The sequence below is a fragment of the Panthera pardus genome, unplaced genomic scaffold (genome assembly GCF_024362965.1).
Source record: "Panthera pardus isolate Hobbes unplaced genomic scaffold, ASM2436296v1 HiC_scaffold_10, whole genome shotgun sequence".
NCBI lineage: Eukaryota > Metazoa > Chordata > Mammalia > Carnivora > Felidae > Panthera > Panthera pardus.
The window spans coordinates 44030472-44102560 of record NW_026526655.1 but is presented as its reverse complement, the minus strand read 5'-3'; the positions used below and the strand labels follow the sequence as shown (position 1 = coordinate 44102560).

The window sequence follows — 72089 nt, the reverse complement described above, 5'->3', positions numbered from 1 at the left end:
TCAAGGCCCAGATTGAATGTCACTTCACTCTGATCTCATCCTCTGGTGGAGGCTCTGAATATTCTAACCCCCCAATCTGTACCTCTCTGGAGGCACTTATTTTATGCCCTTGTATTCTTATTTTTGCTCTCAAGTAAGAATTTTGTTTTACTCAAATTTTCATCCTCCATGTCAATTGTGGCAATGTCTTCCTTGCAAATACTGCGTACTTGACATTTATTGGAAAATATATGTATGCACAAGCTATAGAAAGATAACATACCAATTTAGTTAGCCCAAATTCTTTAACTTTATTAAAATCAAAATGATAAGTATCAAGTGCCTACTACATGTAAGACACCAGGTATTTATTATTTCAAGCTTTTCTTAAATTTACTTGGAAAAAGCATAGATGTGAAAAATTATGAAGAATAACATAATACTCATATACCCACCACCCATATTAAGAAAGAACACTGGGGGTTATTCTTTCCAGTCATTTGTTTTAACCATATTACACATGTATTTATAATCTGTGTTTGCTGAATTATTTAAGAATACTAGATTCTTGGGGCGCCTGGGTGGCTCAGTCGGTTGAGCGCCGACTTCGGCTCAGGTCACGATCTCGAGGTCCGTGAGTTCGAGCCCCGCATCGGGCCCCTGTGCTGACAGCTCAGAGCCCGGAGCCTGTTTCAGATTCTGTGTCTCCCTCTCTCTGACCCTCCCCCATTCATGCTCTGTCTCTCTCTGTCTCAAAAATAAATAAACGTTAAAAAAAAAAAATACTAGATTCTGATAGGGGCACCTGGGTGGCTCAGTTGGTTGAGTGAACTATTTCGGCTCAGTTCATGACCTCATGGTTTGTGAATTTGAGCCCCACATTGGACTCACTGCTGTCAGCACAGAGCCTGCTTTGGATCCTCTGTTCCCCTCTCTCTCTGCCCCTCTCCCGCTCGTGCTCTCAGTCAAAAATAAATATTAAAAAAAAAGAGTATTGTATTCTGATATAGAAAATAAGAGAAGCGAATACATAGGAAGAAGAATGAAACTAAAAACTGAAGCAAATAGCTAAAGAGGCGAGCAAAATATTAATATATGTTCAATAAGTAAGTTAGTAACCTATTAGATATGTTAGGTAAAGTAAGTAGAGCATTTGTGTAATGAACATAATTACAAAGGGATGGAAAGAGGAAGAGATTTCTAGTAGTCATGACACAGTAAACATATATGAGATCGTGAATCATCAAATATTCATGACACACTGAAGATAACATGAGGAATATGAGGCACTTGCTATTAACAAGGTCTTAATTCAGGCAACCACTGGCTCCTCACATCCGCTGCACAAGGAATGCAAAATAAAATCCATAGCTGCTCATCAGGCTTACATGTGAGCTACAGCCATCAAGCAGACGCACTTGATTCCAAACCTATAGAGGAAGTGTGTGTTTTGACTCCAAACACCTTCTGAGTGTAGTGTTGACTTGGTTCAAATCTCAGTTCTGGTCCTTGCAAGCATACCCTTAGCAAGGAAGACAGAAAGGACTGAAGACCGGGGAGTGTCATTTTTCCACCCTGCCTACATCATGTTTTAAATGTGTTGACCCAACCTATCTCTTTCACCTTGCATCTTGCTGTATGTTTTCAATTGATTTAATAAACCATGAGATTTAATCATCTCCTTTTGGTCTGGAAGCCTTTCTGTTCGGCGATGTCTTGGATAGCTTGCCTGTTACTGTACTTAAAGACTTCCATAGTGCAAAGGTAATTTCCCACACATTTGTATTTACAAATTTTAACCTGGATATAAATGGCATCACACTGTACATATTCATCTGCAACTAGATTTTTTACTCAATATCATATTTGTGAGAATCTTCCAGAGAGATATGTAGATCTATTTCATTTATTTTCACACTATATCCACTATATAAATACATCATGATCTGTTCATGAATTCTTCTGTTCATCTAATGTAGGTTGTTTACAACTTTTTACTATGGAGACCAAGGCTGCTGTGAATATTCTTGTACATATCTGCTTAGGCACGTAACTCCTGAGGTTGATCTCAGAATATACCCAAGAGTACAAGTTTCTGGGTCAAAGAGTATACATATCTTTAACTAGACTAAATATTGCCAAATGGCTCTGTAAAGTGATTGTTTCAATTTATACTCTTACCAGAAATATATGAGTCCCTATGTTCTTAATCCTAGCCAACATTTTGTGTTGTCAGACTTTGACATTTTTGCTAATCTGATGAATGGGTGCACTTTGGTTACAAAGAAATAATAACTGTGGCAATTAAAAACCTTTACAGTATTTCCTCAGTACTTCAATTATGACGAAAAAATATGTGCAGATTTTGTCTCAGCTTTTTGAACTGTCCCAAGTAAAGTTTCCCCTTCCTCTTTCCAACTCTGTGAACACCAAAGAAAAAAACAGCTTTCAAACAAAAGTTGCCATTTTTTTTTTTTGTCTGTAGGGATTAGGGTTTGGAGGAATACTATGTTGGTTGCTTTATGTCACAAAAATATCCCTCTGGTTATAAAGAGCACAAGAAAAAGAATTTAGCTATATCCCTGCAAATCGGCTATCCCTAAGCACATGCCACAATGATGATGGGTCAGTAACTCAACAACTATTACTCACAGGCTGGGAATGCATTCATTCAAAAAATTCTTGAAAGCTGCTCCTTGTCCCACAATATCTATTGCAGGGGCTTCTTCCATGCCTTAAATTAGACTATTATAAATTAATGTACTGGGGGTCAAAAAATTTCATATTTAAGAAACCTCGCAAAGAAACGACATCTCAAAAAAATACATTCAGTACTTAGAAATCGCTATGCCTTATTTGTCACATATCTTTCAATAGCACAGGTGGATGAGACATAGGACTTATAAGTTCTATTGGGTCTAAGATGAAAGTCATCCTCAGCATCTTTCTTTTCCTAATCTAGCACATTCAGACAGGCAAATCTTTGTTCTTCATTTCTTGCTTAAACTTTTGGATCACTCCCTGACAGCCCTAGCATTCTCAAATGTGGTTTAGGGGTCCCTTTTGGCTTTAGATCCTCTAACATAATTGTTTTAAAAATGCAGATTCCTAAATCCCAGCCCAGGCCTACTCAATCAGAATGTCTGAGCCCTGGAATTTCATTTTCTACAAACTACCCAGCTTCATTTTTTTTTCTTTTTTGCAACTGAGAAATAGAACACACATTAAGAACCAAAAACAGAAATATGCAGCTCAACAAATTATTTTTTTAATTTTTTAATGTTTATTTATTTATGAGAGAGAGAGAGAGAGACAGAGCATGAGCAGGGGAAGGGCAGAGAGAGAGGGAGACACAGAATCCGAAGCAGGCTCCAGGCTCTGAGCTGTCAGTTGAGCCTGACGCGGGCTCGAACTCATGGACCGTGAGATCATGACCTGAGCTGAAGATGGTCGCTTAACTGACTGAGCCACCCAGACACCCTCTTTTTTAAATTTTTTAATGTTTTTTTATTTTTGAGAGACAGAGAGAGACAGCATGAGCGGGGGAGGGGCAGAGAGAGAGGGAGACCCAGAGTATGAAGCAGGCTCCAGGCTCTGAGCTGTCAGCACAGAGCCCAACAAGGGGCTTGAACTCACAAGCCATGAGGTCATGACCTAAGCTGAAGTCGGATGCTCAACCGACTGAGCCACCCAGGCGCCCTGAGAATTTTCTTTTTTAATTCTCTTGAGCATGTAGGCTTCGTGTGTGTGCTTCGGTAGGTGCTTAATTGTTGAACAAATAAATAATCTCCAGGCATGAACATCTGTGCCTCTACACACTAACACCTCCAGGTATATCTGAATTAGATCATGTCCTTCCTTGTCAGGAAACAAACTCAGATGTCAGGAGAGCACTGGGTGCCAGGGAGGCAGGGGAAAGCAAATGGAAGCAGTAGGGTGAAATGCAAAGGGAGAGGTGGGGAGCCAGACGTTGCCTAGATCTCTGTGGAGCCCTGGGGAGAGAGGAGTAGTCCCACCACTCCAGGCAGCTGGGGTGGGGGCAGGGCGCGATCCCGCCTGGCCTGAGTCCCCCCTTTTTTCTCAGGCAGGACTTCTGGTTGTTAGAGCGTTGTGCCCTTGTGCCGTGTGGGAAGTCCAGACTGCCCAGACTTCTTTACAATACCTTTTCCTGCCTCTAATTGTCCCCAGACTATCTACCTGTTTCTGAGTGTCTTTTCTTGCTTGCCAAGTGCCACCTCGTAAGTAACCTGCCTTTTTCTTGACCTTGGCATACAAGGAAGGTAGAGCGTTCAGTTCTTCAATACTCCTACCCATCCATAGTATGTGTGAGTGGGAGTGCAGGGCGAAAACGGGACACACAGAAGGGCCTTGTGTAACTGCCCTGGTGCTCCGAGGATCTGGATCCTAAGCATCTGGGCAGCCTGCCACAGGAACCTTCGCAGCAATGTAAATAGTCCTTACACAAATGAACCTCCACTGTTAGGCACACTGAGAGGTCCGAAGAACAGGAATGAGAAGAATGACTCAAAACTGATATAATCCAGAAAAGATACAGTAAGATAAAATTTAAATCTATCAAAAAGTCGTCTGAGAAAGAGTCATTGCCATGGTTTGATCCCTGGGATGGGGGGTAGGGGTGGCTTTAAGTTTGGAGGTGAGCAAGGGCCAGCACAGAACTGGCATTCTTGGGACACGGCTGCATCTGTGAAAGGAAGTAAGACCAGAGACCTGCAAACTGAAGTCTTGGAGAGAGTGGGCTCCTCCGTCCTCCCCTAAAGAACCCCAGTGGCCTACAGAAGGGTCTCAAGCAGCAGGGGACCAGCACTGGACCTGGTCCCCTTTCTGGCCAGCTTTCTGCAGCAAAACAGGGACAGTGAGAAACAGTGACAACAGAGGCGGCTCAGACACCAAGGGTGTCACTCTTGAGATGTGGAAACCAATATGAAAGAAAGGAACACCACTCTTTGAATCACTGTACAAAAGCCTGGGGCTGCAGAAGTCTCTGGAGTAGGGGGAAGCCACGAGAAAAAGACACAAGCAGACACATACTTGAATGATTAATCAGACAAAAACAAAGAGATATGACTGTGTTTGTAATATCAGATTAAAGAAGTGCAATCAAGCTAAGCCTATATCTCTAGATCTATCTGACACATGGTAGACTTTCAAGACATAATTATACACGATGGATTACGTACAAAGGGCTCAATACATATTTGCTGAATAAGTTCCTGATTTTTGTTGCCCTCCTCAAAGAAGTAGAAAAATATAGTACAATTCTGTTTTAATTTTTATTTCATTGTAAACTGCTTTTGAACCAGAATATTTGTTAAACATAACACTTAAATCCCCCCCCCCCGATTTTCAAAGTAATACGTTTGTTGCTGAAATTTTTGCAAATTAAGAAAGCATAAAAATAAAAATTATCTGTAATACCATCACCCAGAGATAACTATGCTAACATTTCGTAAACTTTTTCCCATATGTATTGAGGTAGAGAGATTGTGGATTATTCTGCTCTGTTCTATTTTGCATAGTAACATTATATCATGAGCATTTCCCAATATTATTAAATTGAATTAAATTAAAATGAAATTAAATATTAATTGAATTAAATTAAATTGAATATGTTCTATCACATTGATGTGATATAACTCAACGAATTCACTATTTGGGGTGTTTTGTCTTTCAAATTTATAAATAATGCTGTGATAAATATCCTCTTCTTAAATGTTTATAAACTTAGGATAATATACTAGAAGTGAATCTATTGGGTCAAATAGAATGAACACTTTGAAACTACTGGTTCGATTTGCCAAATCGCCCTGCTAAAATGTTGTTTTCCTTTTTCTCAGACATGTGCATAGGAGCCTCTAACCTTACCAAGAGCAGAATGATTTGGAGAATTTTATTTAAGGAATATATTGTATGGCTGGAAAAAATTCTCACTCTGTCACTATTACAGATTGTTGTTTCAGTAGGAAATGAAAAAATATACTGACAAAAAATGAGGAAATCAAAGTCTTTATATTTTTTGACTACCATAAATTATTGCCAATCCCGGGCAAGCTGATGGTCACAAAGTATAAGTCTGGGTGTGCACAACAATAAAGATGTAACTTGGAAATTACATGTGGACAGAACCGTGTTTGATTTACTTTTATTTCAATAATTTTAAATCTCCTATTTTTCAGTACATGCATTGCCCTTTCAAAGTGTCTGCTCCTTGAAGGCAGTGTTGAGAAATTTGTTGTGACAAGTAGCTCAACTCATTAACACACTCAATTTCCTTATATTTGAATAATCGCAGGGTGAAAGCACTTGGTGTGGTGGGTATTCTTTGAAACTATTCTGTTCTTCTTTTCTTTTTCTGATATATACATATACCCAAAATATACACCACCACTCCCAATCCAACTCAAAGATAACGTACAGGCTCTCTTTAAGTGAAGGGGACAGGAAAACCACTTTTCCTCTGTCCCTACTTCCTGAGGATCAATCCCTAATGCTCCCTTCCATCATTGCCATTTGTCCTAGGTCAAGAGCACTCTTTTGTGGAATTTATGTCGGGATGATCTCTTCTCTGTCTCTTCTTTTTCTTCTTCAGCAGAGTCATGCACTTCAGTACTTTCTTTCTTTCTACTTCTTTCAGAATAGTTATGTCCACTTGAGTCAGCTTCTCACAGGTGCATGGTTATTTTCTTTGTCTCTTTTTCTCCCTCCACTTTCTTCCAACTCTTGCCCATTTACCTTAAGAACAGCTCTCTTCTCTTACATGCTATTCCTATTCCCTTCCTCCTTTCATGAACTCGAAAAAGCCCCGTATCTTGGCTGACAAGTCAACACACTTTTGGCAAGGAAAATACCAAAATCTTTCATCCACCCTCATATGTAATGCTTAAAAGAGGTACACTAGCTGGGGGTGCCCTGGGTGGCTCAGTGCACTGAGCAGTTGACTCTTGATTTTGGCTCACATCATGATCTCACATTTCGTGGGTTTGAGCCCTGAATTGGGCTCTGAGCTGACAGTGTGGAGCCAGTTTAAGATTCTCTCTCTCCCTCTCTCTCTGCCCCTCCCCCAATTGTGTGCATGCTTTCTCTCTCTCTCTCTCTCTCTCTCTCTCTGAATGAATAAATAAATTAAAAAAAAAAGAGGGACTCCTTCCTACAAAGTGCAGACCTGAAGTAAGAGAGCAGCTCAGAGAAAGGTGGGTGACTGAGCATAGAATTCTGTCAGTCTCAGTCAGTTGGGTGGAGAGCAGAAGCCAAACATGGGATTGTGAGGAATGAGAAAGCCCAGAATGAGGTGTGCATATGGAAGACAATTTGGATAAATTCCAGAGACTATGAGCAGAGTATTTCACCCATTCTCCACCCTATGCCTTGTGTAGTTAGCTGAGAATTATTAGTGACCAGTGTCTTAGTCCATTAAGGCTGCCATAACAAAAATACCATAGACTGAGTGGCTTAAACAACAAACATTAATTTCTTCACAATCTGGAAATCCAAGATCAAGATACTGACAGATGATTTGGTGTCTTAAAAGGAGCCATTCCTGGTTCATAGGTGGCTATCTTCTTGCTATGTCCTCGCATGTTAGAAGGGGCAAGAGAACTCTGTGGTGTCTCTTTAACAAGGGCACTCACATTGTTGAGAGCTTTACCATCATGACCTACTCATCTCCCAAAGGCCCACTTCCTAATAGTTGGGATTAGCATTGCAACAAATGACATTTGGGAGGACACAAACACTCAGTTCATCACAGCCAGGGATAGGTGGACAGTAGTCAGTGTTGAGACCTGAAAACAGCATTATGAAACAGTTAACTGTACAAATCCTGCATGGACGATGTCAGAGAAGGAAAAGGATAGGAAGAGAAAGAGTAGCTGAGTTGTAATCACTACTGCCAGAGAAGATAAAGAAGGAAGAAAAACCAGTCCCAATTCCTTAAAAAGTGTCCAGAAATTCTCTTTGGAAAGTCTTCTCAAAACTTTACATTTACATTCCCTTCTACCTTAAACACAAATTTTTAAAAATAAAACCAAAATTGGGGCGCCTGGGTAGCTCACTAGATTGAGTGTCTGACTTTGGCTCAGGTCATGATCTCGAGGTTTGTGGGTTCGAGCCCCCGTTGGGCTCTGTGCTGACAGCTCAGAGCCTGGAGCCTGCTTCAGATTCTGTGCCTTCCTTCCTCTCTGCTCTGCCTCTGCTCGCATGCGCTGTCTCTCTCAAAAATAAATAAACATTAAAAAAAATAAAAAACAAAACCAAAATTACTCTTCATTCAATTAAATGGTTGTATTTACTATTTAATATTATATTAGTATTTTTCTGCTGTTCATATTAGCAATGTATAGTGTAAATGTCTTTAACTGTAGAAGTCAATTGTGTTAGATGACCTCTAAGAGCCCACCTTGTCCCCCCAAAGTCTGTAATTCTGTATTTTAACTTGCACTTTATAACCATTTGTAGATTCCCATGCTGGGAATCAGTCTCATTTTTTTTTCTTCCCCAATAGGAATGGCAATACAAGTTCAAAATAACCAACTTATAAATGAGCTATTTGAACTAAACTAATTGTATGTTGAGTTTCTGCAAGGTATTTGAACATACTTTGAATATACACAAGAGGTTGAATTAGGTTGGTGAACTTTATAATCCTTTACATCTTAAGATCTGTTTACAGTGTTTTATAATAAAATGCAATGTGCGAAAATATGCTTAGTTTTTGAAAAAGAGCAAGCTCTTGAAATTACCAGCTATGAAACACATTCCTATTAGCTTACCTTGAAGAAACTTTTTTTAAATATTCAAGTCTCATTGAAATGAGAAAATACTCAACTCTCACGCATTCAAAAATCTACTTAATTTATAGTACACGTCCAAAGCTTTATATTTCTTATTGTAAAACAAGGATAGTTTTAATTATATTTCTGGTTATATGAATATTACACATGACTCAGTTAATAGTAGGGCCACCACCACATAGAGTGGAAAATTCGTTAAGTATAGAATTGTTCTGAGGCAGTAATAGCAAATCTGGAGGATAGCATTATATTGTATCTTAAATCTTGTAGGTCATAAGCCATAATGCTATTCTTTCTCTCCTCTAAGAACATTTTAAATATATTATGAATTCTTTTGTTTTGAATCACTGAGGCATTTTAAAGTAAAAAATCTTTCTGAAAGTAATAAAGTAATGCTCTTTCAGCAAAATTTTTCACTCAAATGTCAGAACCACTACCAACTTTTCACATTTTTGTTTTACTAAAACTTTTTTAGTTTCATAATGTGGAAATGGTTTTGTCCAAAGAACTCCTTATTTGTGTAAATGCACTTTAATCACTGAAGTATTTTTTTGATTTTTAAAAAATGTTTATTTATTTATTTTGAGAAACGGAGACTGTGCAAGCAGGGGAGGGGCAGAAGCAGAGAGAGAAAATCCCAAGCAGGCTCCACGCTCAGCTCAGAGCCCGATGCAGGGCTTGATCTCAGGACTGTGAGACCATGACCTGAGCCAAAATCAAGAGTCAGAAGCTTAACTGACTGAACTATACAGGTGCCCCAATCACTGAAGAATTTCTGATAACATATTTTTTTTTTTAGATCCTGTTAAACACATATGTATTGAATTCAAGAGAAGTATAAGACACACTTACAAGATGGAATGGAATATGGAACAATCAGAATTTATAGTTTTTACCACAGGGGATGGAATGTCTTCCCTTAACAAACCACCAGGGCCTGGCAATGGAAGATAACTGTGTGTGTCTGGACATGGGGTGGGGTGGAGGTGGAACAGGAGGTGGTGTTTGGGGCAGTACGGATGACAAGTGGTATGGAGGTAAGTAAGAATCATACTTTTTTTTTTTTTTTTAACATTTATTCATTTTTGAGAGACAGAGAGAGACAGAATGTGAGCAGGGGAGGGGCAAAGTGAGAGCGGGAGACACAGCATCGGAAGCAGGGGGCTATGAACCCACAAACCGTGAGATCCTAACCTGAGGTCAGATGCTTAACTGACTGAGCCACCCAGGCACCTCAAGAATCATGCTTCTTTATCAGATACAGATGAATTCTCTTTGTGAGCAGCCACACTGACTAGTTGGCTATATAGTTGTCATATAGACACTATACAAGCATAGAAATTGATGCCTAAAAGCTTAAAAATTTATCTTTTCTTCATTTTCCTTCCTCCCATCACTTACCCCAGCACCATAGAGTGTTTAAGGCAATGCAAAGATGGAAGAATAGGCTACCTAAATGTGCCCACAAAACAAACAAGAAGGTTTTCAGTGTTTAACTGTAGAAATATGGTAGCCCCAGATTTCACTTTCTATAGTTTCAGTAATCCATCGTCCAGAAGTAGATGATCCTCCTTCTGATATATCAGAAGGCCAATTATGTCACAATACCTAGTCATTCACCTCAGTTCATCTCATCACCCCAAGAAGGGTTAGTATAGGACAATAAGATATTTTGAGAAAAAAAGACCACATTTCCATAACTTTTATTACAGTATATTATTATAATGGTTCTATTTTATTATTAGTCATAGTTGTTAACCTCTTACTGTGCCTAATTTATAAATTTATCATAGATATATACAGGAAAAAACATAATATATATAGGGTTTGGTACTATTTGCGGCTTCAAACATCCACTGGGGGGTCTTAGAACATATCCCCATGGGTGAGGGGGAACAACTATAAGCAGTTACAAGTCGGAAGAAAAAATATCTGCTGTGACATATTTCCTTTTCAGCAGCATGTTCAAGACTGGCCAAACATACAAAGGCTCAGGAAAAGGATTTAATGTCATTTCTACCAACTCTGGAAACAATTCTACTGGGAGGCTCAACAGTCCAGGTTAAGACTGCTCATTTCATGACTTGTGAATCACTAACTGTACATACTTATGGAAGAAACTTATTTTTTTCTAGCTATTCAGAACCAACAATGTTTGCAAAACATGAGTATTCCAGACAGAAACTAGAATTTTGCAGATTTCATTGCCTGAAAATTTGTTAACCTGTATCTTTCCAAGAAATTGTCTTTATTTCATAACCTGTTAACTTTCTCTTTAGCAGAACAAGGTCCACAACTTCAAAACCATGACAATTAGGCTAAGACAAACTTCCAGCAGTGATTTCTTCAGTTGAAGAATTTGAGGAAGCAAGCATGCTTATTCATTTGATATGTCAATGCAACTACTCCATACAGAACCTTTCAGTAACACTGGAAAAAGAAGTTTAATTATATATATCCCGTTGTGGTAATACTCATTCTTTCAACGTGTTTTTGAAAGAAAGAAAAAAAGAAGTTCAGTACTTTAATAAGGCCTTTTTCTTTCAATGTTATCATCCTATCCGTTGCTGCAACATAAAGATGTGGTATGAAGAATTTCCCATTTCAAAGAATGCCTTGTATCCCCATCAGCGAAGTAGGCACACTGGGAACCCAGCCAGGATGTGGGAATGGCTTCCTATAAAACTGAGTTTTTATATGTATGTTAAAACGGAATTCTACCTGTATCTGCAGTAGTTTAGATTTACTAAATGTGTTCTGCCCTTCAAGAGCACGTTGCTAAACATTCGGGGAATTCTTTCATTTTCCCGTTTTTGTAAAGAGATAATAGATTCTAAAACAAATTTCCAAAGATTGTGACAGTAGTTGAGGTACATTTATGGAGGTGTTTTAATACTTTCTTGGGTTAGAAAAGTTGATGCGAACCAAACTCAAAAATTCTATAGCGTGCCTCGGGAACTCTGTTTAAATACACCCCAGAACTGTTCTAAGCACCATCGGATTTCTTCACCCAGGAAATAGAAAATATTAACCAGTAAAATAACACAGGCAGGTTTTTAGGAGGGTTGAGAAGGGTGGAATTAAGTTGCCGGGCAAAGCAGGACAGTCGTCAAATCCGCACTTCGGGTTTGTGGGTTCTCACTCTTCCCCTCCTCCCCCACCCCCAACGCCGAGGCAGTGCTGGGGAGGGGGCAAGATGGGCGAGGCAGAGATTCTCCAAAATCGCCAGTTTTTCTCCCAGCTCTGCGCACCTGCCGCCCCCACTCAGTGCGGTCGCGGCTAACTTCCCGCAGGCCGCCTGGGACCAAAGGGCAAGGGGCGCACCTGGCGCACCCGCCTCGCCTGCGGGGGCGAGGACGGCGCCCAGATTAGTGGGCCGAGGGCGCTCTCTATTTTTTTTCAAGTCAGCCTCCCGGAGGATGTTGGATTTGGCGGGGTATGCTCTTTGAAATACTATATTGGGAACCTCACACATTAAAAAAGAATTTTTTTTTAAATTGCAAATCTTCCCGGTTCACTTGGCAGCTGGAGAGCAGGCCCGAGGCGGCGTCCCCTCCCGCCCTCCACCCCCGTTTCCCTCCTTCCCGCCCCCTCCCCCCGCCCGGAGCGGGACTCGCGGGAGCCGCCCCCTCCCGGGCGCCCACTTGGTTCCTCCCAGCTGCCGTGTGAATGGGCCGCCCTCCGGATTCCGCGGAGGGGGCGGCGGGAAGAGGCCGAGCCCGGGTCCCGGCGGCCGCCGCCCCCGCCCCCGCCCCGCGGCGGCCCACGCCGGGATCTGCGTCACTCGGCCGCGCGTGGGCGGGAGCCGGAGCGGCGAATGTAGCAAGAGCGGAATCTCCCAATGTGACAGCGCGCGGGGGGTGGAGGCGGCGGAGGCGGGCGGGGGAGGGGGAGGGTGCAGCGCGCGCCGGGAGGAGAAGGGAAGGGAGGAGGAGGGAGGACGCGGCGGGGGAGGTGCGGCTGCCACCGCCCGCGCGCGGGAGCCCTGAGGAGCCGCCGCCGCCAACGCGGCCGAGCGGAGCGCCGTCGGGGCTGGCGGGCAGGAAGGAGCGGCGGGTCCGAGCTGGGGGGGAAGCAGGGAGAGCGCGCCCACCACCTTCCCTTCCCCCCTCGATGGGAGCGGGGGCGTCCCGGCCGCCGCTGCCGCCTGAGGAGGGAGAGCTGGGGGCCGTCACTTCGGAGTTGGGGCTGAGCAGTCCTCGCGGGAGAGTGTGCCAAGACCGCTGCAGCCGCTGGCCGAGTACGTACCTGCTCGCTGTCTGCCAAGTGCGAGACGCGTTGGCGCTCGTGAGGCGGCGGGCGAACTTGGGGCGGCAGAGTCGCCGGGCCGCGCGGGCACTCGGGGGCCGGCGTCCTGGGGAGCGGGCCCCGCGCGGCCGCCACCGGAAGGAGAGGGCGGCATCTGGCTCGTGTGGGCGATTCCCGGAGAAATTCGGTGCGCCGGGGCAGCGAGAAGAGGGCGAGCAAGGCAGCGGGCCTGGGTTGTGCGTCTTTCCTCCGAGAGAGCCGGGGGTGCGAGTCCATTCTAACGCGACTGGGGTCGTCGCGCGGGGCTCGGGGGTGCGTGGTGTATTGTGCGTGGTGGGTGTTCGCGCTGGCCCCTGACTTTTGCAGCCACCTTCCCCAGGGGGGGAATCTTTTTGTTGATTTGTTTACTTTATAGAAATGTTACACTCAGTCTTAATTTTTCTCCTGGGTATCCTCTCCTTCCAAATGTAGTTTTCTTTTTAAAAGCGGAAGGAGAGTTTTGCTTGGAAGTGGCTTACAGAAACTTGGCACCAAGGTGCAGGGAAGCGAGAGACTCGTGCTCACTAAGGCCGAGTGTGGAATTTGCAAACACATGTGGGACATAAAAGCCTTGGATGCAGGCAGAGGTGTGTGATCTTATTCATGGAGAAACATTGCAAGTGCTATCAGGTTTATGGCTTTCAATCTCAGGGTTCACAAGGCTTAAGATATGAAACGACACTTCCAAGTAAGCCTAAAAATATAAAAATATTCCGAGGTCTTGGAAAAGGATAATTGAGTTGGAAGATGCAGGTATAGATTCTGCAGACCAAGTTTGCAGCAGGTTATCTGAAGGAATCTTTGACTTGCATGTAGCTTTATCCCACCACACTCATTGAGATCCGTGAGGCATGGAAAATTTGGGGTAACTCAATTTCAGATTGCATCCCAAAGAATTGACTTGGAGTAACCTGTCACTACCAATTGGTTTGCCAGTGACGTGTCTGCAAACTCAAGGAGTGCAAAGATCAGAAGCTGAGAGGGAAATTCTCAGATCTTGTTTAAAAATATTTTGGCAGTTTTAATAGATAATATTAGATTGCATAGGAACAGAGGAACGGAATTTAAAATAGATTAGTCACGTAGGAAATGCTAGGCTGTTTTGTTAGAAAAGTGTGCACACAGTGAATTACCTTTTTAGATTTTCACTTTTTTGAAGATTTTCCCTTGTGAAACATACCAAATTATGACACGTCACAATTTATGTGTGGGTTTTAAGGAGAAATATTGGAAAAGGATGCATAGGACTTTCTCTATTTTGGGTGAAGGCTTAAAAGAGCTGCTTCTAACCTAAGTGCCAGTAGAAGTGGGCTCTTAGATTCAAGGGTATCCTTTTTCCTCCATCTTTCAATATCATTTGAGACATTTAATATTGTCCTTTAAGCTTAAAAATTATGTTATACCCCTAGGTATTAAAATACATATAAAAGTCCTCTTAAGAATGTATAGCTGTCTGGCAAGGTCAGCCTTCTTTGTTCTTGTTGGGGTGTTGGATGCTGGAAAATTAGGTCTTGAAAGAAAATAATTTCAAGGAACCATGGGAAAGTTTCTTGTTTTAATTTTATTAGTTTAGCATCTTGCACAAAAGTTAATATGCCATCCTGGTATTAGAAAAATCTCCTATTCCTTGTCTCTGGTGATCTCTGTTATATGTGAATTAATCCATATTAATAATAATAACATTGAGGCATTGTAGACTTTTAATTTTATGTCATTCTGCCTGCTAATTGTGGATGTAATTAAAATGACAGAAATCCTTAGGAATACTAAACCTGATAAAAGAAGATTTAGTGAGTTTATGTGTCTAATAAGTAATTTGATATATTAATTAAATCTCATCCTTTTTCAGAATTATTGATATAATTTAATCTCAACTAAAATAATTTAAAATTTTCCTTTTTTTGTGACTATTAAGGAACACCCATTTTCCTATAGGAAAGTTAATAGATTTTCATTCCTCTGAGAATCAGCTAAAGCTTCCGATATTTTAATCACACTTTAAGGACATAATGGTTTATTATTAAGGATTTTGGGGGTTTGCATTGTGGATGCTCTGAAAGAAGAAATTAAATGTATTACAAAGTGGGAGAGACCTTTGAAGAATCTATTGCATGAGCTTTAAATATTTAAAGTAAAAGGTAGTTGAATGGAAACAAATATGGCAGGTTTGTGTGTCTCTTGACCTAGACTCTTTTCTAAGACTTGGGTCTCATCTATTCCATTAGAAGTCTGTTTATTTTTGTTGGTGCTCTTCATGTGCATTATGAATATGATGTTTTATGCTTTATATTTCTTTCATGGAAAGGACCATTTTATAATGTTTTGAACAGTTTAGATCTTGCTAATGTATAATTGTCTTGCATATGAATATTTCATCATGGAGTTCTTTAAATCTATTAAGGAATAAATAATCCCCATTCAGGCATAATAAAAGGTCCCTAGCCCCTTTGCTTTGGATTTAGTTTTATCTTACCTGCTTCTTTCATACTTTTCAGTAGAATGAAGATTAGCACAGTTACGATATTAAATGCAAATTTCCTTTTTGATCTGACATGTTCAAAAAACTAGTACAATAGTAGAATGTCTTAAACTCTCTTAAACTTAATAATGGAACAAGTGGGAAATCAGAGAAGTTGATGCTGGGAAAAAATAGTAATCCTCATCTTGTCAGAATTCTCACAGCTAAAACATACCATTAGGGTTTCAAATAGTTTGTCATTTCTCAATACATTCTGTTTAGGGGGCTGCACGTTAATTTGCACAGTACATTAATTTAATTTTAAAGAGAAATTTTTTTTTCTTTCTTTAACATTTATTTATTTTTTAGTGACACAGAAAGACAGAGCATGAGCAGGGGAGGGGCAGAGAGAGAGGGAGACACAGAATCCGAAGCAGGCTCCAGGTTCCGAGGCATCAGCACAGAGCCCGACGCGGGGCTTAAATTCACGAACCGCGAGATCATGACCTGAGCCGAAGTTGGACGCTTAACTGACTGAGCCACCCAGGCGCCCCAAAGAGAAATTTCTGAAAAAAGTGATAACATTTATATACACTACATGCATTCTGTGTGCTCAGGGGACAATGTTTCTTGAATGATTTGGCTGTGAGTTAATTGAAGAATTTCCAGCCGTATCCTATAGAATACCTATGTTAATGCGTAGTTGTTGTTTAATTGAAAAAATAAATCTAATATAATGTTTTTCTAATTTAATAGATTAAACTTAAGCATTGGATACTTTAATTAAAACTTTAAGGGGTCTGTAAGACATTTTCTCCAGCTTCATTCAGAAATCAGAAAAAATCAATAGGAGGGAACATTTTAAGTTTCCCAAGTTACGACTAATATCCATTAGGAGCTATATGTTTAATTCACAGCTATGACAGCAATGAGATCCAGAATACCTTAAGATCACTAAATGCTTAGTAGTAAATGTGTTTAAGTAAATTATTTGGCACTTGGAACATACAGGAGTTAGTGCCTAGGCCAAGTCTGCAGTCTTAAGTGTAAGCCATGATGTAACTAAACTTAATTATTTTAACTTGAGTTGTAGGACTAGGATGAAAGTTAGAATTCATTTCCTAGGCTTAAGGCTCATCCGTTCCTAAGCCCAGTTCTGGCTTTTCGTAAACCTTTTGTGTTTCAACCTGTGTTGTAACCCACTGAGCCCTTCTCCCCAGGCCCTATACCTTTAAGCTACAGTCTTCCGAACTTGGTGGTACTTCAGAGGCTTTAAATGCAGCCTCTACCCTCAAGTTTCCTGTTTTTTCCTTACCATTTTCAGTCCCTATCTTTCATTCCTTTGGCACACACTGGATCTCATCTAGATGTTAAGAGGAAAACAGTCTGGTGGAACTAATTCACCTTAATCTGTAAATGACTCATGAGCTAACTTCCCAAGTTTTTTTCACATTTTTTATAAATCTGTAAGAAGCTGCTGTTAACTTAGACAATTTTAAAGTAAAAATTTCAGGCTGTGTTGGGAGGAAGGAATTTATAGTCCTTTGCATAAAAAATCAGTCACATTTTACTGGGATTTTGCCCTTGCTTTCTCCTCACTGCTGGAAGAGTCTCTCCTCTTTGGAATGCCACCGACTTCACAAAAGTGTGTATATTTCCTATGTCATGAAGAGGAGGATTCAAGAGTAGTGATTATGAATCCATTTGGTATTTGTTATTTGAGGATAGCTTCTATTGCATTTTTATTTGTAGAAATGGAGGGAAAAGATTTCTCTTTCATGATCTCTTAAAATGCTGGTGCTGGGTCTGGACTAACACATGAAGTATATTCTAACACTAATCATGTGTAGTTTCTGCATCAGGGAATGCATCCTTTGATCTCTTGGAAAAATAGCCATGTTATGGGAATCAACCATACAGCCTTATGAGAAATAAATATTGAGGATGAGAGAATGTAGGAGATTATAGGGAAAGTAACAGCTAAAGCACTGTTACTAGATTCGAAATTCTTCAGGACACCAATTTACACAGAGAGCATCCCTTTTGGTATGTGAAAGGGGGCCAATGATCAGATTTTGTCTCAAATGTTGGTTTCATTCAACAGCAGCCTTCATAGAGACTTTATTCTACATTGAGCACTTTGCTAGGAACAGAGGGGGACAACAAGGCCGGTTCCTACCCTCAGGGAGCTTATAGCCTGACAGTAACCTGTTCCGCAGAGCCAGGTGGGGTTGCTTCTCTGTTCTGTGGCATCTTATGTATAACACTTAGAATGGCATTTGTCACAGTGTTTAAGTGTCTACTTATCTGTCTTCCTACTCCCTCTTAACTCATTCCCCATGAAGGTCATCTTTCTTCCAGATCCCCAGGACTAGGTCAGTAACTGGCATATTTGAATAAGTGGGGAAAAAATGAGACAGGAAGTAGTGTGGGGTTCAGAGAAGGGAGAGGACACCTACACCAAGGGGGTGTGGGAAAGGCTTTATGGAAAAGGCTAGTGGAGGTGGGTGGGAGGGAGCGTGCCTGGCACAGGGGCAGGGAAGTGGGAGGCACATTCGAGGAATGCCCGGTGTATCAGTTTGGCATGAGCACAGGGGCATGTTTGGGACCAGAGAGAAGGCTGGAAAGGTAGGTTTGGGTCTGGGATGCCTGTATGAGTAGTTTGGATTTCTTTCCCTTGCAGTGGGGGCATTTGCACAGGTGGAGTAAAGAGGAAGATCTTTAGGAAGATAAAGTAGGTATTGCAGTATGGGATGTATTGAAGGTAAGGGGGAGCTGTTTTCAAAGTTGAAGCAAGAAGCAGTCAAAACTAGAATTGGGTGCTTTTGAGGCAGAGAAAGAAAAAGGGTGGTGATGTGGTTTAAAGAGATGAGGATTTGAGAAAGGAAGAGGAAAACAAAGATGAAAGAGTAGTGGCGCAACTAAAGAAATAAGAGTTGGGAAGAGTAGATTTGGGAGTGTGGAAGAAGGGAGGAAAATGTGAAGTTTTGACAATTTCCAGGTAGTAGTTGAAATGTGAAATTATCAGAAAAATGATTTGGTCTGATGGTTCTCAAAACTTTTCAGTTACGAAGATTATTTTTTTAATTAAAAAACTGCACATGTTCATTGATAATTTTTAGTATTTTTGAGTGAGAAACATATACTGTAATGACAACAGCTACTGTGACCACTTCGACCACTACTGTGAATTCGGTTACACTTTTTTTTTTTTTTTTTAATTTTTTTTTTTTTAACGTTTATTTATTTTTGAGACAGAGAGAGACAGAGCATGAGCAAGGGAGGGTCAGAGAGAGAGGGAGACACAGAATCTGAAACAGGCTCCAGGCTCTGAGCTGTCAGCACAGAGCCCGACGCGGGGCTCGAACTCACGGACCGTGAGATCATGACCTGAGCCGAAGTCGGCCGCTCAACCGACTGAGCCACCCAGGCACCCCTGAATTCGGTTACACTTTTAAATAAGTTTATTATTTTATTAAATCACAAAGTGTTTACTTTCATTTACAAAGTAGGCCTGTGTGAAAGACATGTTTTTTACTCACTAGCCAGTGCTTGTTGCACATTTGCCAGTAACCCCATGGTCCCTGGCACTGGTCCAATCTTCAGATAACGATTTGGAGGTCAGTCTGCTTTTTGTGATAATTGAAGCCTGGGAGTGGTTGAGATTCTCTTTTGATGGAGAATATGGAAAGACAATAGAAAAGAGATTTAATGTAAAAGTTTAGAGAACTCTTTCACTTAAGGAAGGCATTGCCATTACCAAAGTCTGGCATAGAGTGTTTCATGGAGTTCTGTCAAGCTGCAGAGAGGTTAAAGAGAGAGGCTAATGATAATAGCTGCCTGAGAGTTTTGACAGAGTTGTAGGACCAGGAGGCAGGCTGAAGCTTCTTGGAATGGATTCAGGCAGGTTTAAGGGAAAGGTTCGTTTCTCTAGTGACCAGTAAAGGCCTCTGTCCTACACTAAATGCCAGAGAAGTTTTGTTTCCTGTAGCCATATTAAGTGCTTCGTTGTGGTTCAAGGACAAAATAGTAGGAGTTGACCTGTCAAGTTTTCTGGGCCAAGCTAACCCCTTATTTTATTGAACATAATTCAAATCTGACAGGTGACTGATGGTATCCAGTAAGGAAGCAAAGTGAGTTTGTTTTTAAGGTTCTGTAACAATTATTACCATTAAAAATAGATTAATGAATAACAAATGGCCTTAACTGAATCCATTGTTGTTTAATTCCTCTTCCTCTTGAACTGACCAGGCTGAGAACATTCAAGCTAGTACAAGTGGAGGTTTGCTGTATATAGGCAGCAGGCCTTTGGTTGAGATTTTGAATGCAGTAAAAATTAGTAACCGGTTTCTCTTAACTTTGGAATTCATAAAAAGGTCAGACTCAGCATGGTTGTTTCAGCATCCTACAAAGGCCAGGTAGCAGTAGTTTTCAGCTGAGTAGATTTACTATACTGTTAGCTACCTGCTTATCGTGTTGTCGTTTGGATCTTTTTATATTTACTAAAGATTGGAGAGATGTAGATAGATGCTTGCTCTTGACTTGTTTGACCTTCATGTTGAAGCATGAATAGATACAGCGTTTGTAAAAACAGAAAATCTCATCTTATAAGAATTTTCTTTTAAATCAAATCAAGTTAATGTATGAAGTGGTGGGTGTTTAAATTATCACAACTGGCTTTTGTAGGAAACTGAAACATTCTCCTAAAGCAAAAGCTTAAGGAGAAAACTCCTTTCCCAGCAGTGTGGGCCTTTAGAAGCCTCCTGGGACTCTAAATAGTTGACTTATTTATCTTTCATCTGGTATCTTGACTTTGGAAATGCACATTTGGTCCTATCAGTCATTACGGAGGCAGTATGATAATTACTGCTTTCTTAATGGCACTACTTTCTTACCCCCTTAGGAACTAGAGGGTTTCTTTTCTTTCTAGGTAAGGATGAGAAAGGATAGACATTTTAAATTAATATTTTCCAAACTTACAGACTTAATGTCAGAAGAATAAAACTTAAGTTTGGGTCTTTAGTTCTTAAGTTTTTTCTCTTTTATATTTGTCTAACATATATTCCTTTCCTTTCTTAATTGCTAATAAAAAGATTCAAAAACTATTCTTACAGATTTTCTCATGTAGTCTTTCCTTTATTGTATAATTTGGGGGAGCACATATGATGAAATCATCACAAACCCTGCAAAGTTATAGTCCTTTTATTAAAAAGATTGTGTGTGTACCTGTATTTTTTTTTTTTTTTTTTTTTTGTATACTCTTGAGCTGAAAGTCTTTGAAGCTCTTGCATTAGGTGCATGATGGGAAAGGAGGTTTCCTTTTTTCTACCTCAGACACTTTCTAGAAGTCCTTCTATTTGGTATAATGTAGTTCAATACGAACTTTATCTTGCGTCTGTAGTTCCAAAGAACTGTGTTCTTAGGGGTTAGTGTCCAGCTGGATGAAACGCTCTCTCCCTGGAGAGGCTCCCTGGAGTGGGAGGGCAAGCGGATCCTCTTGTGGGTGATTTGGAAGATGCGAGAATGTTTTTAGCCAGAGGGCTGAGGTGGCATGAATATGAAGGTAGACTTTAAAAATCTGGATGATCACAATATGTAGGAGTTTGTGGTACCCAGAAGGTATACTAAATAGGGATCTTCTAGTGTATGTAGCCAAATTTATCAAATCATGAGTCTCCTAGGGTACAACTCTATGACGTAGGAAATTGTATTTTTTAGTAGCACCCCAAGTGATGGCTGCTGCTCCCCAATTAAATTGTTTTTTTTATATCCCTTATAAAGGGATATAACCCTTGGTGACAGGTCATCAAGTCACCTGGCAATACCCTGGTAAAATAAAGAACCATAAAATTTGAGGAAGTCACTACTTGATCCAAGCAGATTGTGGATGACACAGAGGTCCCCTTAGAAGTCAGTCCTTAGGGTGTTAGGGAGTTACATTCTTCTTCAATGGGATGACTGAGACTAGGATTTTGTATAGCATTCTGGTCGATGACATAAAACAGAAGTCCCAGATTTGGTGACCTCCTGGCCTTTAGAGATGTTCCTAAGACTCCTCTGCTTGCCGTATCTCCCAGTTAACTGTTGCTTTGTACAATTTTGAGTTGCAAGTGGAGCTTCCGTTTTCCTCTGATGTCCATACTCTTTTGGCTTTCGGTAACTTTCTCCATGGAGGGCTATAGGATACTTTTTAATCCTAAAGGAGTAGGTTGATTACAACATGTTTGTTTGTTTCTCTTAAATGGAAGTACTTGGCCAACTCCTCTTTGTATGTGGGAGGTCTCCAGGCAACTGTGAATAACTTTTAAAGGCTGCTAAGAGGTCAAGAAGTGCTTTGCTGGGTCTTGTTCTGTCTCTTTAAAAGCAGGCTTCTCTGTCTTGATTGGGTTCTAAGAGTATGTTTCTTCCTGGACTCTGTCTTAGGCTCTCCACTGTTTCTTTGGAGGGCTGTTCCACCCTCCCTTTTTCCATTCTGTATCTCTAACCGTTATACACACTTAGGCTCCAGTCTGTTACTTTGCATGCAGGGCATATCTATTTAAGCATTCTACCTTACGCCATCTTCAAGTGCCATATGTTTGAAAGAGAATCTCATCATCCTGATTTTTCTGTATCCCCAATGCCTGTCGCGGTTCTTAGACTGTGTAATCCTGTAGTCATCTATTAACTCTTTTCTTCGTGGAATCACAGAAAGTGTCAAAAAATGGTAGCCATTTCCTTTCCTTCATCACTTACATCTAAGTGATCACCAAATCCTGTCATTTATTTGTTTGATTTTTCCTGCTTCTCTTTTTCTTGGTTCTTAAATTACCACCACCTTCTATCTTCTCACCTCCAATTCATACTGAAATCTATCTTCCTCTGCCTGCCAGACTAATCTTGCTAATTTTTCTTCATAAAATGGGAATTACTGTACCAATTTCGCAGGGCTGTTGAGAGGATTAAAGATCTTCTTTGACTTATAGTTGGGGTAACATTCCAGTAAGTTGTAACATGTCATGTGTTGAAAATGCGTTTAATACACCAAACCTAACTGAACATCATTGGTTAGCCTAGCCTACCTTAAACGTGCTCAGAACACTTACATTGGCTTACAGTTGGGCACAATCATCTAACACAAAGCCTAGTTTATAATAAAGTGTTGAATACCCATGTAATTTATTGAATACTGAAAGTCAAAACCAGTGGTTGGCATGGGCACAGAATGATGGTAAGCATATCGGTTGTTATCCTCATGATTGTGTGGCTGACTGAGCGTTGGCTCACTGCTGCTGCCCAGAATTACAAGAGAGTATTGCTAGCCCAGGAAAAGATCAAAATTCAAAATCTGAAGCATGGTTTCTACTGAATGCATATGGCTTTCGCACCATTGCAAAGTTGAAAAATCGTAAGTCAAACCTGTAAGTTGGGGACCATCTGTAGATGTAATGTAAAGTATTTGTCATATTGTCTGAGGCAAAATAAGTATTCGGCAAATGGCAGTATAACATACTTATTATGTCCTTCTGAATTTGATTATCCTTCACTTCACCTCTGTATCCATACCATGGAAGCAGCAACGTGAAAAGTCAAAAGTAGAGGATATAGAGCCCTGTAAGCCTTCGTTTGAGTCTTAGACTTCTGCTTAACTAGTTGTGAGATTTTAGGCAAATTACTTGCATTCTTTATAGTTTTCACTTTAAAATGGAAACAATTATATTGACCACTAGGATTGGTAGGAGAATAAAATGAGAGAACTTATGTAGAGGGGGGATGCTTCCTTAACAGTTGCTATGCAAATGCTCCTTGTCTTTGTTCTTCCCACACTGTATTTGTAAATCCTGTGGTGTTTGAAAAACAGGTTTAAGAATTTTGGAGCAAGTGAGATGAGTATTTCCTCTCTTCTTCTTGCAGGTTAAGACCATCCACAGTAATGGCTGCGGCCTTACCCAGGACCCTGGGGGAGTTGCAGTTGTATAGAATATTACAAAAAGCCAATCTGCTGTCTTACTTTGATGCCTTTATTCAACAAGGTGGTGATGATGTCCAGCAGCTCTGTGAAGCTGGAGAAGAGGAATTCTTGGAAATCATGGCACTCGTGGGCATGGCTAGCAAACCCCTTCATGTCAGAAGGCTACAGAAAGCTTTGAGAGACTGGGTTACAAACCCTGGCCTTTTCAATCAGCCACTGACTTCCCTGCCTGTCAGTAGCATACCCATCTATAAGTTACCAGAGGGATCACCAACGTGGCTGGGGATATCCTGCAGCAGTTATGACAGGAGTAGCAGTGCCCGGGAACCTCACTTAAAAATCCCCAAGTGCGCTGCCACCACTTGTGTGCAGAGTTTGGGACAGGGGAAATCAGATGTGGTGGGGAGCTTAGTGCTGCAGGGTATCGGGGAGTCCAGACTCTGGCAAGGCCACCACGCCACTGAGAGCGAGCACAGCCTCTCTCCGGCAGACCTTGGCTCCCCGGCTTCCCCGAAGGAAAGCAGCGAGGCCCTGGACGCTGCCGCTGCGCTGTCTGTGGCCGAGTGTGTGGAGCGGATGGCCCCCACGCTGCCAAAAAGTGACTTGAATGAAGTGAAAGAGCTGCTAAAAACCAACAAGAAGTTGGCCAAAATGATCGGGCACATCTTTGAGATGAGTGACGATGATCCACACAAAGAGGAGGAAATTCGAAAGTACAGTGCAATATATGGCAGGTTTGACTCCAAGAGAAAGGATGGGAAACATCTCACGCTTCATGAGGTAAAAAGCCCACATTTTTCTTTGTATGTGTGTGGTAGGTTTTGTTCCTTAGAGGTAAGTTGGGTAATATTTTGCAGCGAAGGAGATACACTCCCTGAAAGCAGTGTTAAGAACTTTTAGGTGTTTGCAAAATATGAACTCTTTTATGAAAATAGACCTTGTTTATTGTGTTGGGGTGTTTTTGCGTTGGACTCAAACATGTTGAGCTTTGGAACTACGGTGTAGGGGAAGAATTTAAGCAGGGAAAGCATAAAGTCTGTGCACTTAGAAGGCAGTTTGTATTTTAATGAAGAAATAAAACAGGATTTTAAATACAACCATTTAAAAAGCATTTTTGTAGACATTTTTTAGAAAAAAAATTTGTAAAAAATAGCTGGAACTTAAAAGGAATTTTCAGCTAGCACAGAAAATAAAATTATATTAGATGAACGTTATTATTATAGGTTTGAAAATTGTTTTGGTTTGACATTTGGCATTCAAATTCTCATCATTGTATATTTGTAGAACTCTGTCCAGAAATATCTTCCTTAATTAGAAGAATGCATATATATCTCTTTTGCACGTACTTCCTTTCTCTTCTTGTCCATCTGGTCAGTGCATCATCTTTAAGATTTCACTCAAGCATAAGCTTAAGTCTGTTCTGATATGTTTTCCCACAAGTAGAATGATCTCCCTTTCCGTTTCCATTTTTATCCCTACGTATACTACTGTCATAGTAACTTCGGCACTTCATTGTACTTATTTGAATACTAGTCTGTCCCTCATAGTTTACTTTGGGTTCCTTCAAGGCAGAGGTAATGTCTCATTCATTTTTATATCTTCAGAGTCTAACACACTCAATATGTGCTTAGAAAATAAACGCATTTTCAAGAGTTAAAAAGGCTATTTTATTGCTGATTTTTTAAATAGCTTTTATCCTGTAAAGATTGAAAAAATGTTCAGTTGAATATAGTATTCCATGTAAGAAACGTTAGATTTTTCTCCTAAGATTTGTACTTTAACACAGAAAAGAATGTATACTTACTGCAAAAATATTCAGTCATTACAAAAGGATGTAAAGTAATTGAATCTGTAAACTTTCAGATAGTTTTCTTTACACATACAAATAAGGGATCATATTTTGCACACTGTTCTCCAAATTCCTTTTTTTTTTTAATTTTCACATTGGTATTCCTTTTTTTTTTTTTTTTTTTTTTTAAAGTTTATTTGAGAGAGAGCAAGTGGGGTAGGGGCAGAGAGAGAGGAGACAGAGAATCCCAAAAAGGCTCTGTGCTGCCAGCGTGGAGCCGGATGCAGGGCTTGAACTCAGGAAACTGTGAGATCATGACCTGAGCGGAAACCAAGAGCCGGATGCTTAACCGACTGAGCCACCCAGGTGGCCCTCCAAATTCATTTTTTTTTTTTTTTCCAAAAAACTTAACAGTACACTCACAGTAGAATATACCGTTAGATATCTTTCCAAGTAAGTAAACATAGAGGTGCCTTTTTAATTTTTGTGTTGCATTATATTCCATAATGTGAATGTGCCATTATTTATTTATCTGAACCATTCACTTTTTGGTGTCATTTAGGTCATTCTATTTTTTCGATACTATGTATGGTGGTACATGAATATTATACACCTGGTCCTTTACAGACAGACTCATGCATATTTTCTATGGAATAGCTTCCAACATATAAAATTATGGGATCAGAGAATATCTAGATTTAATATTTTAGTAGATACTGCTAAATTGCCTTCTGCAACTTCTATACTGCCATTACTATATGCAGGTATCCATTTCTCCACACTCTTGCTAATACTACAATTTTCATTCTTTTTAATCTTTGCCAGTCTAACAGATGAAAAATTTTCATTGCTCATATTTACTTTCCTTAGGGAGGATGAGTGTCTTTCTATATGTGTAATGGACATCCAATTTTATGTTGTTATCCTTTGTTTTAATGTTGGGGTTGTTTTTCTTAACCTCTAAAAAATTGATTGGATAGAACTTTTTATATTTTAAGGATATTAACCTTTTGTCTCACGTTGTAAACATTTTCACAGATTATCATTTGTCCTTTGACCTTTCAGACTCATTGCCATACTGAAGTTTGATTTTATGTAGTGTTATTTACTGATCTTGTCCTGTTTGATTTCATTAGTCTAACTCTCTAGTCCTATACCAGTGTAGAGTTACAGTAATTAGTATAGCTAAATAATATATTTTGGTATCTGGAAAGGCAAGTGTTCCTTCAGTAGTCTTGTTGCTTCTGTTTTTTTAGGTAGCCATATGCATTTCTCCTTTCAAATGAAATTTTTAATGCATTTGTTAAATTTCCCAAAATTTTCTGTTGGTATTTTTATTAGAAATTCCTTAAAGGTATGGATTCACTTGAGAAAAACTGACATATTTACAATAATGAAAACGCCCATACAATAAGTATAGTGTCTATATTTACATATTCCTCAGTAATTTTATAGTTCTTTATTCACATATCATATAGGTTTTGCACATTTTTTGTTAGGTCAAGTATTGCGTACTATATATATGCATGTTAAATGTTTATTATATATTTAAATTTATTTTGTTTAATACAGGGTATGCAAATATATAGGATTTAAAAGGGATATAATTGTAAGTGAAATTTTTTTCCCCACTTTTTTTTAATTACTATCACTGGCTGATTTTTGTATATTGACCTTGTTTTCAACAATTTCACTACCTCATCTTTTTAAATGCTTTAGATTTGGATGCATAATGGAGCTCAGAAAAGGAAATTGGTTAGTAAAATGTCTTAAAGTAACAGCGAGTCTGTAATTTGATATATGTTGGGCATATCCTTTTGCAATTGTTATACGTATTGTTGCCATACAATAACAGACTCACAAGGATTTAGGAATAGATCCAGAAAATACACTTAGTGTTATAATTCTGATACACTTTGACGTTTTCACTACCTGTGAATTAATAGAGGAGTTGTGGTTGTCATTAGTAGAAAACAAAGAGCAAAACATGTTGGCAGTTTTAGTTTCATGCTTTAATCTAGTTTTTATGTGATTTTTTTAAACATAGCAGATGAAACACAGAATTGAGCCAGTATTATTATCAAAGCAAACGTATGTTAAAGAGATGACTTTAATAAACCAAATCAACCTCACTTTTTTCTTTTAGAAGTCCTAACCTACTTTTAAAAGAGAGAAAATTATTTCACACTTGGTTTTTGCTAAAGGGTTCTTTGCTTCTGTAGATAAATAGGTACAGATGGTATTTAGGTAATGAGATTATCGTGGGTTTCCCAAAATAAGAGAACACTCAAAATGAATGCTAGTAGGCTGAGATGTGGGGGTGGGGGCTTTAGAATATGTGGCTTGTATTTTTGAAACTTAGACCACTTGTTATTTGTAACTCAAGTATGTGAATCTGGTCCAAAATTATAGCTTAGGATAGATGTTTATGAATCAGGATGCTTCCTTCAAACTAGTAACCATTCAACAGCTTGGTGGAAATTATGAAATCTTGAGAGAATTAAAAGAGAAGGTGCTACATTAAGTGTACCATCTAAGTAGGATAATTTCACATCTTCTCACTTGACTGTTTAAAATGAATGAAAGATATTTGAGTTTTTTCTAAATTCCTAAGATTAAAGAACGATACTGGTTTGTCTTCAATTTCCAAATATAGAAATACATTATTTACTGTTAATTCACTGTTCCTGTTTGTGAGTTTTCTTCATATACACGCAGTGGATACTGTTCTTTCAATCTTTCAAGACATAGAGCTGTATGTAGGTCTTTAGTGGATGAAAATCAAGAAGTTATCTACACCTGAAAACATTTTTTCAACTTTCTCAGGTACTTAAAATTCTTTTTTCTTGTATGTATTTTTATATTTGTTTCCAAATGCACTGTACATGGGCAGTAAAGAATTACAGAATTAATCATTGTTATAAACTTTTTTTTTAAGCTAAAGAATCAGCAGTGGTCTTAAGACCTGGTTATATTGATTTAGCATAATTCCCAAAGTTTTGGTATGAAGTTATTTTTTCCAATTCTGATTACTTCTCTTTTTATTTATGATTTCGTACCCATGAACTATTTATATGTTTTTTTATTTCCAAATATGAGGGGTTTCCCTTAATTATTTTTCTAATGATTTTTAACTGAATTACAGTGTGGTCAGAACACAAGGTTTGCATGATGCCAAAGCTTTAAAATTTGTTGAGATTTTAGTTACAGTTCAGTATGTGGTGTTTTTTATGTGCTTCTGTAGCTGTTGGTAGAGCGTTCTGTGTCTGTTTTAACAAGCTTATTAACTTCACTAGACCTTCTAAAGTAGTATTTTATTTCATTTCATTTCATTTCATTTCATTTCATTTCATTTCATTTCATTTCATTTCGGTCTGCTTGCTCTATCAGGAAGACTTTTGTGTGAAAATCACCTACTGTGATTGTGGAGTTGTCTGTTTCTCTTTGTATTTTGCAGTAACTATATCAGTCTTTAATAACACATTTTGCTTTAAAAGCCTATTTTGGGCACACCTGGGTGGCTCAGTTCGTTGAGCATCAGATTTTGTTTCCGGTCATGATCTTGCAGTTTGTGAGTTGTGCCCCACATTGGGGTCTGCGATGACAGCCTGTCAGTGCAGAGACTGCTTCAGATCCTCTGTCCCCGTCTCTCTGCCCTTCCCCTGCTTGCGCTCTGCCAAAAAATAAATATTAAAAAAAAGCCCATTTTGTTTGATATTAATATAAATACATGTGCTTTCTTTTTGTTAGTAATTGCTTTATGTTTTCTGCATCCTTTTACTTTCAGTTTTTCTGAATCCATGTTTTACATACATCTCTTGTAAATACCAATAGTTGGATTTCTTAAAAAAATCGAGTCAAATTTTGTCTTCTCACTGTAATATTTGACCTTTTTACATTTATTATAATGACTAATATTTTGAATTCATTTCCCTTATTTTATATTTCTATCCTGCCTCCCCCTCTTCAGATCTCAGGTTTACTATTTGGAATTAAGTTTCCTTTAGCTTGAGGTACATGTTGTAGAATTTCTTGAAAAAAAATTTTTTTAATGTTTATTTTTGAGAGACAGAGACAGAGTGTGAGCGGGGGAGGGGCAGAGAGAGAGGGAGACACAGAATCCAAAGCAGGCTCCAGGCTCTGAGCTGTCAGCACAGAGCCTGACTCAGGGCTCCAACTCACTAACCACGAGATCATGACCTGAGCTGAAGTCGGAAGCTTAATCGACTGAGCCACCCAGGCGCCCCATATTGTAGAATTTCTTAATGAAAGCCTACTGACCTACCCCAACCACTGGAATATAGCTTAATTTTGCCCTCATTCTTAACTGCTGTTTATTCTGTGTATCAAATTCTATATTGTTATCTTCCCTTAGTAATTGAAGATATACTTCCTTGGCTTTTGGTTTTCATTATTATGTTTGCAAGTCAGTGGTCATCTGACTACTGGCTGCTTTTGAAATCTTCTGTTTGCCTCTCCCTGGTTTTCTTCTCTCCTGATTTCTCAGTTTTTCTTGGTCTTTTCTTTACTGTATTATTCGTGTCATGTTTTCAACTCTTTTTATTTCTTTAAATGAAATCTTTGAGAGCTCATTCTGCTGTCATTTCTGCTGATTATTACTTTTGATGCCTTGTTTCTTTGGATGTTTTATGATTTCTACCATTCATATTTCTTGGAACTGTGGGAATGTTTGGAGGTCTGGGAAGAAAATGGATTCTCCTAGAAGTTATTTGCTTTTGCTTCTACCAGGCACCTGTTCTCTGCGCAGTACAACTCTGGGACCCCCTGAAAAAACTTCTCAGCCCACTTAGTGTGAATTAGGGCTAAAAATCATGTGAGGGCTGATTTGGAGTTATGAAATCTCCAGAGAGTATCTTCTGTTTTCTCCCACTCATAGTAACAAGGGTCAAGACAGGTAATTTCCCCAGCACTCTCCTGGGAGTACAGGTGTATTTTTAATTCAGGCTAATAGTGGGTGTGTAGTGCTTTGGGATTTCAGCTTTGTGGAGGAGGGGTCTTAGACGCCTCACCTTTAGTGGATCCTGCGTTTTTCTTCTTCTCTTCCCAGAGAGATGTTCCCACACTTCAGGCCGTGAAGACTGAAACTCAGGGTCATCTGGTTTAGCAACTGTCCTCAATTTACTCCTTTGAGATACTGTCTTCATTCATTTGAGCCTGACTAACCCTTACTGTTGTCTTGCTGGCTTATTGATGCATTTAAGATATTTTTCCCCTCCATTTCATCCAACATTTTTTACTTGTTTCCTTTGAGGGGGCCAGTCATGCCTTCCCTGTACTGGAAAATGAAAGCCTTGAATGCCTTTTGAGCCTCCCTATCACACAGCGTTCTCATGGTATTTTTATGCTAACAATACTCAGTGGAAAGTCAAATCATGTGATTGTTAAAGATTATAATTTTAACTACCAGTAAAGGAAATTTTAAGTGTAGTTATAAATGATAGAAAGCTAACTTCAAGAAATATTTTACATCAAGATTGAATGGAATTTTGGTGTTTTTAGCCACAAGAAGAGGAATTGGAGGAAGTAAACAATTAGAATATTTTATACTTTTAACAAAATTAGACACTTGGAATTTTTAAAAAGCTAGTGTGGTACTGCAGTGACTACTGTATTAGAGTATTTGTATAAGTTTTTGAAATATATCATAATATTTATTGATTTAATTATTAATTAGTATGAAATCTAGAAAACACTGACAGAAAATACATTTTTGACGGGTAACCTTGATGAGTCAGCTTCTTATTATAACTTGGAGTGGGCCATAGTTATTTCTGCAACCTCAGTTTTAATACCAGAGGTCTCCCTAACAGCCTGGAGTGCTCAGTCTACTTTTTTTTATCTTTTAAGCCTGAATTCAAGTAACGAAGGATGTGTTATGTTTGTTTGCTTTTTTGGTTCCTGATAGGATGGTGGAAAGAATACCAAATACTGTTTTCAGTTTATGTTGAAAGGTTATTTTCTCTGGTTGTGTATAAGGTGGTACCTCTAAAGTGTTGTCAACTAAAATATCTTAATGACAGTCAGAAGTTCTCCATACTAATTTAGGGTTATGAATACAGGAAAGACCAGGCTACATAAGAAGGAGCTTGAGAAGGACTTCAAGGTCATTGTAGCTACTACTAAGCCAAAATTGAAGTTAATTTATTTAGGAAATCATTCTTTAAGTATATTTCACTTTTAGCTCCATTAACACTGTGCCTTTCAAAAGCACTTAGGGAAGAAATTGGTCTATTGATGATTCTTTAGGAAGAGGGAAAAGACTGAAAATACATTGCTTCTATTATGCTCTCCTATTCAGTTGTGGATTTAAAATAGGAAGCCTGGGGTTGGGGGGGGAGGGTGTGCCCCAGCGGAGCTCAGTTGGTTAAGCAACCAATTCTTGACTTAGGCACAGGTCCTGATCTCACAGCGGTTTATGAGCTCAAGCCTCGCTTTGGGCTCTGCACTAACAGTGCAGAGCCTGCTTGGGATTCCCTCTCTGCCTCTCCCCTGCTCGCTTACTGGCTCTCTCAAAATAAACAAACATTAAAAATAAAATAGGATACTTGGGTTTATTATAACATTGTCAGTAGCAAAATTATTTGAGAATAAGCCAGTGTAAATTACAGGTGGAAATCTGGGGAGGAGGATGTAAGGTATGTAATTTATATCATATATTCTTTCTAAAATTTTTTTTTATTTTAATGTTTTTTATTTATTTTTTTTGAGACAGAGAGAGACAAAGCATGAGCAGGGGAGGGGCAGAGAGAGAGCGAGACACAGAATCTGAAGCAGGCTGTAGGCTCTGAGCTGTCAGCACAGAGCCTGACGTGGCGCTCGAACTCACGGACTGTGAGATCATGACCTTAGCTGAAGTCGGACACCTAACCGACTGAGCCACCCAGGCTTCCCTATCGTAACATATTCTAAATGGTTTCAGTACTTAAGTGGAAAAAATAAAGCTGTTAGACTAAATTACAGGAAAACATTTATGTATTATTAGGGTGTGAATGGAATTTCTATGCTTGGCACCCAAGACAAAAATTATAAGGCTGATGATAAACTGAAAAAGGAAAATACCTCTGCACATGAAGAGTTAATGTTCTTAATGCGTAAAGAATTCCTGAAGTCCATAAGAAACAAAATAGTTCAATAGAAGAAACCGGCAACTGCCATGAGCAAGCAGATTTTAAAACAACTTAAAAACATTAAAAAAGGATCAGTTTTATAGTTAAAGAAATGTGAATTATAATCAAATGTCACTGAAAATACATTAAATTGGTAAAGCTTTTAAAATAAAATAACCAGTGTTAGTTAATTCTGAGTAATGGATCTTCATACAATTGTTGCTAGCGTTATGATTTGGAGCAATTTTTCTGGAGAGTAATTTGGTGAAATATATAAGTTTTAAAATGTAATATGTTTTGTGGCCTTACGAGTTTATTCATAGGAATTTATTCCAAGAAAATAATTGAATATGTGTGCAGAGATATACAATTAAGAATGTTCTTTGCAGCTTTCTTTGTAGTACATGAAAAACTGGGGAGTTTAATGTTCAGAGTGAGGTTGATTTAAATAATATATTACTCTTAACTATAATGGAATATTTCTAGTTAGTAAAAATGAGATCATAAAGAATACTTAAATTCATTTATCAGTTTACATGCCAGGTGCTGATGTAAAACAAACCACCTTTCTGCCTTAATACGTGATGTACAAAAATGTAGCGTACTAGAGAAAAGGCAATTGCAAATCTATATTCACGTGTATGTTTATATGTTCACAGATAGTAGACTATATACATGAAAATGTTAGTAGATGGAAGGTGTGCATTCTGCATTTATTTTCTTCTTTTGCTTCTATTTTTGAAAATTTAAATGCGGAAGATTTTTATGAATAAAGTGGGATGCCTGGGTAGGGAGAAAGTAAATGCCTGCCTTTTTATGAAAGGAAACCAAGAACTAAGGACAACTTTGTGCCACGTGTGTCTCCTCATTTATCTCTTGTTAAAATCCCTTGAGGTAGTTCCCGTTTTGATTATCCTGTTTTTGCCTCTGAGAAAACTGAGGCTCTGAGAAGATTTTACATGCCCAAAGTCCTACAGATGCTAAGTGATGGAGCAAGACTCCTCTCAGATCTGTCTGCCATCAAATCCCATTCTCATCTTGCCATCAGTCATGTGTGGAACCAGCATGTTTCTTGCTTTTTAAAAAAGTGTGATATACCTCTTCGCAGTTCCCTCCATCAATTTAAGTTGGTAAAAATATGTGAAAAAAACTTTTTCTGATTTATGAAAAAATTAATAGGTTTTGAATTCAAAAGGTAACATTTGCTACTTTAAATTTCATTACAGAATGTTTTGTCAGGTGGCAACTCTGTATTGGCATTATTTAACACTTTGATGAAAAAGTAGAATTCGATGAATTTTAGAGAATTACTGACTCTAAGACAGTGATTTTCCTTTTTGGCCCTAATTTGCGATAACTCTGGTACTAAGTGATTTGATAAATATTTAACTCCAGTCATCTAATTTTTATTCCTTTCTAAGAATTTTCATATCCGTTCACTTTGAAAAATGTGTCAGACCACGTATACTCATTTTTAATTAGGGGAATGTTATCACCAAATCATATCCTATCCCCTGGCTTTTCATAAAAATGAGATACAGAACATTTTTTACTTTTTATTTTTATTTTATTTTGCTTACTTTCTATAAATTCTCATACCTAAACAAAAGTATTTTAAGCATATAAATACCTAAAACCAAGATGGCTATTTTGATTAATTTGAGTCCTGAGAGATGGTAGATGATGTGATTTTCTTGTGAAATTAGACATTAGGACTAATAAGGAATAAAGAAAGGCCCATCCTGATTTTTATAAATTACGATCTCATTATATAATGACCTCACATTTTTATATCCTTAAGTGAAGCATTTTTCACACTGGTGAAATGAGGGTGTTTATAACTTTTAAACTTGGTTTTGGATCCACAGCTCACTGTTAATGAAGCGGCTGCTCAGCTCTGTGTGAAGGATAACGCCCTGCTGACGAGAAGAGATGAACTGTTTGCCCTGGCTAGGCAGATTTCTCGAGAAGTCACCTACAAATATACCTACAGAACCACCAAGTAAGTGTCTAACTAATTGGCAATATTTTTACATTGCTTTATGGGAGTAGGACATTTTTCCAGACATTGCTAAAGTGGTTTTTCTTGTTTTGTTGAAATCCTCTTTTGTCTTTCTTTTGAAAGACAGTTCCCTAGTATCACAACATTGTTCTGGTAGTGGTTTTAGATGTTCTTCGCACACAGATGCTTTGGCTTTGAGTGTGAGGATGGGATTTAGTCAGTCAGCATGTGTAGGCTTTTTTGTATACTCACTTACCATATGAACTTGTTGAACTCTCTGAGGAAGCACAGGGGTTCCTTTTGCTGCAGGGTGTTTGCAAGCTAATGAGATTAGCAGAATAGATAAAAAAGACTCCATTGATGAGTATTTAAGGGAAAATTGAAAGATACCAGATGATGTGGAATATGGACATGTAAAATATGGAAGTGCAATATGGAATATTTGAAATAAACTTAATTGTTGAAAAGCAGTGTGGTTTTAAAATTTGATATAAATATCTTATTCCTCTTATCTCATCCTCACTTAAACCCTAAGCAAAATGGTGTAGTACCATTTTGATTGTATTCTTCGGTTCCACATGGACCCTAACTTCTCGTTCACCATCAGTTGTGTGTGCGACTGCTTCTCTGAGGAGATGCTGATGACCACTGGCATTGGAGTAATTGAATGTGTATTCAGAAACCACATCCTGAGCACCCTCCCCGGCCCTAATAAATCACAGTTTCTGGATGGAACCTTGGAATCCACATTTTCACAAGTATCTCAGATTATTCTGGTGCCTGCTCCAGATTGAAAAACCACTGTTGTAGGCATTTGCTGTCATTGTCATGATTTCCCCCTAACTCCTAGCAGCCTCATTTGCTACCCTGCCTAAAGAAAGATCCCACATGTTTACAAACTGACACAAAGTAAAATTCTGCAGACTGAATGAACAAGCTAATCAAGAGCTGATTCAGTGATATATTTATTTTTTTCACTGTATTCTACAAAATTTCTGACTGCTTAATTTAATTTTTTTAATGTTTATTTATTTTTGAGAGAGAGACTGAGCACGAGTGGGGGGAGGAGCAGAGAGAGAGAGGGAGACACAGAATCCAAAGGAGGCTCCAGGCTCTGAGCTGTCAGCACAGAGCCCGACTGAACCCATGAACCTCAAGATCATGGCCTGAGCCGAGGTCGGATGCTTAACTGACTGAGCCACCCAGGCGCCTCTCTGACTGCTTTATTTAAATGATTTGCTTTAATCAGAGTAATACATATACAGGATTTAGGGAGTCATGCAGTACACAGGGTTTATGATGAAACTCAGCAGTTTCTCTGCTCCACGCCTTCCCCCTTCTGAGTACCACATCACATCCTAGAGGCAGCTGCTTTCAACAGTTTTTAGCTATTTCTTGTAGTATGTACATTTATATATTTTTTAAGTTAAATATATTTTTAAGTATATAAGACTCTTACATCATGTAAAAGTCAAAACTATGTGAATATGTAATATAAAAAAGTTGCACTCTGGTTCCTGTCTTTTTACCCTCTTCCTCTCCTCAGTGTGTAAATGGTTTTATTAGGTTTTTTTTCAGCTTTCTAGTGTATGTTTATGCACTTGCAAACAAATATAAATATATTTTCTCATTTTTACCTTTTTTCCAAAAAACAATAGGCAGCATATATTTACATTATTCTATATCTTGCTTTTAACGTATCTTGGAGATCTTGTCGTGTTAGTACGTACAGATCTAGCATTATTTTTTGCATCTGCATGGTATTGCATTGCGTGGATATACCATGATTTATTTAACCAGTCCCCTATTGATGGATACTGGAGTTATTTCTAGTCTTTTATCATTATAAATAGCACCATAATAGATAACATCATACGTATTTTGTTGGTTCTGAGATATACTTTTTTTTTTTACTTTTTAACGTCTTTATTTTGAGGGATAACTTAGAATTGATGGCTTATTGTAGTTTAAGTGGCCATAGTATTTCATATATTTGTAGGTACCTTTGGGAGATTTCCCAGAAGAGGGATCTGTAGGTCAAGGGAAAATGCCTCTGTAGTTTCAATAGATAGACAAAATGTATTTTAATCTTATGTAGCCTTAAGCATTCATCTTAAAGAGCCACTGGTCATTTTATCCTGAAGTGTTTCTACTGATTCATAAAAGGATATCATGCAGTGTAAACCTCCTTGATTTTTTTTTTTTCCTTTTTCATTTTGTGATCATTACATATTTATTAAGTAATTTCTTTGTGGGTAGTTCTTAGGTAGTGGCCTTTTAAAGTGTATAAGTGTGTCTGCATATTTTTCTAATTTTATTTAGGAGTGATAAAAAGTCTCTTCTTTATTATGTCCATGTTCACTATGAATCTCTTATTTCCAGTGTAAAGGTTCCAGTGGTATATGTTTTGGTGGAAGTTTATAGATTGAGATGTCTTCAGGATAAAATTTTTTACCTTCTCAAGTTTTTCTCTTCAGGTCAAAATGTGGAGAAAGAGATGAATTATCTCCAAAGAGAATTAAAGTGGAGGTAAGATTATGCATTATATATTTTCATGCTAATAATGTTTATTTACTAATTCAAACCAAAAAAAAAGGATATTCCATGAACAAGTGAAAAATGTGAATTTTGGAATCTTTAAAACAATACAGAATTTTGTTGCTTTGAAGTATCTAATTTGAACTAGGAAACTGAAGAAATTCTTAGAAAACAATGATGAGATTGATGTCCAGTCAATTTTATTACAGCTTGATATGTCGGTGGGTGTTGCTTATAGATTTAAAACTCTCCTGGTTACATGATTTCTTTCTTTTTTTTTTTTTTAACTTTCTCTATCTATCTATCTATCTATCTATCTATCTATTTTTTTGAGAGAAAGAGAGATCACAAGCAGGGGAGGGGCAGAGAGAAGGAGAGACAGAATCCAAACCAGTCTCTGCACCATCAGCACAGAGCTCATTGTGGGGCTCGAAGTCACAAACTGTGAGATCATGACCTGAGCCACAATCCAGAGTCGGACACTTAACCCACTGAACCACCTAGGGGCTCCAAATGATTTCTTTTATAATCTTATTTACATCATTTAGTCATCTTATCAAATACGTTTAGAGGAGCCAAGGTTTATTTATATTAACAATCTGAGAGAAATGACAATTTAGTAGCTGCAAGTAATGGAGACTTGCCTATAATTAAGCCTCTTAGAGGATTGTGGTTGAGGCTGTCCCTTCAGATTTTAGGCTTGCAAGAGGTAAGGTGGGAGTTGAGCAAGAAAAACGTGCTTTTGTTAGGGCTGTCAGAACTATAGAATGGTTTCAAAACCACTGTCCCTTAATTTGGAATAAATACTTTTTAAAGGCCAGTCTGAAGCAGAGTAGAAATTTGAAGTCAGAGAGCTCCTTCCTTTTTTTCTTGGGCAGGGGATTGACAAGGGGGGGGAGGGGGGGTCATTAATTCTCTTAGCCATCCATTATTTAATTTCAAGTTCAAACAAATAAACTATGTTTGACTATCCTAAATTGTCTCATTATTTTAACTAAGCATCTGTTTGGACTATTCTTTCAGCCATACCAAAGCCACAGTTATCTTTTAAAAACATAAATCCTGGGGCACCTGGGTGGCTCGGTTGAGCATCCAACTTTGGCTAGGATCATGATCTCATGGTTAGTGAGTTCGACCCCCACATCAGGTTCACTGCTGACAGTGTAGAGACTGCTTCCGATCCTCTGTCCCCCTCTCCCCTGCTTGTGCTCTGTCAAAAATAAAAAAATAATAAAAAAAAAACCAAACAATTACAAAAGAAAAAAAGGAAGAAAGAAAGAAACAAACATAAATCCCTTCCTTGCTTAAATCTTTCCAGGGCTTTCTACCGTACCTAGAATAAAATCTACACTTTTTCCTGAGGCATCTAAGATCCTCTATGATCTGACTCTAACTTTGTATCTCTAGCCTCATCTGCTACCACACTTCCCCATTCTTACTGTGTCCCAGCTACACTGACCCACTTTCTGTTGCTGGAACATGCCAAACTCATTTGTGCCTCATCACTCACTGTTCCCCTACCTAGATCTTTAGCTCTTCACCTGGCTTTAGCTCATAGCTGAGAATTTGCTCTGACATAGCTGCTTCCCTTTCTAAAAGGGCACCTTTACCTCAAAATCACATTTAGGCTCATTTTCCTGGTTTGTTTGTTTTCATAGCACTTACTGGTACATGAAACTATTATGTATTTATTTTTATTGTCAGTCTTCCCCATTAGATGAGAGTACAGCTCTTATCTGTCCACTACTTTATACTCAGATTTTATAATAGTGCCTTGCACTTAATAGGCACTTAATAAAATCTGTTAGATGAAATAATGAATGGCCATGGTTAAGCATCTTTGATTTCTTAAAAACTTTAGCCTAAAGCATTGGTTCTTAAAGAAGGGAAGAATTTAAAACGTTGTGCTTATATTTGTAATCAACCTCTTATTAGGTCTTGAGTAATGTTTAAGATGGGTTAGCTTCAGATACTATGCAAAAAAAAACTGTTGAAATGATCCAAAAGGCCATTAGAAGATAATCTAACTAGTGAAATAGTTTTATCCTGTTGCATCCCAAGATAATGAGAGAGAATCCCTGTAGATTTGGTGACTCTGCCACTGAGAGGGAAGGCAGGTAAACACAGAGACTGCTAAGAAGGCACGTGCCATCAGAGAGAGGATTTAGAGGAAAAGGTATAAAACCTACCCAGTGACTGGGAAAGGTAGTCAGCTGCTAGGCTAGAAGTTCTGACCACCTTCCTCTCCCACTGTTGGCCCTGACTCAGGACCTGTTGTGATCCTGACTCAGGCTGTTCTCACATTTAAGCCCCAGTTTCCCTCATTGTCTGTCTGCAGAGATCACTGTTGAACATTGAAAGTTTGAGATCACGATGGGGCGCCTGGGTGGCTCAGTCGGTTGGGCGGCCGACTTCAGCTCAGGTCATGATCTCGTGGTCCGTGAGTTCGAGCCCCGCGTCGGGCTCTGTGCTGACAGCTCAGAGCCTGGAGCCTGTTTCGGATTCTGTGTCTCCCTCTCTCTGACCCTCCCCCATTCATGCTCTGTCTCTCTCTATCTCAAAAATAAATAAACGCTAAAAAAAATTAAAAAAAAAAAAAAGAAAGTTTGAGATCACAAATCTCATGGACTGTTTGATCTGTAATTTTTTTCTTGTTAGGCTGTATTGATAAATCTTTCTGACCTTCTCAGTGGCTCTTATCTGAAATTTAAGCAAAATATTTTTTGTATCCAGTCACAATGTTTTGAGTTTCATTTTAGTAGTTCAGAGCATTAGGTTATAGCATTAGATGTGACCCTTCTATTCCTTTAAATATGTTGCACTATAGATAATTGAATGATAGTTCTGTATGGTTAGTTTATTGTTTTACTAGTGTTCATAAAGCCATTTGAAGGGTTCTGGATTTAGAATTAAGATAATCAGCATTTTATTTTTCTGTGAATAACAGTTCTAACCTCTCCCAAATAAGATACATGACTAGTCAACTGCAGGCTACTTTATTTTTTAATGTTTATTCTTGAGAGAGAGAGAGAGAGAGACAGACAGACAGACAGACAGAGCATAAGCGGGGGAGGGGCAGAGCGAGAGAGGGACACAGAATCTGAAGCAGGCTCCAGGCTCTGAGCTGTCAGCACAGAGCCTGACACGAGGCTCGAACCCATGAACCGTGAGATCATGACCTCAGCTGAGGTTGAATGTTAAATGCTCTTACAGACCACTCTTGATGTTTCCCAGAAAGAAATAGGGACTTTAACTTTGAATTTAGGGCAGTTTACTTTTTTTTGTTGGTTTGTTTTTAATTTTGTTTTGTTTTTGCTTAGTTTTTTAAAAGCACTCCTGTGTTGCAGGGTGACAGTATCTCTTCAGAGTGTGTGAGTGTGTGTGTTATGCATGTGTGTACCTACACCTGTATCCACTGTAATCCTTTGCAAGATATACAGTATTGGCATAAGTCCTTGTCCAAATTCTTTTGTGTACTGTAATTCAGATTTGAGATAGTGGAGCTATTCATTGGTTCTGGAAGCTGGTACTGAGCTAGTTAGTATTGTATAGGTTTGTTACTCCCTTAAGACTTTTCATCAAGTATTAGTGCTTTGTCTAGATCTACTTTCTATGTGGCTACTGCGAAGGGGAGAGTTTCTGGCATGAGGAGAAATTAAGGGAGGCTCTGTTGAGTAGATAACTGTTTGAGCTGGTTTATTTTATTTTAAAAAAAAAATTTTAATCTTTATTTATTTCTGAGAAAGAGAGAGAGTGTGAGCGGGGGAGGAACAGAGAGAGAGGGAGACACAGAATCCAAAGCAGGCTCCGGGCTCCGAGCTATCAGCACAGGGCCCGATGCGGGGTTTGAACCCATGAACCGCGAGTTCATGACCTGAAGTTGGACACTCAACCAACCAACTGAGCCACCCAGGGCTGGGTTTTAAAATAAGGGTAGGATTTCAGAAGGTAAAGATGTGGGGTGGAGGGTAGAAGGGCATCACAAAGGTAGTCTATCTAGCATGGGCAAAGACACGGAGGAGAAAATCCTGTGCATTTTTAGAGAACAGTGAGAACAGTTTGTTCAGAATATATGACTGACACCAAGGACTTCATAAGTACAACTAGAAAGATTTTAGAATTCTTTTAACATAGTGTTTCTTATTTCATTTGAATTACTAATTCTCTATTAAAAGAATATACTATAAAGATAACCTTAGCACATTGTAAATGACAGCGGATTACTAATTACTAGGTCCATATGAATGAGAATTTTGTCTTTAATTTTCATGTTTCTGAAATCCTTGACAGTAACTAATTGGCATACATGCCAAGTTGCTGACTTCTTTTCATTTTAAAAAGATAATTAAGAAAAAAAATTTTAAGTTTATTTATTTTTCTTGAGAGAGAGGGAGAAGAGTGCATGAGCAGGGGAGGGGCAGAGAGAGGAAGAGAGAATCCCAAGCAGGTTCTGCACTGTCAGCACAGAGCCTGCCTGCCCAACACAGGGCTTAAAGTAAGGATCCTTGAGACCATGACCTGAGCCAAAACCAAGAGTTGGACGTTTACCCAACTGAGCTACCCAGACACCCCTTAAAAAAGATAATTTTTATAATGAACAAAAAGAAATGTAATGTCAGTAGATAAAATAGAAATGACATCACAAATAGACACGTAAGGGAAAGAAAAAATTTCTTGCGTGCCATTATCAGTGCATTAGGATAAACTAACGAAACTAAATGAAAGTGTTTTCTTGTTGCTGAATTATGTAATTTCCTGAACTGTTTGTGAAGGATTGGCTAGAAGTTTTAAAATCCTTGTCTGATATTTTTCCTCTTATTATGTAGTGAGTTGTTCCCTTTTAAAGATTTTTTTTAATATAAAATTTATTGTCAAATTGGTTTCCATACAACACCCAGTGCTCATCCCAACCGGTGCCCTCCTCAGTGCCCATCACCCACCCTCACCTCCCTCCCACCCGAAAGATATTTTGTAATGGTAGTTTTGAGAGTGTGAGCCAGTGCGAGTGGGGAAGGGTCAGAGAGAGAGAGAGAGAGAAAGGGAATCCCAAGCAGGCTTCTTGCTGGCAGGATGGAGCCCGGCTCTGGGTTCTATCTCAGGAACTGGGAGATCCTGACCCGAGCTGAAATCGAGTCAGACTTGCAACAGACTGAGCCACCCAAGCACCCCAGTTGTTCCCCTTGAAGGATAGTTAGCTATTTATTTGATTGTTTTTGTTTAATACAGGATACATATTATAGTAAAGTACTCAGCATAATCTGTTGTCCTTAAGTAGCACTCCTTTCTACAGGGAAAGTTTGACATTAAAAAACCTAGAGATTTTAGGGGCGCCTGAGTGGCTCAGTTAGTTGAGCCTCTGACTCTTGATTTCAGCTCAGGTCATGATCCCAGGGTCATGGCATGGAGCCCCGGGTCAGGCCACCCCACACTGAGTGTGGAGCCTGCTTAAGATTCTCTCTCTCCTTCTGTCCCTCTACCCCACTTGCATGTTCTCTCAAATAAAATTAAAAAAACAAAACAACATAAAGATGTTGAACTTTCTTTCTGTAATTCCTAGAATAATGAAGTGGACACAGAGGAAAAGCTTGCTAGCTTGGGGAGGCCTTAGGGTAACTCAGTGGAGCCTCTAGGGAAGGCACCTCTTCAACCCTGTAGGTTAGTAAGCAAGGCTTGGGAATATTTCTCCTGTCAAGGCTAGATGAATAACTTGTCCACCTGGAATACAACCCTTGGTGTAAATCCACTTTCAGCTACAATAAAAATGAATTTTGTTTATTCTTTCCTTTTTTATCAGAAACCCCAAACCTAAGCTCTGGGACACTTGGAAAAATAACTGCTTTTTCCTGAATGTATTGTATGCCTGCCCCTGCTAGGCATTTGAAATTCATGATCACAAACCTTCCTGTCTCTCATTATATGGAGGCTTTATGATTTCTGTGTATAGCCAAGGAGACACCCGTGAAGTCTCAGGAGCTTGCTCAAGTTGCCACATTGCTATCTAGTGGCAGAGCCAGGGCTCCTAATCTAGGTCTGACTCCTAAACTGCAAAGCAGAACTACCTTCCTGGGTGCTCATGAACCTTGGCTATAAAAACACTGTTAGAATTATACCTTTTCTCCTGCTAGTCTGGTATGAAAAGCCAAGCATGTATAGCAACTGAAGTCTTTGAAGAAAGGGGAAAGGGTGGCAGTTACCATTTTCTGTTTCAAGGAAGCTTATCCGAACAATTAAGTTTTGAGTAGAAAATTTAACAACATAAATTACAAAATGTATTTAAATATAAGACGTTACCATTTGTTAAACTAAATGCTTAGCATGAGGAAAAGCACTGTCTTTGGAAGGAGGTTAAACCGAGTAAATCAAGAAAAATTAGCTTGATGTACTTATACTGTACCTAGGACAGTGTGTTTAAGACAGCTTGACAACTAAAGGGGGTGAAAAACCAACAGCCAAAGTCCCTGGCACTCATATCTTTCCCTCATTTTTAAAAAATATTAATTAGGGGCGCCTGGGTGGCTCAGTCGGTTAGGTGTCCGACTTTGGCTCAGGTCATGATCTCACAGTTCATGGGTTCGAGCCCGCGTCGGGCTCTGGGCTGACAGCTCAGGGCCTGGAGCCTGCCTTGGATTCTGTGTCTCCCCGTCTCTCTACTCCTCCCCTGCTCACACTGTGTCTCTCTCTCAAAATAAAGATTAAAAAAAAAAATTTTTTTTTAATATTAATTAAAATAGATTTGAGTTGATAGCCTTTCTTTTTCATTAAGAACATAACATGTTCTCAGAACAAACCCTGTCATTACCTTCAGTGTCGTAAGTAGTGTCTTGGAAGAGAGGAAGGATATGGTGGTTACTGTTCCAATCTCATCTGTAAGTTTTCTTCGTTCACTGACATTGCTGGAAACTAGGGAGAGAGATGGGAGGTGACAGCATTCTTGATCCTGTGTGGGCTGGGAGTGCCAAGCAATCAGAGATAACTGCATGAAAGAAATGCAGTTTGTTAATAGAGTCCAGAAAGTCAGAGAATTGGGGTTTTGAAGAAGAAAGACTTAGAGGAAACATCTGCTAGCAGTTCCAGGGGGGTGGGGGTGGGAGAGGGAGGCAGGGGGAGGGAAGAGGGTCAGAACATCCACCTACGCTGTTACTAAGCTATTGAGAGAAAGCTGGTCTAATTTGATGTAGACTCTTCCCCTCTGGATCAGAAAAACAGAAGCATTACAATCTGCTATTCATATAGAAAGTGTGAGTAGAAAAAAAAAAGGAAAATGCACGTGTGAGGCTGAGAACATCTGTTGGAACAAGTCATTTTAAAGACAGCTAAGCAGTGGCTTTAAAGCTTGCCGGTATTTGGTGGGAAAGTTGAGGAGGAATGGGGGTGGAGACCAATGGGATGAGAGTAATTAGGTCACGAACAGCATCCCACCCTGTGTCTTTTATTTTCTCAGTGCTCAGAATCAGAGTCTCACCAGTAAGGGAACACTGTGATTAATGGCAGCAGCCAAGAATATGACATGAAGATAAATTGCTCATAGCGTGGTACAGCTGGTTCTTGGGAAAAAAGCTTGAGAGACATATAACAAAAGTCCTGCACCAAACATAATATGAAAGACACCAGTTTCTTGGGAATGTTCTCACTTTTATTTCTAAGCCACATATTTTGGGTACCTGAAACCTAGATCATGTAGTGATAGCTCCTCAGTCCTGTATTTTTCCGTTAAGAACTATCAAAGACTGTGGGAGAAAATCAGAATGACTAATGTCTTCATTACAGAGACAGACCACTCATTACTTGGATATTGTTTATTGCTTATTGCATGTTTTTACTTCTCTTTATTAATGAAGGAGCAGTGTCCATTTCCCAAAAACTTGCGCACGCATGTAGAGTTTGAAGTTACCCCTTCCAGCTTTTCCAAATTCTCATGGTTGAATAATCCTGACAGTGATGCCACTGTATGTTTGTATAGCAATGTGGGCTTTTCCAAGAGTCACTGTTTGCATTACTTCATGGAATCCCCACAAATCTCCACTGGCCAGATAAAGCAGATGGTTTAAATCTCCATTGAACAATAATGAAGTTAACTTTCCTACCTGGGATCACACATCTAGTTCTTAACATAAGAAGACTAGATAGATCACTCTTTCTTCTGTGAGTTCCTTTAAAAATACCGGAATATTGGACATTCTGGCCTGGGCACCCCCCACCCAGGGCTTGTTGAGAAGCTGGAATTCTCTAGTGTAGTTATCCAACCTGACTCTTGCCCCAAGTTCACAACTCCGTGAACCTGCCTTGCAAACTTACCTACACAGAGGTCTCCAGAGGGTAAGATGTAGCCTGTCCCCTACTGAATTCATCAACCTTCTGCTCCCTCCCAAGCCTCCTTCTTGGTGCTGAATTCATTATTTTAGAGAATGTTACCACCAAACTCCTGGTTGCCAAAGCCGTATCTTAGGAATTCGTGTGTTTCTCTGTTGTAAGGCCACTATTCTCTGTCTTGGTCACAGCCTTCTAACCAGTCTCCCTACCACCATCCTTGCCCCCTCAGTACATTGCCCCCATCACATTCAGATTGGACTTTCAGAAACACGGATTGGGTTCATTTTCTCCCTGAGAGCTATGTTTCTCCCTGAGCTATGTTAAATAGTCTCCAGCCTCTCAAGTGTGCCCTCCTGTTCTTTTTGCCTCCAGGCTTTTATATAAGCTGCTCTCTTTCCCTAGAGCCTTCTCTTCTTTCAAGTCTCAGCCTAGATGTCATGCCTTCTGGGAAGCCTTCCCTGACGGCGTCTGTGCTCGGGATCTCTTCGTCCTTGCCTTCTCTAGACTGTTTGCTAGAAGGGCAGGAGGCATGGAGTCCAGGCATCGAGTACTGAGTCTAGAACCTATTATGCAAACAAGAGATTTTGTATGAATGAACAAACAAGTATTTCCAGATTTCCACTGTTCTTTCCACTAGAACAGTTCCCTACCAGTATGGTCAATATTGTCCTGCTGGTTTTAGTGTTAAAAACCCAAGATGTCTAGTATGTAAGTAATCTCTGAGCTGCTTATGCTATATCATAGAAATGCAGTAAGTCACTTAACAGCGTGTTCTCTATTTTACTGTGGTTAAATCCAGTAGCTTTTAAAGGGAACTTAATAAATATCAGTAGCAGACATTTGTTGGGTAATATCTGTGTGCCAAACATTGTGCTAAGTGTTCTTTATCAATTTTTGCTTCTTTAAAATGGTTCTAGGGGCACCTGGGTGGCTCAGTCGGTTAAGCGTCCGACTTCAGCTCAGGTCATGATCTCATGGTCCTTGAGTTCGAGCCCCGCGTCGGGCTCTGTGCTGACAGCTCAGAGCCTGGAGCCTGTTTCAGATTCTGTGTCTCCCTCTCTCTCTGCCCCTCCCCTGTTCATGCTCTGTCTCTCTGCATCAAAAATAAATAAACGTTAAAAAAAAAATGGTTCTAAAGTTAGCAGAGTAGACACAGAAAGATGAAATGGTCTGTCCAGTATCACAGCAAATAAGTAGTACAATTGGATTTGGAACTCAGTATAAATCAGAGGGTTAAACCCGTTCAGCTTATGAAAATCCAAGAGATGTGCCTCTGTTTATTGTTAGGAGTTTCATTAAGTATGTAAGTCTAGGACTTTATCGTTTGAGCACGGGCTTTGAAGCCAATGTCCGTAGCTGTAAAATGAGAGAAACCCAGGGTTGTTTGTGGTGGGGATTAAATGAGATAATATATGTAAAATGATAGTTGGGAATTGGTGGTACATGGTAGTCACCTGGAAAATGATAGCTTCTCTTTTCCAAGTCTTCTACTACCTTACCTTGTTGAACTTCAGAACTTAAAGGAGAGATTGCTAAACAGAAAGTTAGATTTTTAGGTCTAAATTAAGTTCTGAGAGAAACACTGAATGACTAAAAAAGTGTACTTTTGATTTAGACTTAGATTATATACACTTGCATAAAGTTCATTCTGGTTCCGTTAATGATTTTCCATACATTCTTCTGAGCCAAGGGTCTTTGGTCTTGTAGGGGCCTAGACAGGAAGCTTTTTTCAATACTAAAAAAATTCTAGGGTGCCTGGGTGGCTCGTCGGTTAAGCGTCCTACTCTTGATTTTGGCTCAAGTCATGGTCTCACAGCTGTGAGATCGAGCCCCACATTGGGCTCCATGCAGAGTGTGGAGCCTGCTTGGCATTCCCTCTCTGTCTCTGTCTGTCTGTCTGTCTGTCTGTCTCTCTCTCTCTCTCTACCTGGGCCCCTGCCCTGCTCACATTCTCTCTCTTTCTCTCAAAATAAATAAATAACTATTAAAAAATAAAAATGTTGATTATATGTTTACCCACCATAAAGCTACATGAGACCATCTCAAGATGTCAAATTTATTTGCTTCTGACTCCGTTTCATTTCATGTCTTTGAATTTTAAAATAGTAAATTACTACTTAAGAAAGGAAGTTTGGTAGATGAAATCTTTGAAAACATGAGTTTTGCAGTGGAAAAACAAGACCCTGTTGGGGAAAAACTTTTGAATCCGTATCTCTTATTTCAAATAAGATAAAATATTTTGTTATTATCACATCTCTTTCTGCTGCTATTATAAGAACTTTGGTTTTTAATGATTTACCCTTTGTTACACAAATATATAGTTCATGAAACAAGGGGAGAAATGTTTTGGAGGTCAATGACCATTTCTGTGAAGAATCCTTTAGTAGTTTTTAGTAAGGTTACTAAAACCATGCTGTCATGATATTTGTAGATAACAATTTCATGTGGAGCAATAAATTACCAAAAAACCCACAAAATAACTGAGAAAAGTAGTAGATTGACACTTTTATATATACATATAGTGTACAGTGGTAATAATGTAAGTTGGTATATTGTCCAGGAGTAGAGTGCCCGAGGTAGGCTCTGTTTTATGTAAGAATTAAGTATGCATTGATACACTTATTTAGCAGTGATTACATGCTGAAGGCAGTATCTCATTTGCTCCTCACAACAACCCTAACAGATAGTTGCTCTTATCTTTATTTTTCATATGAGGAAACTAACCTTCTGAAAGGTTAAATTACTCATCCAGTGTTAAGTGGTAGAATTGGAACTTGAGTGCAGGTGTTGAGAATTCAAATCCCCATTGCCTCTTACATGAAATGCTGAAGGAGAAATCACAAGTCAACATGGAAGAATTCTGAAATTCGGGTTGGGATTATTGGGTAGCACTTCGAAGGAAATTTACATTGGTTCTTTACGATATTACATATAACAAAATAAAATCCTGATGGACTAGAGAGTTCAATTTAAAAAACAAAGCAAACAAGATAAAGCTTTAGAAAAACTGGAGGGTAGAGTTGAGTATTTATCAAATCTGTAAAGCAGAGTGCATTTCTGAAGTTTATAGGGATAGAAGAATTTACAAAATAAATGTATACACAACTACAGTAAATAAAATGTAACAAAAATTTTTGAATATTGATACCAAAATGCAAACTGGCGAAAATTAAGAAGCCAACACCACCCAGTGCTGGCAAAGAAAACTTATGGTAAGATTAACCAGTGAAGGCCCTTGGGTAGAGGCTGTGAAAGAAAAATGTTCATAAAAATGTCCATCCCTTTGCTGTAATTGTACTTCTGCAATCTATTGTATCGGAAAATCTAAGCTATGGAAAATGCTATTTCCATGAAAATATTTTTGTGGTGGTTTTCAAACCAAAAATAAGAAAAAGAAAAGAATGTCCAGTATGAAGATAGTGAATATTACTAGTTGAACCACTAGATGAATGAAATGCTATGTGAAATGTATAAACGTATAAATCTTTTTCTCTTTTTCATTTGTATTTTTACTGATGTTACAGCTGTAGAAATAAAGTTCGTACCATAAAAGTCTGAAGTGAAGTATTATACATTAAAATTTTAATCATGATTACTTGAACTGTAGGATTAAAGCTGTTTACTTGGGCCTGTCTTCCCAGTTCTGATATTTTATTTACAAACTCCAACTAAAAAGGACTTATGCTTTGGCCCATAGGATGGATTTCCAGATTTCCAGGATTCTGTGCAGACACTCTTCCAGCAGGCTAAAGCTAAGAGTGAAGAACTTGCTGCTCTTAGTTCACAGGTAACGTAAACCACCAGTTAACATTTCCTAATAATGTCTGTCGATGAACAATAAATGGCTGCTTCGGCTAGCTTCGGTTTTAAGCATCCAGGGATTGGATTCCTTTCTGGTGGTTTTTTAAATGTCATCTGATCCACAGCTGTATCAACAAGATAGCAACAACAATGTAGTTTGATTTGGTTATGAGCAGAATCTGATAGAGTGATATTTATTCTTTGTAGTTTGTAGGAAGAAAGACAGATTCTCTACCTAAGAAAACTCAATTTGGTACCAGGAAAACAGCCATGTTGACTGTGGCTGTGTGTAATACAACTCTGAGATAAACTAGAACTCGTTCTCAACACAACATCAATTGCCATGGTAGCTATTGTTAAATCATTTCAATTCGTGTATGGTAACAAAATCCTTAAATTAATGTGTAGCTTCAGGTGCTTTTGCTATTGAGTTATTGTTGTATGTGAAAATTAACATTTAATTTAAATCTAATTTAACATTTCTAAAAGGTGTTAATTTAATTTAACCTTTTAGAAAACACTAAGTTTTAGAAAACACAGTAAGTTTTATTCCTGTTGATCTTCTGCCTAGTGACTGCTTCGGGTCAAATTCAGTCGTGCCAAGTCTTGTTTTTGTCTTGTTCAGAGGATGAAAACTCCATTTCCTCCTCAGAAATCTTGCTGAAGTTTTATCAATTAATAAGCTCGAGTGAATCGACATTACTGTTCTTTTGATCTGGTTTATGTGCATTCAGAAAAATAGCATAAGCTTTTATCCCAGTCTCTGAATTAATATTTTTCACCTGTTGATTTTTACTACTGTGAATCAGGATTTTTCGTAACTAATTTTATATAGGAGCTTCCTTGTGCTACTGTTTTATATGGAATGGTAGTGATTCCTATCTGCATTTTGATTATTACCTGCTTGGCAAAATACATAAATACAGTGCTTTCAGTGTCACATGTAAGTAACTTAAAGCAATACATAAAGAAGAAACTTACAAAACACACACAGAGATAAATTTGTATGTCAGCCAACTTAATTGTGATTTTTAAAGCATGTCTTTTTACGATTGGTTGGGAAATACCGCAGTCTCATTCCACGAGCAAGGTGAAGATTCTTGTTGGCACTCGTGTTTCCTGCATAACTTGCATTGTTTGATTTTGGTGGGAGGTGTATTTGTCTTGTTCTTCTAGACAGCCATTTTACACCTTTTCTCCCCCAAACATACTGTCATCATATCAGAGCATGTGTAGTGCCAGATCCTAAAATAAAAAATGCCAAGATGTCACCCTGTGTGTTAGAAGCAGATTATAGCAGATGTTGCTGTTGCTCTGAGGTTCCTTTTTAAAAAAAATATTTTAAAGGACTCAGTACTTTGGGAAACAAAGCTAAGGTTATTTTGCCTTTGAGCTGAAGTGGAATTCTCTTTCAAGGATGAGCAGGAAGGTTTTTTTCTTTTGCACAAAATCCAACATTTTATGTTTTACCATGATGATATAGACATCTAAGCATATTTATGGAATGTGTATACCACATGAAGTGTGAACTAATTTAATGAATACTAAATATATTTGCTGGAGTCTGAAATTGGCATCTTTAAACCATTAAAACCATGTAGAATGTTTTAGTTACTGATTTTATTTTTGCTTTACTTACTAGCAGCCTGAAAAGGTGATGGCAAAGCAGATCGAGTTCCTTTGCGCCCCAGCTGGCTGTGAGAGACTGCAGCATGCTGAGAGAAGACTGTCCGCGGGGCTGTACAGGCAGACGTCGGAAGAGCACAGCCCTAACGGCCTGGCTGCTGACAGCTCTGACGGACAAGGTACCTCTCGAGAGTGGCCTACGCTTCTAGCGCAGTTGCTAGGTGCACGTCAGAGAGAAACAAAAGTTTGCCTACTTTTAAATCTTAATATTTTAGAGAGATTATTTTATACATTCTGTGTAAAAATTAATTGGTAAATTGTCTCTTTTTTAAAAAGAAGGAATTCATCCTGCAAATGTAACTCGTAATTATTTGGGGTTTTTTTTTTTATTTGTATGTTTGGTTTTTACCTTATTATCCCTAAACAGTAGCCGACACATGCATTTGCCATGTATTTTGTAAAGGGTGAGTGGGAATGGGGAACGTAAACATTATAGATCATTTCCCCCCAAGAAACTGATTCCATGGGAGACGTTTGTCATTTTTTAAAAGACCACAACTTCATACTTTTTTAGACTTCAAAAACAGATTTATCTATGAAATTTATAACATTTGGTTTCTAAGGGAATATGGTTAACTGCTTCTAAAGTACTGTGACGAGAGTAGAGATTTGTAGAGATAGTATACAAATGGAGAGACTTGAAGAAATTTTGTATTCTCTCAGGCTTTAGATTGGCCTACAGTCCCTATGAAAATATTTTGTGTGGTATGTTGGAGATTGTTCTCTTAGACATTTAGGTTTAGAAAGCTATGATTCATGAGTATTTTTATCATTTTAAAAATTATTTTCATTTTTTTGTATTCACACATGAAGAAAATCTCAAGTCATTGTCATTTACTCATAGTATTTCCTGGGTGCCGCCAGGCATCCTTCTGGGCACTGAAGATGCATCAGTGAAGTTAAGTCCCTGCTGGCTTGGAGCTTATGCTGCAGTGGAGGAAGATAATAACTAGCTTCAAATAGTGATATGTGTCTGAAGAAAAACAATAATTTTTGTAGGACCGTCTTTTTTGTTTTGTTTACATATTATTACAATTTTCTAGAGAGTGGTTACTACTGTCAAAATATTAGATTTCTTTCTAAGTAACAATACCATCTTTTTGTTGTTTTTTTTTTTTTTGGAGAGAGAGAGAGAGAGAGAGAGAGAGGGCGCAAGTGAGCGAGGGGGCAGAAAGAGAATCCCAGGAAGGGCAGAGAAAGAAAGAGAAGTGGGCTTCACCCGAAGAGGGGCTTGAACTCAGAACTGTGAGATCATGACCAGAGCCAAAGTCAGATGCTTAACAACTGAGCCACCCAGGTGCCCCAGTAACAATAGCATCTTAATAAGCATTCGCCAAATGTAGAGTAAAATATGTCAGCTGATTTCAGAGTACTGGAGGAGAAGAACATTCCTCCTTTTTAAAATATTATGGAAACTTTATAGTTGAGGTCTTGTTTAACTTCTCTAAGTCATCCTTGACAGTTAAGACTCAAAAGGGTTAAGAAGCAAAAGCAAAATTAATGAAAGATTTGGTGACTCTTAATTTGTGAAACCAGGACAGTGCACTGTGGGGTAGCAGTCAGCTCTGTGTGATGGATTTAGGATTATGACAGAGAATAGGATTTGGTGCATTAAGCGTGATTACCATATCTGTGCTAATTCTGTCTTCATGGATTTACCATAGACTTTGTTGTTAACAGGAAGTTGCTTGAAGCCTTCTCTGTCTCTAGTGTTATTATATAGTTAATGACATGTCTTGGTAAATAAAATGGTTGCACTGCTAAGAAAATGCCTTACTCGGGGGATGTATTACATGCTAAAGCTGGAGTGCTTACTGGAAATCCCAGTCTTTTGTTTAGTTCATGTTTCAGTCTTAATGTCCCGACAGATTCATAAACCTTGGAACTAGCGTGAATTGCCATTTCCCTCTTAAGTTATCATTTAAGATATTTCTCTAACTCTTATTCAAATTGTTCAGTGCCTGTTGGCCTTCCTTACTTCTTTCCTAAGGAGTGTTCAGGCAATTTGTGAAAACTTATTTTTAAGAAAAACCACAAAGTGTTTTTAGTATTGTTCATGTTGCTTTTTTCCCCCTTTTCATTAGGAGAAAGACCTTTGAATCTCCGAATGCCTAATTTACAGAACAGACAACCCCATCATTTTGTGGTGGATGGAGAGCTGAGTAGACTTTATCCCAGTGAGGCAAAGTCCCAGTCAGGTAAGAATATGGGATATTATTAGAGTAACACTTGAATAAAATATCTTTAAATTCTGTTTTCCTGCCCTCCACTGTCATTCCCTACTCCCCTCCAACCCCGTGTCCACCCCCCACCCGCCAAAAAAAAAAAAAAAAGGGTCATTTACTAACAATGTTACTAGTCAGTTTTTCTCCTTTGGGAAATAATAGATTGCTCGAATAATAGCAAGTCTTTTGTTTGTTTGTATAAAGTAGGCTTGAATTCATGACCCTGGGATGCTTGACTCGGGATGCTTGACCCCGAGTTAGGGTCTTAACTGGCTGAGCCACTCAGGTGCCCCATTAGCCAATCTTTTTTAGAAAATGGTATTCCAAAGAATTGACAGAAGCTTATGAAGGTTGATACTATTTTGATTAGCTATTACACGAATGGTTACTTTTATACAAGATTTAAGGGGCGCCTGGGTGGCTCAGTTGGTTGAGCGTCCGACTTTGGCTCAGGTCACGATCTCGCGGTCCGTGAGTTCGAGCCCCGCGTCAGGCTCTGTGCTGAGTGCTCAGAGCCTGGAGCCTGTTTCAGGTTCTGTGTCTCCCTCTCTCTCTGACCCTCCCCCGTTCATGCTCTGTCTCTGTCTCAAAAATAAATAAACGTTAAAAAAAAAAAAAAAAAAATTTAAAACCAAATAATACATGGCTGATTTATGTAATTACCTTTTTCCAGCCTTTCATTATGTGAAATTGAGGGATTACATGTTTCTTTTCATACTAAGAAAACCCTGTACACCAAGTCTAAACTTTTCTTACAGATGCATTTTGGGGGTGATATTTATATTTCAGAAGTAAACTGAACTCCATAAAGGAAAAGTTATTCCTTATTACTGTTAGATGTTTACCTATTTTCACCCAAGAAAAAGTGAGTTAGACACAGTATTAGAGAACAACACCATTTGAAAATATGTAGTATCACTCAGCCTTTGAGTTAAAGTAACTTCACTTGAAGTCCGTTGCTTCATCTGTAAAACAAGTATCATTTCTATCGCATGGAGTTAATGAGTGTTCTACAGGTAGCATATATATAGAATTGTCTGGCTGATAGCATATATATATATAGAATTGCCTGGCTGATAGGAATTCAGTAAATGGTAGCTACTGTTTTTATACTCTTGCTAAATTTAAAATCTCCTTTTTCATAGAGAGAGTAAATTCATAAATTGAACTGCCTAATTTCGGATCAGCTATTCGTATTGGTTACATTTCTAGAATCCTTTTCAAAGTGTGTGCATATATATTTGTCTTTTAGTGCTAGTGCTTCCTATCAGTGCTCTATGCTGTCATTCTCTGGTGTTTTTGTGAGGTTGAAATAACTGCACACACCTGACTCCAGGAAATGGTTCCTTATGAAAGTAGTCTTCGTTCTTCTATCATGTGTCATGGCTGGAGATACTTTTAAAGATAGTTCTGTGTTGAAATGTGGAAGATTTTTTTTTTGTCTCTTTTTTTCATTGATAGTGATTAAATATTTTAGCCAGTAACTTTGTATACGTGTGACCCATTTTATTTCACATATATTTTTTTATCATGTTGAACCAAATGTTAAATAAAAATATGGTCTATTTGTTAAATGCTTTTTTGTGCCTTTCATCGTTTAACTCTCATGCCGCCCTATATAGATACTATCCCCATTTTACAGATGAAGAAAGATACTAAGGCTTAGAGAGGTGTGTACGTTGCCTGGAGATGTGCACAGCTAGTAATTGGCAGAGATGGAATTTAAATCCAGAATCGAAGCTCTTAATCACAAACTCTATAAACATAAAATGTTTTTATGGAATTGCAGAATTATGAATAGTTGATACTGTTTGCTGTGGATTTGGGGGATTTGTTTCATATGTTTGAATTTGTTTTTTGTGATCCATTGATTTTAAAGTATCAACACACCCTGTTTCCATTTTTATGCAGAGAGTCTTGGGATTTTAAAAGACTACCCTCACTCAGCTTTTACTTTAGAAAAGAAAGTCATCAAAACAGAGCCTGAAGATTCAAGATAGCTGTGATTCTCCCACTGTTCTCTGGAAATGGCATTCAGTTTAAGGATAATAATGCTCCATCATAGAAATAAGCCTTAATAACCAACGTTGCCTCATTCAGCTCAAACAGATTTCATAGCCAAAGCATAAGGATTGATACAGTAGTCTGTGGAAACCAGGAAGACAAAACAACAGCCACAAAAGAGAAAATTGAGAGAATGTTGCAATCTGTAACAGAAATATTGATCCATTCACATTCCTGTGTAAGTCATTTTACGTGGAAAAGCTTACAAATTAATATTGTAAGCATTCATTATTTAAGAATGTACAATGTATTTGTGTAATTTATAGAAGTAAAAGCTAGATGTGGAGACCTGTTTGGTCCAATAGATGTGGATACAGTTTATTTTACTTGAAATTTCACTGTCTACTTTTAAGTGTATTTAGCATAGATATTATTATTTGTTAGAGTTTAGATCTTTGCAGTCATAAAGAAAGTTTAAGTGATGTAGTTATTGGCAAGGTTGCAATGACTTTGGAAAAATGGAAAGCAAATGGCTTAATTTAAACCAAGAAAAATATTGTGTATTTAATATTTGATAAAACTGATTTTAATAGGAAATGTGTCTTTTTTAGTAGTAAAATGTCACTTTTGCTGGCTTAATCAGGCACATTTATGCAATTAATAAATACTAAAGTAAGTTTAAAAATGGGCACTAGAGTAGCAAATCTCTTAGTCGACTCAGATTGCATTATATCATTGTATCGTAACAAAAATAGGAAGCTATTACTTGGACAGAGTATTTGAAACAAGTGAACTGATGTGTAAAAGCCTTGACTTAAACATTGTTATTTAAGAATGTGTTAAATAGATTAAGGCATAATAAGTTAACCCCAAATGTGATAAGGATGGTGACTAGTAAAAAGGCTATAATATATAATATTATAGAGTAAGAACCATTTTATATCCAGAAATTCTTTTTTATGTCCTAGATAAAGTCTGAGAAAGTAGGTGGCTCTCCCTGGGGAATGTCTCACCACCCAGACCGTAACAAGTGTGGACAATCACTACATCCACATTTGCAGGCATAATTCTGTGGACATTTAGTTGACACCTGTATTTGTTATTTATTTTACAATTTTGTGGACCTTTCATATTTGTGTCTGCAGTTTTTTTCTTAAAATTCATTTTAGCTTGAAAGTATGTTTTAATTTCTTCCCCCTAATTAGTGGGCTGTGTGCATATTTATGGGGGTGTGCTTAAATGTTAATAATGTACTTGCATACTTAGGAGAATTTCACATTGGAATCCATAGTTTAAAAGAACCAAATACTATTTCTACCAATTTACATTTTTTCTTTTGGTTTAAAAGAAGACATTTGACCGCTTTACCTACTTCCTCCAGATTCATCTAAACCCAGATATTGCTGACAACAGCATACTGAGTTGAATATGTGGGGTTTTTTTGTTTTTAATTCTGCTCTAGGTCATAATTGTGTACAAAATACTCAGTTGTACTCTGTTATACTAAAATTCATCAGCCAAATGTTGGATGAAATGTCAGGACTGTAGTCTCTGATCACTGTCACATATATAATTGCTTTTTCATTTTGATATGTAGAATAGCTTTACAGTAGAAACACCAGTAAACAACTTTTATACTATTGAAAGGCTCTTTCCCCTACCTAAATGTTTTAATTGTACCATAGTGTTTAGCCCACTGAAGAAGCTTTTTATGGACCTTGCAACTTCGTTGCTAGCGTGAGGTTGATTATTGTGGTGGTATTGTTCACTGTGTAGAAATAGTAGGAGTATGATTTAAATAGATTGTTCAGTTTTTAATATTAGCCATAGAACTGGTTAGTATCTCAGTAGTTTCATGAAACGTTTCCTGTATTCTAATCTATTTTGAGAAATTTTGTGGGTTTTTTTTAATTGTGTCTTACAGTTCAAGTTTGTAGATTTTAATAAGCAACAATTTTTAAAGATGCGGTAATCTTCCAACTAATATTTATCCATCTTTCATGGCCCCACAAACTGCATCTTTAAATCCATAAATAAGTTTCCGTAAGTATCATACTTTCCTGGTCTTTCAAGCTTAGTGATAAGGGGGAAGCACAAGAAAAATTTCAGTAGAATACAGTTTTTATTTTGTAAACACTAATGTATTAAATTTGCTATACATTGAAGCAAATAATATATATTTTTATTTGAATTGTATATATGAATTGGATGTTATAATTAGTTGATTTTTTTCATTGTGTTGGAGGTATTTTCACTGAACAAGGTCAATTGGTTACCTCAGTATTACAGCCAATATAGTCCAAGGGACCATTTCTCCCCAAGTCTGTGTTGTACTTTATTATGTGAAGTCTGCGTTTCTGTGACTCTTAAATCTGTTGGTGAGGTGGGACGAGTGCACTTGCTTCCTGTGGCAATAAAGATTTTCTGTGCCTCACACATTTATGTGTATAGAACTTTCTGCATAGCACTTTTCACAGTAGGTATTAGGAGTCTTCTCTGCCTCCCCTCTGTGATTTTTTGGGCTGGACTTGGGTGTTAGGAGCCAGGGCCAGGACTTCTCTCTTTAAGTCAAAACTAAATATCATTGTCTGCCTTCATTTCTAGAAAGTTACTTGGCAAACAGTTACTTAATTTGACTCTGTCGGGGATGGCGTTTGGTTTATATTGTTCTCACTTAAGAGAAGTTTACAAAGACATTGTAAAAACTATCCACCGTATCTAACCAACTAATAAATTAAAGGAGGAACATTAGGATTTAACATTTATGATACACTAATATTTATAAAGTGTTAATGTGATTTGGCCTCAGTGTTACAGCTAATTACATGATATTGAGCCAAACTGTGGTAGAGAATTAGCAAAAGCTTTGCAGTGAAGTTTTAATTGATGAGTTTGGTGGGTTAATAAAGAGCTTCATTGTGTCCCAACACTGTGCTAGATGGTAGGATGAGGGTGGAGGCCACAGAGGAAACCTAAGACATGATCCTTGCCCTTTGTGAATCCAATACCTAGTTGAATTGGAACTAATACCACTCAGATAAAAATACAGATTTTCATGTGTTACAGACTTGGGATGAATAAGGAGCTGACATTTATGTGTATTCTGTGTTTAGTAGGCATTATGGGAGTAGGCACTTCACAGGTGAAAGAAAGCATATTTAGTGATTGAGATGCAGAAGAGATCAGCCACGACTAGAATAGTTAACAGAAGGCCATGAGATGTGATAAAAAGCCATAGCAGTTGCGCATTTCTCTTTGAGGCCACTTAAAAAAAAAAATTATTAGGTTGTTTTGGTGTTGTTGTTTTTTTTTTTTTTTTTTTTAAGTTGAATGCCAGTTACATCTGCTTGCCAGGATAGTAGTTCTTTTGACCTGCCCACTGAACCTGTCAAAAGGCAGGGGGAAATTGTGTTTTTTCTTGATTTTCCTTGATTAACAAAACCACTTGGGTAAAAGCTTTAGGACGTGGTGATTATGAGGCTACTAGCACCTAGTGTACCTTTACAATTATAGTTGGCGGTATTTAAGACTTAAAACCTAAATAAGCATGCAAGGAATTTTCTCACATACTTGGTTACTCAAATGTTAAAAAGTATTATTGACACGATACCTCTTTTACTTGTATGCGTGTAACTTCACTTATTGCACTGAGACTTCAAAAGAAGATCAACCAAGGTATTAACCTACTGAAATTGAGGAGGTCTGTCTCTTATAGGAAATGAATTCGGTTAAGTAAACAGCTAAAGTTAGAGTTGAGTAAATGTTTTGTGTTTGTAACAGCTTAAAGCATATAACCAAATATGGTAGCTGCTATTTAACTAAAAACCACCTTATGGTCCAGCTGTGTGCCTGGGTGTTGTTTCAGGGAATCCAGGCTTATTTATTTATTATATTATCCGTGGGTGTCCTCATAAATGAGATTCTCAAGTGGGCCTCCAAAATTAATAAAAGAATGAGCCAATGTTCAGAAATTTATTTTTATTGTAAACCCGTTTAATCTTAAAAAAACCCTACTGTTAACTATTTCCTTACTGACTCTGTAAGATGATTCTTATTTTACATAGAAGTGACCAAAAGCTAAATGCGAGGGCCAGAGTTTTTCTTACTTTTTGAGTATGCACTGGTTAAAGCTTTAAAACCTCTTCTCTGACTTCCATTTCTACCGACCTTTGAAAAAAAATTTTTAATTACCTTGAAGGTCTTTTTATTTTTTTGTATGTGTGCAGAAAAAGCTAATCGGAAATTTATTTTTTAAGTTCCAACTTGGCAAGTCTTTATCAGTGGAGAAAATTTTAACAATCACTTTTAAGGGAACAATGAATAATGACTGGTTCTGCTTACAGAATTGGTTAACTAAGCTTCTTTCTTTCTTTATTCTTTCATATCCTCCCTGTCTTTTAAAGGCCATGAAACTTCTAAGTATTAAAACAACATCTTACTGAATTCTGGGTCTCCTGGTTGTGTATGTTTGGTCACAGTTTCCAAGGTTATTCTTCTGACAGCTAAATACCTATTTTCAAAGTTTAGTTCATCTTCAGCTAAAGGAGATTTTTATGACATTTTCGTAGCGATTGGATAAAACTCTCCAACAAGAACCTCGAAAATGAATCACATGAAATACTAATCTTAGGTTTTTTTCAACATACATACGAAATGTGTATTTACAATCCTCTTTCTATTTTATTCTTATTGACCGATTCCAGACACTTTAGAGAGAAGTTTCCTCTTAACTTTTTTATTATACAACTGCTGTCTACTTAAGTTTTCCAGTGGAACTTCTCCAAAACAACTGACTTCTTCACAAACTCAGAGAAATAGAGTTAATTGAATATTGCCACCAAACATGTTGCAGATGCAGGTGACATAAACAGAACAGTTGTTCAAGGTAAGAGGGTAGTGCCACACAAATGTTAACACCAGCCCAAGAATTTTTCTCACCAACTCAGGAAGGGTGGCCAATTTTGTGAATGTCCTGGCAGTGCAAACAGTTTGGTAAACAGCCCAGTTTTGCTGTGGGTGAGCACCAGTGACAGGGTAAGTTAGATTGTGCTTCATATTTACACATTCTGAAACTTTATGAGTCATCTTTGCATTAGAAGTTTGCACCTCATAAATTTATGTTTAAAGTGCCATGTTCAACACCCACATACAATCCTAAGCAAGCAAGGCCATTCTCTTACGACTGTCACAGACACCCTCTGCTGACAGGTCACTTAGGCTCAAGTATGTGGGAAGATATTGAAGTAGTGCATACGTAGGTGGGATCTTACCGGTAACTGGCTCAGCAGAAGCATTTTCTAATTTTCTGAGACGACCTACCATCGTCAACTGTGAACTGTTAAACCAGACACTCGTGGTCTAGCCCCATACCCTATTTATTACCCTTCCCACAAGACAGTGATTTCTTTGGTAGCGTCTTCTTCTACTGTAGGCCCTCCAGAAGTCACATCATTTTACTTAGTTGTTTTTTTTTTTTTTTTTTAAAGCACACACTTTCCACCCTCAGGTTCCCAACAGCATAAGGTAAGGATGTTTTCCATCAGCAGTTAAAATGAACTGGGTCATCCTTTTCCTTTCTGAATTCAGCCAGTTAACTCTTTCATCAGAACACATCCATATACGGATTGAGTGAATTTCTTTTGCGTGCATTGGCTAAGTCTCAGATTGGACCACATCTTTCTGATTTTTACTGATGAGAAGACAAGACAGCTTGTACAATGAGAAGGATACCACAGAAACAGCCACCTACTTAACTCCAACGCTTAGGGTATTAAAAAAGCAATTTGCACTTATTTAAAAATTAACTTTTCAAAAATTAACAGTTCAAGGTAAGAAATTTGAGGTTACCTAATTTATTCAAAGAGAATAAAAAATGTATTTTTTAAAGTTTATATATTTATTAATTTGGAGACAGCGTGCAAGTTGGGGAGGGCCAGAAAGAGAAAATCCCAGCTCCGCACCATTAGTGCAGAATCCGATGTGGGGCTTGAACTCACAAACTGTACGATCATGACCTGAACCAAAGCCAGACGCTTAACCAACTGGGCCACCCAGGTGCCTCTGTTGTAATATTTAAAAGTAAGAAGAAATATCGAATTTCCCGACTTTGAACAGGAGAAATAAGTCACTTTCTATGTTCCCTTATTAAAAAGACAACTAGTTCTGCTTTGGAAAGCAAATGACCTAAAAACAGGTTTATACTCTTAATCCTGTGGTAATTGTGTTACTGCCATGTATCACATTTACCATTTCCTAGCACTGGGCCAATTGCTGTACATTTAATCCAACTCCAGGAAGTAACAACCCATTTTGCAGATGAGAAAACAGGTCTTAAGATTAGGTAATTAGTTATCACAGAGCTAGTAAGTAGTAACTTGGGCCATTCTGCTTATTCGATGGCAAGACCACATGCACCCTGTTCTGTTAAATTTCCTTTGAACCAAGTGATCAGCTGGTTAAGTTGTTAGTGGTGTCTAGATTCCAGCAGAAACTTCCTAAAGGAAGGAAATGTCAAGCCATTCTGAAGGCAGGTATTTAAGCAGAGGAGTAAAAGGACATTGCACTGCTTTGGGATAGGCCCACAATGGGGGAGCAGAAAAGTCACATTCAAGTACCGTTAGAAAATTTAACAGACTAGAGCAAAGACTTCAAACAAAAATTTTATTAGGAAACATCTAGAAAGGAGATCATGTCCATTCAGTGAAATCTTTTGAAACTCCCACAAAGTTCTGGTTTAATTTGGGAAGCAATTAGAAGCTTTTCGGGAGGGTAGTGAAACAGTCCAAAAATGTCTGGAACATAAGAGCAAAGTAATACAAATTGGATCCTTAAGGTGTTTCAAGGAGCCCCCAAAGAGTGTGATTCTGGCTCTGAGGTATGGAAGGAGTGGCTAGGATACTACAGTAGTGTCCAACGTTCAGGTGGCCAAAGTGAGCAGTGAGAATCAGGACCAGGGAGAACAAGAATGAAAGCTACCCAATCATGCAATCATTCATTAAGCCACCTGCTTAAAAATACCCAGGCACAATGTTAGGAACTAGGCACACAAAGATCTCCAGGCATGGTCCCTGCCCTTGAGGGACACTCACTATTTACTAGAGGAAGACAGCAATCAAGATCATTGATGATAAAGTGGCAGTACTTAACAACAGATTAAAATAAATGTCTGGCTCATGAGAAAGGAACATATTAACCAATCGGATGAAAACTACCATGCCTTTGACCCTGGGAAAAGGAATAGTAGTGCCACTTTCTAAAAAAGAATTTAGGAAAGAGTTTAGTGTTCAATATTTTGTTTCACATACATTCCATTTTGGTGTTGTTGATCTGTATGTCTAGGGCTGCCTTACAGGCAGCAAGAAATATCAAAACAAAGATCATGTAAAAGGTCCAGGATGGAGTTCCGGATTTTTGAGAATTTGAAGTCCTGTTCCCGGAGAGACTCCACCAAGAGCAAAGTTTGTATACACAAACTGATAAACCCACAAAGAAAAACGCCATGATGAAAGGCTAAGGTGTGTTTACAGTGTATTTAGATGGAAGAGAGGAAGGGTTCGGTGAAGGAAACAAATTAGCTAGATTAGGAACTGCTTCATTTAACTTCATTTACATCTCCAAATTTCACCTACAAATTATTAATTACAAAGAGAAAAAGCGAATTTTACTATTGTGAAATCCTGAACTGAGTGGAAAAATTCTAGAAATAGCGCCTTCACTTGAAGCTTGCAAGGCTATCTTTATCATTACAATTGTGACCTAATTAAATCCTTTTCACACCCTGCAAATTTGGCATTATTTTCCTTGTTCTCTGAAAGAAAAAACTGCACCAAGAGCTTTAGGAACCCATTGATACCTAGAGAAGGAATTAGTTTGCAGGTGATGGTTATTTCTGCTGTGGTTTCTGTCCTTAATGAAGAAAAATTAGACTGTACATTTAAAAAAAATACAGGTTGCCTCCAGCTCTTTTATGAGAGCCAATGTGAGGCACTAATGAGACAATTATGGAAGATTTGAGGAAGAAGCATGGGCACTGATGGCTTAAGATACTCAAAGTCAAATATAAATATATACTGTGTTTTTTAAATTGAGGGTCTTTTTTTAATGTTTATTATTTTTGAGAGAGAGCACAAGAAGGGGAGGGGCAGAGAGAGAGAGGAGGACAGAGGATCCGAAGTGGGCTCTGGGCTGGGGCTCGAGCTCATGAACCTCAAGATCATGACCTGAGCTGAAGTCAGACGCTTAACTGGCTGAGCCACCCAGACACCCCCATTGAGGATTTTTTTGTTTTGTTTTGTTTTTAAGATCGAGAAATGTTTTGTTAAAATACTTTTTTAAGAACTCAAAGGTTTCCCAAATACAACAAAAATTATCACCTGAACAAATGCAAAGAATAAGAACTACAAACTGTGTCCACCACCCAGACCCATGCTCTGCCTCCACTCAAGGGCATGAGTACCCAAAACGGTATCACTGAAGGCCATGGTGAGAGCTGACTTCCACAGTGAGTCCTGTTTGACATGTTGAGTTTGAGGTTCTCTGTCTTAGCGGAGGTACTTAGGATTTACTTGGAAACAAAAATCTGGACATTGAAAAATATGGAGCTCAGGTCAAGACTGGCATCATAGATTTGGGAGGTACTGGTGTCTCACAGATGGTAGTTGAAGCCCTGAGAGTGAAGAGGACAAAAATAGAAGATAGTTAAAGATAGAATCCTGAGAAATATTAGCTCATATGGAGCAGGTGGGATGACAGGAGCCACCAAAGATACTCAGAGCAGAGAGAGAGAGGAGGACTAAGAGTAACATCAAGCAGCCACTGAGTAGAGGTCAGCAGTAAGGTCAAATTAGACAAGAATCAATTAGGATGAGAACAGGCTGGATTTGATTATTGCTAAGTAGGTCACTGTTAACCTTTAAGGTAGTGCTACCAAAGAGGGTAATTGGGAAGAGTAATTGATGCAATTGTTTAATGCCATTAAAGTAAAACAATATAGTGATAAAAGTAAACAAAGAGTATGAAAATTACCAACTGGCTTCATACAGGCCTCTTCTATTCAAATCTAAGGTTGTTTAAACCTTGATAAAACACCACATCCTTCCTTCATCACAGAAACATTTTTTTTTTAATGTTTATTTTTGAGAGAGAGCGCGCAGGCAGGGGAGGGGCAGACAGAGAGGAAGACGCAGAATCCGAAGCAGGCTCTGAGCTGTCGGCACAGAGCTCGACACAGGGCTCGAACTCATGAACCGAACCATGAGATCATGACCTGTGCCGAAGTCACCCAGGTGCCCCTTTCATCACAGAAACTTAAGATAGATTTACTTAAAACTATGGGACACATTTAAGCTTACTATGCAAGCCAGAAGGCAGGGCACTAGAATCCTTAAGCAACTCATCCCAGCTGCCATCACAGTCTGCATCTCAAAAGGCTGCAGTAGAATCCTGTAACAACTAATTGGAAACACCAGACCTTACAGCAGAACAGATTTGTATAAAAGAAAAAATTTGTTTTGTTTTCGGTTTTTCTATGTGTTTCAGTAAAATGACCTTTTAACAGTAAAATACTACTGATTCTCAACCCATGATGCCAGGCCACCATCACAAACATCTGGCTGTTTATTATAATCTTGTGTTTCTTTTTGAACACTACTTTTATTTCATCCCTGCTTATTTGCGGTTTTTATGGTTTCAGAAACAGGTAGCCATCGCTTCTCAGCCTTTTGGCTAAGATGAAGTAGCGAGACAGGTAGAAACAAGTAGTGAAAATCAAGAATGAAGAGAATGTTTAGAAGAAAACAGTAATAGGGCACCTGGGTGGCTCAGTCAGTTACGCATCCGACTCTTGGTTTCAGCTCAGGTCAGGATCTCACAATTATGTGAGTTCGAGCTCCATATCAGTGCTGGGCACCGAACTTGGAACCTGCTTGGGATTCTCTCTCCCTCTCTCTGCCCCTCCCCCACTCACACTGTCTGTGTCTCTCTCAAAATAAACAAACTTAAAAAAAACCCAAACAATCCATCAAGCGATATATTTTTTAAAGATTTGAAGTACGTTTTAACCTCTAGAATGTGCTTGTTTTCCTCATGCTAAAGGCAGCTTTGAGGTATGAATAGAACACTCTGATAGCTGTAGTTCAGCCTAAACATATTCTCCCTGATCTCACATGCCCTGAACTTCGCTGCCTTTAATTCCATGAAAGTGAACTTGACTCATCTGCTCTTTGCTTCTGCCACCAAAGGGAGGGGGTGTATGTTGACACAACAGACCCTAAAAAGAGGTATGTGCCCTGGCAGTTTGGAAAGATAGGCCTGCTCAAACTCAAAGAACATAAGAATCGAGACCACAGAGCTGTAAAAATTAAAATGTTAGTAGTCTACAAGGTAATTAACTTCTATAAAAACCTCTGAGTTAAGGAAATCAGCCTCATTCTTTGAAATTTGCTTTTTTCTTTTTTTCTTTCACTTAATAAAAGCATCTTTTAAAATTCACTTGATTCTCAGGACACCTGGCTCAGTCAGTTAAGCGGCCAACTTTTCTCAGGTCATGATCTCACAGTTCGTGGGTTCAAACCCCACATCGAGCTCTTTGCTGACTACTCAGAGCCTAGGGCCTGCTTTGGATTCTGTGTCTCCCTCTCTCTCTACCACTACCCCCTACCCCACTTCTCTCTCTCTCTGTCTCAAAAATAAATAAAACATAAAAGAATGTTTTTAAAAATCACTTGATTCTCTCAAAATCTCTCACAAGATGTCCATTCTATGTTTGCTTGAGTGCAGATGGGGACCTGAATTCTAACATGGTGAATGTTATCATGAGTGCGACACACACACATAGATGGAAGAATCTAAGGAAGCTTTTCTGCTGAAAGAGTCCAGAATGTTGAGATCACATGCCCAGTTCTCAGAATGAACTGAGGTGCACCTGTTCGGTGACTTGTTAAAGGTCCCACCTCCCCCAAGTGACAGAGCCAGGGCAAGACTGTCTCCCTGGTTTAGTGCTGTCTCTCCTGCACCGCTTTCCTTCTCCACTAGGGAAGGTTTGTGTTACTTCCCCAAACCAAGCAACCAACCAAACAACACCTGTTGACTATTAGTGGTTAGAGACAATTCAGGAAACATGAATGTGAGTCCTGCTGTGCACCTACCATTTATTTACTGCCACCAACAAGCCACCTTTTATCTTGTATCCAAAGCTGCATTTCCCTCATCCAGAGAAGTGCACTTTGCGGTTCAAAGCCAAGTGCTACAGATCAAAGGACTCAGGGTCAAAAACCCTCCTTTTCATAAGTGGCTCATCTTCAGGTGATGAGACTTTTAAGCAAGTCATGAAAGCTTTTTGACCTTCAGTTTCCCTTTTGTAAAGGTAAATCATAAGGGATGCTCTCCAAATTGCAGGACTGTGGTGATCATGGCATGTAAAAAACCATAAAGGTGCTCTAAAATGGTCCGTCTTTTATAAGGTGCATATACCTCAGCTGGTTCCATGAGTGCCCTGAGAACCCATGAAGCTACTCTTACAATGTTTAAGTTATTGCTACGAGTTACTGAGGAAAAAACATCTTGTAGTCTGCAACTTATCTTTTCCATTTGAGAACATGCTTTACTTATTTGTTACAGTCCTACTTAAAAAAAATCAAGGAGGTTTTAAAAAATAATAATAAAGGGGCTTTTTTATTTGAGCACTTAGGAGATACCGCCATGCAGCAAAAGAATACTGAATAAGGTTCAGGACCCCAGGATTCCAGCCGTTGGCTCTGCCACTGTCTTTATATGTCATTTATGGGGTCTTTGCCATGCTGTAATTTCCTCATCTGTAAAAAGAGGCTGGACTTTCACTGGTTTCTGGTAACAGGTGCCCTTTGATAATCCAGTGAAGTCTACTGATCCCCTCCTCCTAATGTACACAGGCCTCAACTTTTGCATAAACTTCAGTGGACTCACTGCCTCATCTAATGCATAATGGACTCCAGGTAAACAAGTCCTAACCTCACTGATCTCTTCGAGCTTTAATCATCTAAGAAATCTATAACTTTATCAATTTTGAACAAAGATGGCATTCCATTTCCAGTTAGCTATTTTATTCGTTAGAGTTCAACCTGAATCCTACACAGAGTAAGAGATTTCTGGCACTAGATCACTCCACAAATAGTTGAAATTTGTGAGGAAAAATATCTGATGGCCTCATTATTTTCTTTTAATTTTTTCATGTTTTTTTTAAATTTCTTCTTGAGAGAGAAAGAGAGAGAGGGGGGAGGGGCAGAGAGAGAGGCGGGGGAGACAGAATCCGAAGCGGGCTCCAAGCTCTGAGCTGTCAGCACTGACCCTGATGTGGGGCTCGAACTCACAAATTGCAAGATCATGACCTGAGCCAAAGTCAGAGGCTTAACCAACTGAGCCACCCAGGTGCCCCAGCCTCAACATTATTTAGAATGAGAACTCCTGAATCTATTACCTCATATCTTAAGCATATGTGACTTCCGGCTCTCACATCTAGGCCTTCAACTAAAATAAAACGGCATTTGGTAAAACAAATTCTTAAATCTCTGTTCATATTGAAAAGCAAATTCAAGAAATTGAAATACCCCCACTCTGCTTGAAAAAATACTCGGGAAGGGGAAAAATAAACTTGGATTATGTTCTTTTTATTTGCTATTCACTGTATTGAGAATCAGGAGAACGGGTGTCAGGCTACATACTCTATCTTATATAATGACTGGCCCCTACAGTGAGCTCTTTATTGAATGCAGCAGAGCCCATTGGAATCAGGTTAAGTGCACAGGAAAGTTTTTTGGAAGAATACAAGGATATCTCAAGGAACCCAGGACAGGAAGTCAGGGCAACTTCAGGAAGAACTGGAGCCCAAGATTTGGGAATTTAGAAGCGGAAGTTGTTCTCTCTTGCTGTATCACAGAAGCTGAATGCTTCCCAGTTTCCCCTTCCCTCCGCACGTCTGTCAGACCAGCAGTCTGCTTCAGGATGCTTATGTCTGCCTGGCTCAGCCTGACAGTGACTTTCTGTCCAGATATCAACCAGGACTGATGAGAGTCTTGAAAGCCCAATTCCAAATTCCCTGCTGAGAGAATTTGATTGTTCCAACTCAAGGCACAAACACATTCCAGTGAGCTGTGAGAAGTTAGGTCACATCACTGCCTGCTTAGAAGGAGCCATGGGACCAAAATTCCCAAGAAGGGGGCTTGCCCAGATTCCCTAAAAAGAGTCAGACAGAGTGAAAACAATAGGGAAAGCAAACAACTTTCATCCCTAGGATATGGCAGACTTCAAAGCAAGGTAAGGTAAGGGCACCTGGGTGGCTCAGTCAGTTAAGCTACCGACTCTTGATTTTGGTTCAGGTCACGATCTCACAGTTCTTGAGTTTGAGCCCTGTGTTGGGCTTTGTGCTGACAGCATGGAGCCTGCTTGGATTTCTCTCTCCGCCCCCCTCTCTCTGCCCCTCCTCCACTCATTCTCTCTCTCTCTCTCTCTCTCTCTCAATCAATCAATAAACATTAAAAAAAAATTTTTTTCCATGATCAAGCGGGATTCATTCCTGGACTGCAGGGCTGGTTCAATAAAACATTTGCAAATCAATCAATGTGATATATCATATTAATAAAAGAAAAGATAAGAACCATATGATCCTGTCAATCGATGCAGAAAAAGCACTTGAAAAAATTCAGCATCTTTCTTAATAAAAACCCTCGAGAAAGTTGGGATAGAAGGAACATACTTAAACATCATAAAAGCCATTTATGAAAAGCCCACAGCTAATATTATTCTCAATGGGGAAAATCTGAGAACTGCCCCCCTGAGATCAGGAACACGACAGGGATGTCCACTCTCACCGCTGTTGTTTAACATAGTGTTGGAAGTGCTAGCATCAGCAATCAGACAACAAAAGGAAATCAAAGGCATCAAAATTGGCAAAGATGAAGTTAAGCTTTCACTTTTTGCAGATGACATGATATTATACATGGAAAATCTGATACACTCCACCAAAAGTTTGCTAGTACTGATACATGAATTCAGCAAAGTCACAGGATACAAAATCAATGTACAGAAATCAGTTGCATTCTTATACACTAATAATGAAGCAACAGAAAGACAAATAAAGAAACTGATCCCATTCACAATTGCACCAAGAAGCATAAAATACCTAGGAATAAACCTAACCAAAGATGTAAAAGATCTGTATGCTGAAAACTATAGAAAGATTATGAAGGAAATTGAAGAAGATATAAAGAAATGGAAAAAAATTCCATGCTCATGGATTGGAAGAATAAATATTGTTAAAACGTCAATACGACCCAAAGCTATCCACACATTCAATGCAATCCCAATCAAAATTGCACCAGCATTCTTCTCAAAGCTAGAACAAGCAATCCTAAAATTTGTATGGAACCACAAAAGACCCTGAATAGCCAAAATAATTTTGAAGAAGAAGACCAAAGCGGGAGGCATCACAATCCCAGACTTTAGCCTCTACTACAAAGCTGTAGTCATCAAGACAGCATGGTATTGGCACGAAAACAGACACATAGACCAAAGGAATAGAATAGAAACCCCAGAATGAGACCCACAAAAGTAGGGCCAACTAATCTTTGACAAAGCAGGAAAGAATATCCAATGGAAAAAAGACAGTCTCCTTAACAAATGGTGCTGGGAGAACTGGACAGCAACATGCAGAAGGATGAAACTAGACCACTTTTTACACCATTCACAAAAATAAACTCAAAATGGATGAAGGACCTGAATGTGAGACAGGAAACCATCAAAACCCTAGAGGAGAAAGCAGGAAAAAACCTCTCTGATCTCAGCCGCAGCAATTTCTTACTTGACACATCCCCAAAGACAAGGGAATTAAAAGCAAAAATGAACTATTGGGACCTCATGAAGATAAAAAGCTTCTGTGCTGCAAAGGAAAGAATCAATAAAACTAAAAGGCAGCCAACAGAATGGGAAAAGATATATGCAAATGACGTATCAGACAAAGGGCTAGTATCCAAAATCTATAAAGAGCTCACCAAACTCCACACCCGAAAAACAAATAACCCAGTGAAGAAATGGGCAGAAAACATGAATAGACACTTCTTTAAAGAAGACGTCCAGATGGCCAACCGACACATGAAAAGATGCTCAACATCACTCCTCATCAGGGAAATACAAATCAAAACCACACTCAGATACCACCTCACGCCAGTCAGAGTGGCTAAAATGAACAGATCAGGAGACTATAGATGCTGGCGAGGATGTGGAGAAACCGGAACCCTCTTGCACTTTTGGTGGGTATGAAAACTGGTACAGCCGCTCTGGAAAACAGTGTGGAGGTTCCTCAAAAAATTAAAAATAGACCTACCCTATGACCCAGCAGTAGCACTGCTAGGAATTTACCCAAGGGATACAGGAGTACTGATGCATAGGGGCACTTGTACCCCAATGTTTATAGCAGCACTCTCAACAATAGCCAAATTATGGAAAGAGCCTAAATGTCCATCAACTGATGAATGGATAAAGAAATTGTGGTTTATATACACAATGGAGTACTACATGGCAATGAGAAAGAATGAAATATGGCCTTTTGTAGCAACGTGGATGGAACTGGAGAGTATTATGCTAAGTGAAATAAGTCATACAGCGAAAGACAGATACCATATGTTTTCACTCTTATGTGGATCCTGAGAAACTTAACAGAAGACCATGAGGGAAGGGAAGAAAAAAAAAAAGGTTAGAGAGGGAGGGAGCCAAAACCTAAGAGACCCTTAAAAACTGAGAACAAACTGAGGGTTGATGGGGGTGGGAGGGAGGAGAGTGTGGGTTATGGGTATTGAGGAGGGTACCTGTGGGATGAGCACTGAGTGTTGTGTAGAAACCAATTTGACAATAAATTTCATACTTAAATAAATAAATAAATAATAAATAAAACATTTATTTGATGAGAGCTAAAAGGATTAAAGGAGACAATGCACACACAAAAATAAATAAATAAAAATAATAAAATAAAATAAAATAAAATAAATATTTTAAAGCAAGGCAAGGTAATCAACAGTATCCAGAGCATCCTGTAGTAGCTGAGGACGGAACACTGATGCTTGTTCCCAAGGTCCAGTCTCTTCTTGCTACTACTCCTCAACACTCAGAAGAAGCCTTTGTCTAGAGAAGATATCTATAGCCCAGCAACTCCCAGTTAGCATGGGAAGCGAGTATATTATCTGGTCCATATCTCTTTCCAGATGTGTACCAACAGTTAGGATTGTATGTTGGCAACCACATTCTGAAATCCTTATCAAGAAAATTTTAACTACAGAGTTACAATAAATAATACAGATTTTCATAATATAAGTTTTGGACCATTGAACCACCTATTTATTAATCTCTATAGTGTCTTTTCAAGACAGTTGGGAAAGTGTAGATTAGCCTTGAAACTATGAAACTGTATTCCTTAGCACCATTTTGGTTAGCTAAATATATAAGTTCACCTGAGCTAGCTACAGAAAGATTAGAAATTGATTTTAAAAATACAGTGATATTTAAGGATATGAGGCTAAAAGGGTTCTAGCTGGGCAGAAACCAGGAAGCTAAAAAGTATTAGGAACCCCATCATCCTCCCCCCACGATTCCCCCACAGTTTTCTCTGGTTCTTTTTGAGAGTCTAATTCATTATTTTCCCTGACAACCGGCTTTTACCTGCTTCTAATTCATAAGGTGGAATATGACCGCTAACAACATGACTGCTAACAACAGTGAGTTTATCCACTTACTGAGGTGATTTCTTGAAATATGAATTTGTGTGTATGTTTTGTTTTGTACTTCCTTCTGCCTCCCACCCCCCAGAGCCATCTACATTGACTAAAAGAGAATTAGGAAGGTTCCAGACAGTATGTAAAGATAATGAAACAGTCAATGCTTTCTTTCTTTCTTTTTTTTTTTTTAATTTAAAAAAGGGGCTTTTTTGTAAGAGTCTTTCAGAAACAATAGTTTTGGAAACCAAAGCTTTTCTTCTTTTTTTAAAGAGCAGCTTAAGGTTCACAGCAAAATTAAGGGGAACTTAACAGAGATTTCCCACACATGCATAGAAGCCAAAGCTTTTGATCTGAATGAGGTAGGTTTTTGTTGAAGGGAGAAAAGGATT

General features: G+C 38.6%; 1 protein-coding gene across 3 annotated transcripts; it reads left to right on the top strand.

Moving 5' to 3' along the window:
• The first annotated feature begins 12685 nt into the window (after positions 1-12685).
• Positions 12686-57400, top strand: NAB1 (NGFI-A binding protein 1). Of its 3 annotated transcripts, none has more exons than XM_019462399.2 (8): positions 12686-13026; positions 23425-24262; positions 34267-34400; positions 36878-36929; positions 48946-49035; positions 50695-50854; positions 52820-52933; positions 54872-57400. In XM_019462399.2, the coding sequence occupies exons 2-8, from the start codon at positions 23444-23446 to the stop codon at positions 54958-54960; spliced, it is 1458 nt and encodes a 485-aa protein (XP_019317944.1). In that variant the 5' UTR covers positions 12686-13026; positions 23425-23443; the 3' UTR covers positions 54961-57400. The 3 variants fall into 3 exon arrangements, with proteins under 3 accessions (XP_019317944.1, XP_019317924.1, XP_019317934.1); XM_019462379.2 differs by having other exon boundaries at positions 12687-13026; positions 50692-50854; XM_019462389.2 differs by lacking the exon at positions 12686-13026 and adding an exon at positions 13099-13221 and having other exon boundaries at positions 50692-50854.
• The last annotated feature ends 14689 nt before the right edge of the window (positions 57401-72089 follow it).

What these genes read in the sequence shown, in the direction of transcription:
- NAB1 (XM_019462379.2), top strand. Translation starts at nt 23,444, where the DNA reads ATGGCTGCGGCCTTACCCAGGACCCTGGGGGAGTTGCAGTTGTATAGA. An exon ending in AACATCTCACGCTTCATGAG is followed by an intron (nt 24,263 to 34,266) that starts GTAAAAAGCCCA and finishes TTGGATCCACAG; the next exon opens with CTCACTGTTAATGAAGCGGC. An exon ending in TGACAGCTCTGACGGACAAG is followed by an intron (nt 50,855 to 52,819) that starts GTACCTCTCGAG and finishes CCTTTTCATTAG; the next exon opens with GAGAAAGACCTTTGAATCTC.